General features: G+C 37.4%; 3 protein-coding genes, 1 long non-coding RNA gene and 1 other non-coding gene across 5 annotated transcripts in view; 2 read left to right on the forward strand and 3 right to left on the reverse strand.

Annotated features, from left to right (window-relative positions):
• Window positions 1–8,076: 8,076 nt before the first annotated feature.
• LOC139976719 (uncharacterized) lies at window positions 8,077–32,368 on the reverse strand. Its single transcript, XR_011796237.1, has 3 exons — window positions 27,222–32,368; window positions 20,603–20,656; window positions 8,077–9,054 (listed from the first exon to the last, which is right to left on the reverse strand). It is a non-coding gene; the product is annotated as an uncharacterized lncRNA (long non-coding RNA).
• An 812-nt stretch (window positions 32,369–33,180) lies between these two features.
• Window positions 33,181–51,534, reverse strand: LOC139976718 (transmembrane protein 192-like). The gene is made up of 6 exons (XM_071985382.1): window positions 51,377–51,534; window positions 50,661–50,813; window positions 44,137–44,392; window positions 41,691–41,849; window positions 38,789–38,897; window positions 33,181–34,729 (listed from the first exon to the last, which is right to left on the reverse strand). Exons 1-6 carry the CDS (start codon window positions 51,410–51,412, stop codon window positions 34,585–34,587), a joined length of 858 nt encoding a protein of 285 aa, XP_071841483.1. The 5' UTR covers window positions 51,413–51,534; the 3' UTR covers window positions 33,181–34,584.
• Window positions 51,535–51,717: 183 nt separating this feature from the next.
• Window positions 51,718–51,789, forward strand: Trnam-cau (transfer RNA methionine (anticodon CAU)). The gene has a single exon. It is a non-coding gene; the product is annotated as a tRNA-Met (tRNA).
• Window positions 51,790–56,826: 5,037 nt separating this feature from the next.
• LOC139977571 (small ribosomal subunit protein eS19-like) lies at window positions 56,827–62,694 on the forward strand. The gene is made up of 5 exons (XM_071986971.1): window positions 56,827–56,901; window positions 57,886–58,057; window positions 59,751–59,819; window positions 61,126–61,295; window positions 62,547–62,694. Exons 2-5 carry the CDS (start codon window positions 57,886–57,888, stop codon window positions 62,586–62,588), a joined length of 453 nt encoding a protein of 150 aa, XP_071843072.1. The 5' UTR covers window positions 56,827–56,901; the 3' UTR covers window positions 62,589–62,694.
• A 622-nt stretch (window positions 62,695–63,316) lies between these two features.
• LOC139976811 (intraflagellar transport protein 57 homolog) overlaps window positions 63,317–72,089 on the reverse strand; it is a 9,378-nt gene continuing 605 nt past the window's right edge. The window contains exons 2-9 of the mRNA XM_071985608.1: window positions 72,023–72,089; window positions 71,092–71,264; window positions 70,292–70,382; window positions 68,989–69,060; window positions 67,516–67,710; window positions 66,610–66,741; window positions 65,818–65,947; window positions 63,317–65,454 (exon numbers count right to left, since the gene is read on the reverse strand). The exon at window positions 72,023–72,089 is cut by the window's right edge and continues 42 nt beyond it. Of these exons, the coding sequence (XP_071841709.1) occupies window positions 65,270–65,454; window positions 65,818–65,947; window positions 66,610–66,741; window positions 67,516–67,710; window positions 68,989–69,060; window positions 70,292–70,382; window positions 71,092–71,264; window positions 72,023–72,089 (1,045 nt within the window). The 3' untranslated portion in view covers window positions 63,317–65,269. The remainder of the gene's footprint in view (window positions 65,455–65,817; window positions 65,948–66,609; window positions 66,742–67,515; window positions 67,711–68,988; window positions 69,061–70,291; window positions 70,383–71,091; window positions 71,265–72,022) is intronic.

Consider the following 72,089-nt stretch of genomic DNA (forward strand, 5'->3'; position numbering starts at 1 on the left):
TTCACTAGTTCCTGCTTGCAGGAGGGTCTAAATACATACATACACACACACATACATTTGAGTTTGGGTGACCATTTTGACGTGTCTAGCATATTTGATGGTTACTCCCTAGAAGGTTACTCACAAGAGGCCCAGTTAGTTTCACGTAGCATGGATCTACAATAATTTGTATAGGTTTGGTAATAATCAATTTATGATTTGTATGAAACAACATGTTGCAAAGTGGCAGTGGGGCATGTTATTTTGCGTTTCAAAAAAGGGATACTTTTTTTCATCGTTTTTACAGTTATTCACTAAAATCGAAACTTTCTAACCACAAAATGAAAAATGGCGACTTTCTGCTACCAAAATGGACTCCTGTGATTGACGCTACAGGGGACGTTAACATGGGATATCCCTTTTGCGCAAAACTGGGGCAATGTGCCCGCCTAGCTTCTCCGCCCCTGTTTGCACTTAATTAGTTGAACAAAAATCTACATGATTTCAAGTATCTAGTTCCTCTTAATTATTGTGTTAAAAGAATCCTCTTAGTTCCATGGATAAATTTTGTGTCCCACCAATGTTCATGTATTGTTTTTATTTTTCATTTGAAAGCTGTTGAAGTTTTCGCATCATTTTCATCATTCCCGTTGCTACTTGCTGACTTGAAGTTATAAAATAAATTACCCCAAAAATGACATCGCTTAATATACCCCATGGCATATTTACTTGACGGTCGTGTATCGGCGTGTGAATACGCACCCCCCCCCCCCCCCCATTGCACCCTTCCCATTCCTCCACAATTTCCAATGGTTCACATTTACCTGGGTAATGTAGAGAATGGTATTTCGTTTTGCAAGTGGGGGGGGGGGGGGTTCTAAAAGGCAAAAGTCACAAAGCAAGTTGACGTGGTTGCAAAATATCGCACCATTTTGCATCTAAGCACCCTTACTTATACAACACCGACCCCTCCCCCATGTAGCGTATGTGCAATCAAAAAGTTCCACTTCTTAAGTACAAGTACCACTCAATAAGAAGTAATAAAACGTCGTTCCAGGAATCGGGTGGGTTTTCTGTAATTTTTAACAATTCTTTATATTTATAAAAAAAATTCTCTATTCACCGTTATTCATTCAGGACTATCTGTGGTGAATATTACTTTGGCCTCTGACCAGTAAAGGAACAGCAGCGGAAATTGATTGCGATTTCTAGAAAGAGACTGATCTCACTCAATAGCCCATTGTGAGCGAACAATTACGAAGGGATTTTCCCCTGACGTAATTTAATCAATTATATTTAATAAGCATTTGTAACTCGTGAAAACGATATGATATACATGACTACACTGTAGAGTATAGTATAGTTATAGCTACATTGTTGTCTAACAATGTCACTTATAAAGCTATATACATACATATATATATATATATATATATATATATATATATATATATATATATATATATATATATATATATATATATGTATGTATATATATATATATATATATATATATATATACAGGTGACAAACTCCTACAGTGGAATTACGATCTTCCTTACCGGTTTCGAACCTCTGGACATACAATCAGCGTCCATAGCCTAGTGGTTAGGGTGTCCGCGTACAGAGCGGAAGGCCCGTGGTTCGAATCCCGGTGGAGGCTGAAAGTTTTTTCACTGTTCTTGATTTTCCAACTCATTACGATTTTCATTTATATATATATATATATATATATATATATATATATATATATATATATATATATATATATATATAGCCTATGTATGCGTGCGTGGGGGGTGTGTGCGTGTATATTATACATTTCCCATTCAATTGTCCCCTAATTTCCGAGTACGAGTTCGAATCCACGAGATGATACTATGCTGCGATATGAGTACACGTATACGGACTCTATGATAGAACGTATGAACTGAACCGTACTAAAAGAATCAATTGTGTATTTTAACCCCATTGCTTTGAATTTACATGCACGTACAGGCCCGTAGCCAGGAATTTAGCGATGAAGGGGTACCAACAATTTAATAAGGGGCACAAGTGTGCCTGTTTATGGTGTATGTACTTTAAGGCACTGGGAGTATATTTAGCTCAGTGCTGCCAAGCTGTAATAGATACTGAAACTTGAAATAGTGTTTGCATTTGTTTAGCGATTTTGAGTACAAATTGTAACAAATAGTATAGTGTCTGTTAACTACCGGTAGTGAAATTTGTGTACACGTGATTGACGCACTGATTGTGTGTGGGGGGGGGGGGGGAGGGGGGACACAGTAGTACGCATGGGAGGAAGGGGGGGTCCCCTATGCCCAGGCCTGGCCACGGGCATGTTTACATTATAAATAACACATTACGTAACCAGAAGTGTATGGGCGAAAAGATGTATCTAGAATATAACCGAATTGTCAATCACTTGGTAACTAGAATAATATTTGTGTCCCACAAATTAAATCGATGGGTTTTTTTTCTTTCGAAACCCTTTCCTTGTATACGAGCATGGTGCAATGAAATGACTCCTTACTTGTATATACGTGATGGATGTCTGATGTATACAGGAGATTGTGGCAATTGATGGAACGTGAAACTGAAGTTTCAGTGAATCAGTCTTTGTGAAGACGGTGGGGATGAGGAGCCTACTGCCCCCAGGACACGGGGTTTACTAGGGTGTCCGTGCAGTACCGGTAATAACTAGATACGTACGGGTATATACAAGGTAGTAGCCTACATACTATACGGTACAGGGTGGGCTGCATGGTGAACGATAGGGGTGATAGCTTATATCTCCGGTAAATTATACCGAATCGAGGAAGGTTCAATAGCCGCTATGCATGTGTATAGCCGGACACTTTCTATCCTTGGATAAGCCTAATCCGCTATTTCTGTGGTTTCAAATGGATTTCCTTCCTTTCCAAAAAGAAAACCGTTTTGGGGGATAAAACTAAGGATGGATGACGCATGGGTTGTATATGGGGGCTTTCCCACGTGGGATTACGACCATCAAAGACCAGACTGTATACTGGGACAAACTTAAAGTGAGCGGGTATAGCGATTTTTTTTTCCTAGGACGAATAAGGGCATCGGCCAATCAAATCCCTGGATTCCAAACATGTGACGCTCCTTCAAAAAAACATGTTTTGAATCTCTTTTCCTAGTTTTGACCCCAGATTATGAACGACAATCCTTCATTTTCATATGTCTAACCCACTTTCTAAACCCTAACTCTGATTTCAAACGAATTTGCAAATTCCTGAGAAAAAAAACTGAAGCCCTTATCCGTCCTAGGAATAAAAATGAGGCCAGCGGGTATACCTATACAGACAATGTTACCCCAATCGCGAACAACTGACGTTTTTCCTCTCAATTTGAGCATTTAACAGAATGCCGGGCGAACTGTGTTAACGTATATAATACAGCCCACTTCGGAGGCGTAGGAAACTAGAAACGATGCATTACCGAACTCCAACCTGCACGCTTCGACTGTAACTGAGGCATGCGCATAACTGACGGCCACTGCTCATGCGTATGCGCATGGGTAGAACAAGTATAAATGGATGACAAATGGGCCCAAAATTAGCTTAGACACCGTTAGGAACCACTTAAATTAATATATCAATCCAGCTTGTATTTCTAAATAACATTTTAATTTTCTTGAGAAATGAACGTATTACGTTCAGAGGTATACATCAATCAAAGTGGCTGGACTACTTATTCTAGCACTCAGACCATTACGTCAGATACTCAGAAGCAACACAATGAGTTCTACAGCAAAGTATATATGACGATTATGGCCTCAAATAATGTTCACGTGCATTATAATTATCAATCAAGCACTAATGCTAAAAGATGCCATACACGTATACATATGCAAGTACATAATTTGACATTATCAAGTTTGTCCTAAAGGAGCATACCAGACATTGGTGTATATTTTGAAACCGGAATAGAAACTTTTCTAGCTATAGCTTTCAATTTTCCCTTTTTGTTCTTTTGAATAACATATAGGCGTAGCATCAGGGCTAGATGTGTCCGCCACTACCCACCCTCCCCTCCCCCCCCCCCCCCTCCAACACTTGAATTCCGATGAGATGAAACACACTGCATTCGTGGCGTTTGTGAGAACTAAAAACTATGTAGCCTACATAAGATAGTTCAAATGATCATCTGGGTCACCGTAGCTTCTACAAAATTAAAATTTTCATGGTGAAGATCCTAGTCCCGGGCGGATTTTTTACCCACCCCCCTTTCACATTACCCTCACAATTTTTGATAACTTCCTACGCCTCTGCCATATGATAAAGAAACACTAAATATTCCGAGAAGAACACATCGTTAGCGTTTTCATTCAATTGCATAAAACTACAGATACAATGATATTTGACCTGCAACTTTGATCCACATATTATGTCGCTTTGTTAAAACAATTGGTGGTCTATGCTGATTTGGAACTACTACGTGTGCTGACGTCACTACTGACGTAAAGCATCGGAAACGAACTTACTATAGTTTAACAATCGTTATACAAAACTGATTGTAAAGGCATAGTTCCACTATTTTTTTTTTCTTTTAATTCTTCTATGAGTTAGCAGTTCATAAATGCTGAGGTCATCCAAGCATGCAATGTGTGGTTAAATTCCGATTGTGCAATATATTGTGCGATATATATATATATATATATATATATATATATATATATATATATATATATATATATATTTACACAAAAGCAGAGAAATAAGATATGACTCATAATTGACACATAAGGAGTAGTGTTTTAGCAAATTTATTTTTAATGTTTCGTCAGCCATACTTGGCAGTTGAACAAGTAGTTCTACAAACATATGTAATCCGTTCTTCCTATTCTTTGCTCCTTAATCCGCTTCCTGTATAGTCATGGTTTATTTGGTACTATTTCCATCAATGTCGCTTATACTTTTCTAGCGGTCATACTTTCATGGTGTTAAATTGTGTCCTCATAATTCTATATATAAACAAAGCACTGAATTTATACATGTAACCGACATAGGTCACCTTAGAAGGGAAAGATTGCAGATGTTACGCCTTTCATTTAAGTTCCCGGCATTCACTTCGTAACATCCATTGCTAATCCTCTTCTTGTATTTTTTTATATATATTTTTTTAGAAAGTTCCCCCAAGATAAAACCTTGACACGTAAAAAGAACCCAAAACACAACTTGGTCCACTTTCAACCCCAGTTGGTCCCCTTACATCGAGACTTTAACCGTCTGATCGCGATGGTCTACAGACGGCCGCACACGACCCGATTCAACTCAGTCGTTTTTCATTTCGTTGGAAATGAATCGTTGATAGTCGACTAATCAAGATTTTGCTTGTTTTAAAAGTGCCTCGGCTGCAGTCGGGAAAACTGAATGTGCAGTGTTTTCCCGACTGGCGGTCGGCAGCCTGAGTGCGCGGTGGTGGTTCACCAATTACTGCACGCTTTTAACAAACGTGAGCAATCGTAGAATGATCAACTTTCATGGGACCTAAATGAGGTCCGGTCGTCGACAGCAAACAGTCGCTGTGTGCGCTGATCCATCGGTCAGTTTGCGGGAGGGAGTGGAGAGGTCAGGGGAGGGGGTGGGGGAAGGTAAGTTGTAAATCCATGGATCTTCACGACAATCGAAAACTACGTCACGACGGTCGGGTCGTGAACAGTCGGGTAGTGTGTGGAAGGGGTGGTGAGGTGGGGGGTGGGGGGGGAGTAAAATTGTAAATTCATGGATCTTCACGAAAATTGAAAACTACGTCACGACGGTCGGGTAGTAATCAGTCGGGCAGTTTGCGACGGGATTTAGGTCAAGTGTGTATGAGATGGATACTACACACGATCAGGGTTGAAGGTCGCTGTGAGTGTTCTTCTCCACTTCCTGTTGCACCCCTCTGCACATCTCACGCAGCCCTTTTCTTCACTTTCCTCATTTCAGCTCATTGCCCATTGTTCTAATTACACTCTACTAATTGCTCCAAGTAATTTGTCTGTCCCCATCAGTTTATTTCACCTATATTTCTGTCTCTTCGTTTTATTTTTCCTCTGAATTGGGATCCTGCTAGGATTAAACCCTAACTGGCCCTCCTTATATCAATTATTTTTAATTATCAACGCTTATGTAGAAGATAAGCAGGTTATTGTCATCTCTGTCTACAAATCAGTGGCGTGCACATGACTTTAAAGGTGATGGTGGTGAGGGAGGGGGGTACTCTAAAATCTCCTGTCGGACTGATGTAGGGCCTGAACTTATGTGGAAGGGCTTGAGGTGAATGAAGGATTTAATAGAGGGGGTATGACCCTGCGGTCGTCGAATTATATCCCATGTAGGGGTTCGCCGGGGGGTGGGGTGGGGATCCTCAGTGAGTCTGACAGCGAAATATCGTCGGACGTTTGAATATTAGTGGCCATTATTCAACTTCCAAGCATATAGGCCTATCTATTGACGCAATGCTGACATCATGGAGCGATAATTTCAAAAACCGTTTCTCTCTATACTAGACTGACAAGGCCGTTTACACAGTGGTGGTGGCTAAGCAGCATAGCCGAATATTGATAAGGTTAAAGAGGTCACCGGTATTGCTGCTAATTGTGCTAGAATAGTAACAAAAAATGGTCAGCACTTTGGCACTTCTACAAGGATCAATCTGTCGCACTTCTAACCTATTTTGATCAAAGACATTTGTGTTAAGTGATACGAACACGAATAACTTGGACGATTATGAACTTCCACTGATCCCCACAGCCAGTTAAAATATTCCAATATGATATTCCAAGATATGACAAAACTCAACAACATTTTGTTATTGTTTCCCTTTCATTGTTACTTTATTGCAAAATGCAAGTACAGTCTTTAAATTCATGGCAAAACAAAATGGCCATATTTTTTTTCGTGAAACCAGTACCACCTTACGCACAGGCTTTGAAGTTTTGTTGGCAGTGACATCATATACACTAGAGACTTGTATTACGCGTACAACCGCATGGATTTCAATTGGTTATGCGTACCTGTACGGGGATACAAGGTTATTAGCACGAGCGCGTGTATAAAGGTTTCCTGTATGGATCTAGTCCCACCCGTCGGGGGTATGTTTTATTTTGGATTATACCATTCTATACAAGGGTTGGCGTTAGTTTAAACAATGGTAAAATGTCAGCATAAGTCAGGGATTAAAAATAATATAAAATAATATTAATTTACTAAATTAAAAAAAGGTTAGTGATGTGAAGCGTCGTTCTCAAAATATTTTGAAAACGACAAAACAACGGCTGTTTTAGATTCTACAACTACGAGTGATCCCTCTTTCTAACAGTGGACTATACCGACCGGTAACGCGCCGGTACAGGTAACTCTTCTGTGATAGGTGTACTCACCACAACTCTGCTGTACATTTATATCAAATGTTTAAACATGTATGAACAAAGATTAGTAACATCCAACATACGTTCCATTTATACCATGACCGATTAACACCATCCACTCAATCAGAGTAACGAGGACACAATACCCAACCATTACTTACTCCATCAGAGTACCTCCCCCCCCCCCCCCACACACACACTAGTGCTTTTGTTTGGGAGATTAGCCTAGTTTAAAACGATGTGTCTTAGAGCTGTTATTTTGTAAATCTCTGACGTCATAATTTCACAAGGATCTAAAACCATTTTCACTTTCACTTTCTCTTTATTTTTCTACTTCATATTTTCAAGGAAAATGTTAACAGTGTTGACAATGTAACCATTAGGTAATGTTAAGACTTTCAAGACTTTCAATATCTTCAATAATGTAGATTCAACATTTGTAGATCTCCACGAGGCACAGAAAATGAATGTAACAGGGACTTAAAGGGTGTGAAGACTCGCGCACAAAGAAACGTCTCATGCCGGTAATCTGACCTAGTTTCAAATGAGGTGTAACAGAAGTGTTAGACACCACCATGGATCCCAGAAAATACACACACAGCTTGCCACCGTCGGTAATTAGACACTAATGTACAGTCAATACATACAGCTACGGTCAATACCTACAACACTGTATATAGCAGTGTGGACATCTCAGGTCTAGATAAAAGATAACAAGAGCCCAAGGGCACTGCGGTTCCTTGCGTAGGGGTATATGACAATACACATAATATTATCATAGCAAGATTGGGCTAAAATAGTCCAAGTAATTGTGGTCGTACTTGTACCCATAAAATAACCAACACTATAGCCAACACTTTTGTGATCACAAATTGTGATCGGATTTTTGATTGGAAGGCACTTTTGAGATCTGAATGTGACGTGAAAAATGTAAGAAATATAAAGTCACCTACAAGCGGGTCAACAGATATGATAACATTGGTGACCTCAGATCACCGTTTAGTTTGAAAATGTTCTACCACCCCATTCACAACTTGTCCCAAAATATCAACTGTGTGACACCTTGGCACTAAGAGTTATTGCATTAAATGTCTAAAAATTAACTTTGAACTTGAATACATAACTTCACACAAAAAGGTCACCCGGAGGTCAACCAATTGACATTTTTGATCAGTGAAATGTGAATACAGCATCAGAACTATTATAAAACTTAAATCATTTTTTCTTTGCCCATTTTCTCCCCCAAAATACTAGTTTTTTAACATTAATTGACCCTTGGTGACTTTGAGTCAAATGACTGTTAGGTTTAAAAAATATTTCCCTTTACCATTCGCAACTTGTCCCAAAATATCATTCATGTCACACCTTGGCACTGGGAGTTATTGCATTAAATGTCTGAAAATTAACTTTTGTCAAATTACTGAAAAAAAGACAAAAACTCAGATATCTTAAATACATTGATATTGTTTATTTTTTTCAAATAGTAGATATAAACTGTACTGTTGTTTTGTAAAATATATGAACTTAAACTTCTGAACTATGGTGGCTCCTTCAAGAAAGCTGTCCGTTTTATCAGTTGGGAGGGTCAGCTATTGTAACTCATCTTTATTGAGTATGGTGAACTGTATGTTCTTTTGGTCCATTTCTGCGCTCACGATTGCTGAAGTTATGAGCCTAATTTATGGCTCATGAATCTGCAATGAAAAGATTGTAAAAACAAATATGATGTTAATTCATTTGAATACCTGCAGTCTCTGAAAAAATCATGAACAGTTAATGACCTATTGTGTTTTTCACTAAATGCTCTTTTAGGTTTGCTGCAACTATGAAAAACTGGTTTCATGACAATATAACCACATCAATTATTATAATTCCCGATTATAATGTTATTCGAATGATAGGACTGGCAACGGGGTGGGCAGCTGGCCTCTGTAAACAAGTTTTCAAGTTTGCTTTGATTACTGGAGAAGTTAAATTTTGTAAATTTGATTGTCATAGATATGCATGGACTTGGATTTACAGGCACTGAAGACTCGTCCAAACTGCATGCGGACATCTGAAAAAGTTAACATTCTGTTGCTTGCAAGTGAAGTTTTGTTTGTGTTGCTACAAAATGCAGACAAAAATGAAATGTGATACCTTGTTATCTTTAGCTGGATGTTGTTCTAGTTTGTTAAATTTTGGTTCAAATTTGCAAGGTTATTCAAATTTGGTTTCAGTTTCATCAATTTTGTTCAATTTTTTACAGAAATGAAAAATTTTGTTCAAATTTGTTCATTTGTTGTTAACATTGTCAAGGTTATTCGAATTGGTTCAAATTTTGTTCACGATTTGTTCAACCTTGTTCAAATTTCGGTCACGGTTTGTTCCACTTTGTTCAAATATTGTTCAAATTTAATTCAAGTTTGTTCAAATTCTGTTCACATTTATTCAAATTTGGAAGAAATATTTGGAAGAAATCTCAAAATATGTTCAAGTTTTGTTAAGATTTGTTCAAATTGTGTTCAAGTTTTTTCATGAATGTTCAAATTTGGTTCTGGTTTTTTACATATTTGTTAAAATTTGCAAGGTTAATCAAATGTGGTTTCAGTTTCATCAATTTTGTTCCATTTTTTAAAGAAATATCATCAATTTTGTTTCACTTTTCAAAGAAATATAAAAGTTTCTTCAAGTTACTTCAAAATTTGGTTTAAATTTGGTTAAATTTTGTTCAAAGTTGAGCATATAAGACATATGGTACACATATTTTGGTTTAACTTGTTGTGTTTTCATGGAAGTTTTGCAGAGAAATCCAAGTTGCTTTGTGATCACTGTAATAGCTCTCAAGGACTCCACTACCAATTGTTTTACTTGTAGGAATATTTGTGTAGATATGATCTAAGCATGAGTTATAGTCTGTTGTAGGAGTGAGTATGATTTGTTTGTATTTGAATGTTCTTGTGAATAAAGAGAGAAGGCTGTTTTTTTCTGGTGTGTTTTGGAGTACATCAACATTGAAATCACCAATAATCAACGTTTGTTGTGAATGATCTATGTGACTTAGAAAGTTACTCAATACATCATGGAATTGTTGCATAGGAACCTTTTTAGACCTGTAAATTAGTGCAATTTGAATTGTTCCAGCACATGTGTCTTTGGTCGTCAGGGAGATTTCAATATTATTTGTATTCAGTGTATGTTCAGTGAGTGTTGTGATATTATTCTTAGTGTAGATTACAGTGCCATATGGGGAATTTGAGACAGGAGCATGAGATGGGATGTTTTTGAATAGTGTAAATCCTTCAATGTACAGCTCATCATTTGTTACTGCTTCTGATAAATGGCATTCAGTGAAAAGTAGAATATCAGCAGATGTGATTGTGCTGTCATGAATTATGTCAGAAATGTGTCTCTTCAGTGATCTTACATTTTGATGAATGATGGTGGTGTTGTCCATACTTTCAAATGCATGGCTACATATTTTCAATGATCGTGTGGAACGAAGGTTTTCTATTTCCTTGACAACATTTCGATCGACATTAATTTTTTCAGGATTAAGCTCAAGAATGTATAATCCATTTATGGAAGTCACTCTACTTAATGCAACATAGTGGATGTGACATTGTGATGTAGCACCTGACATATCAACAACTATCTCTTTCATTGTATCTCCTTGACATCTATGGACTGTCTTTGCAGTTGCTGGTCTGAGGGGAAATTGTTTCCGCATAACTTCTGCATTTTTGTTGCGACCAATCCTGAACTGTCGACTACTTCTTGATATTGGTGTCCATGTTGAAGCAAGCTTTGAATGATACAGTTCTCTTTTAGAGTGTCGACATGCTTTACCTACACTAATGTCATCGAACTGTACCCATATAGTGTGAATGTTCTGATCATGTACATTCTCTATATACTTGATAATACCAGTAGCACCATTAATCATTCCATCTTCAACTGAAACATTGAGACAGAGGTCAATTCGTTGGTCAATGCCCAATGATAGTTCAGTGAATAATCCCATTGTCTTTTGAGGGTTGTTCGGTATGCAAGTCAGTATTTTCTGTTTGACTGTGTTTGGGACATCACCTACGACAATGTCTTGAGATCTAATTGTGAGCTTCAGAGTGTCTAGTTTGGAAAAAACTTCATCATTGTGTGCATTCACTCTTAGGTTTGTCTGATAAACATGTGTAACATTTGATGGAACATTGTAGGCTGTAAACTGTCTAGTTTTTAGCAGCTTCAAATCATCATCTGTTTGTCTATTTTCTCTTAGTCGGTTCAAAAGTTGAGCAAAACTCTGGTCATCTTTTTGTCGCATGATTTCAGTTAGTTCAAAGGCCATAAAATGATCTCTCCATAAATTAGATGCAAGTGGACCATAATCATGAGTTAGATCATTAAATATCCATCCATCAAACACTGGCTTCAGTTGAAAGAGATCACCAACAGCAATAATGCTAACACCTCCAAATATTTTCTTGCTACCCATAATTTGTTGCAGTCTTTTATCTATGTACGTAAACATTCCATTACCAACCATAGATATTTCATCAATGAAAATGATTTTCAAATTTCGGAACTTCATTCGAAGTGAGTTTAACTTGTCTGATGTTAATGCCTTGTAATGAAATCCTTGACTAGCTGGAATGAGTAGAGCACTGTGAATGGTACTGCCTTTAATACTGTAAGCTGCTTTGCCTGTTGGTGCCATTAGAAGAATGTGAGTATCATCTGGATCACTTCCAGGCTGGCTAGAATAGTATTTCAAAAGTGCATTGTACAGAGCTTTCAATACTTGAGATTTTCCTACACCAGCTCCGCCAGTGAGAAATGTGTACATTGGTTCTTGTTTTGTTTTACACCAATGCAGTACATAGTAGAAAAAGTCTTTCTGCTTTTTATTGAGGCTGCGTACTAGAGTTCTGTATTCTGAATCAGGCAAGCGAGGTTTCTGCAATTCTTCTATGTTTGCACTATTGACTGCAATCCCAATGTCTTGTCCAATATCATACAATTCAGGTGATTCATTGGAAGGGATTTTCACTTGTTGTTTATCCTTTTCATCTTGATGAGCCTTTTCCATATGTTCTGTATTTGGTGCAATCTCATCATACATCTCAGGGTCTTCATTTTCAATATCATCTATTGCCTGGTCAATGATATCTCCACTGTGGTTATATTCTGCTTCCTTATCTTTAATCTTGGATTCAAGCTGAAGGTATCGTTCTTGGTACGTATCACATGACGCTATGATATTATTCTCAGCTCTCCAAGGAAAAAACAACATCAGTTGCTCTCTGTAGTACTTTTCTGCATCATTTTCCTTGTTAAATCGAACATATCTGATGATCTTGGCTTTGTTTCTTTTTCTAAAGTTTAATGCACCAACTGTGTAGCATTTGACCTCACCTGTATCCTGCATATCATTGTCATCAGCATTATCATGTGATTCATAGTCTTGGGCAATGCTGTCTTTGTTCAATTTGATAGAAGGGTCATCATCATTTTCATCTAATTCATAATCATTGTTAGTGCTCTCATTGCTCTTGTTGTCACTAGTGATATCGAACCAAGCTGCAAAGTCTGCAAGGCAATAATGTTGTAGTGCTTTAGGTCGGGCAGCATACTTCCTGATAAGTCCCATACATTCAATATCTGTAGAGTTATCTGGCAACTGTTGAATATATTCCAATGGTTTGATCAGGATTGTTCGATCTTCTAATGGTGAGGTATTTATAAACACAAAGTGCCTGGAGGCTTTTCTGAGTGACATTTGTAATACCAAGTACACTGCTTCTTGAGCACTCATTTCAACATGATTAAGGAATTTGTTTCCAATGTGTCGTACTTGCTGTTTGATGTCCATGTTCCCTTCTCTTGCTTCTGTTGTTGCACGCTGCATAAGGTTACTCATACCTCTTTGTCCTTTGCTAATGTAAGATACAATGTACATGGCACATGCATATGGGTCCAGCACATATTGAATATCCATATTAGCTCTCCAAGTTTCTAGTAAGACTTTATTGTAACCATTAATTCTGACTTCAGATGGTGATCTTTTAAGAAAGATTTTGTCTGATGTTAAGGATGAACGTATAGCAAGAATGTAATCTCTTTCTGTGCTTCCCAACTTTGTCAACATATCTTCAAATGTGTCAGTAATGTCTTCAGCAAGTTTCAAATCATCCAAGTAAGCCTTTATGCACTTGTACAATTCTGTAGTTTTGTCATTGCCTTTAACTTCCAATGGTGTTAGAATCATGGTTCTAGGCATTGGTGGGATAGGAAACCCAAAGCGGCAAACACCTTGTCTCTTTTTCCTGCATGTCTTTGCATGGCTGTGAGATTGCAAGTTAACAGTTTGGTTGACTGTGTCAGGTATGTTACATGTGACATATTGATCAATAAAATATGCTACTTCTGTAGGAGCTGCATTTCCATATAAAGGTGCATCTTTGACCCATACTAGCATATGAATGTGTGGGGAACCTCTCTGTTGGAACTCAACTCTGTAGAAATGATCAATGATCTCACCAATTGGATGATATGAACTATACAGGAAATTATTCAAGAACCTACGAAACATGTAATCAAAGTGACGTGCACATGTGACAGGGTCACTCTGGATAAGGTCAGATTTCTCATTCCAATTCATGTTTAAGAGTTCTTCATCTGTGAAATGTTTGTTTTTGATTGTTCTTCCAAGGATTTTAAGTAGGTGAAGCCACCTTGTTTCAGCAGCAGAGAATGACAGAAACCATGTTGGGATTCCAAGTTGTCGAATCATTGCAAATAGTTCTTTCTTGGACCTTTCCCAATAGGGAGGGGATCCTCGTAATGTTCGGAATACTCTAAATCCTTCATCTAGGGTCAAGATTTGCTTGATACTGTCATTTGTTTTGAAATGTTGAGCAGTTAATTTCTTCCCTTGTGTTTTTTTCTTTCGCATACTAAGTGTTACTTTCTGCTGTATTTGGCTGATTTGTAATTTTTTGATTTTGTAGAATATGTTTTGGACAGATTTGGCAAATCTTCTATCTTTGTGACGCAGTTCCCACTTACATATTGTGCTGTAATGTACCTTAACTTTGTTGTCACTTCTTGGCTGTCCACAAAATAATGTTGGAAATGCAAGTATTTCAGAAAGACTGTCTTGAAATAAGCCCATAGGTCTATTTCCTTCACCTGGTGCTACGCAATAAGCAAGTTGGCTTTGTTCCTGAAATTCTGGTGTAAGCATAGTATCTAATGTACCTGTAAGTTGCATGTCATCATTTTGAGCTTCTGTCCAATCATCATCTGAATCTGGATTGTCTGCATTGTTGTTTTGAATTGAAGGAGTTGCACCTACTGTTAAGTTAGCATTCTCATTTTTGTCAGATTGTTCTTCAAGAGGTTCTATGAATTCGTGCCAATCATCATCCATCTGCTGTATCGTTTCATTCCAATTCCGATCAATTGAGACTCTTTCATCTTTGTATAATTGACTGTTTGCAACTAGCCATTTTGCAGCATCAATTACTTTATTGGGCCTGACATTTTCACTTTGAACCGAGTGCTTATAAGAAAGTTTTCTCTTAAACTTGACAGGAATAGTCATGCTTTCATTTAGCCTGCGTGGTAATAGTCTACATGTACTTGACACATCAGCTGCAACATTTACCACATTTCCTTTCAGATTCAATTGTCGCCCTCTAGGAAGTTCTCTAATTTGCATAAATGGTATACGAAGAGCTACTAATTTCTCTTCAAGAGAATGCAATTGTAATTCGTTTGGAATTGGCACAAACTTCATGTTATTGTTTAGGCTTAACGGTGGTATCTTATCAGAATTAATATATTCCTTGCAGGTACTACAAATCCACAATTTGTTGTCGATAGAAGGATTGTGTAAAGCAATGCTGAAAGTAGATTTTGCTGTTTTCTGTACAAAGCTAGTGACACTTTCTTTATACCATAACTGTTCACAACAACAGCACACATATTCTGGACCTACTGAAATAGAGTTGAGAAAGCCTTCTTGCAATTGTTGAATTGATGAAGTGTTACAGCTGGTTCTCTTGTTGTATTTGGACTTGATTTCATTAGCTGCAAACTGTGGATCTGTTCTAGCTTGTGCCATTCGTTCTTGATTCTTTTGCTTTTCTGGGAAAGTGTAGGTGTCATATTTGCGAATAGTGTTCATTCGTTTGATGTTTTTTTTCCTCTCATTTTGAGAGTACTCCTCATTTTGTCTTATGTCTTTCATCCGTTTGATGTTTTGTTTCTTTTCCTTTTGAGAGTACTCCTCATTTTGTCTTGTGTCTTTCATTTGTTTCCTGTTCTGTACTTTTTCATTTTGAGAGTACTCCTCATTTTGTCTTTTGTCTTTCACTCTTTTGATGTTTTGTATCTTTTCATTTTGAGAGTACTCCTCATTTTGTCTTGTGTGTTTCATCCGTTTCATGTTTTGTTTCTTTTCCTTTTGAGAGTACTCCTCATTTTGTCTTCTGTCTTTCACTCTTTTGATGTTTTGTATCTTTTCCTTTTGAGAGTACTCCTCATTTTGTCTTGTGTCTTTCATCCGTTTGATGTTTTGTTTCTTTTCCTTTTGAGAGTACTCCTCATTTTGTCTTGTGTCTTTCATCCGTTTGATGTTTTGTTTCTTTTCCTTTTGAGAGTACTCCTCATTTTGTCTTGTGTCTTTCATCCGTTTGATGTTTTGTTTCTTTTCCTTTTGAGAGTGCTCCTCATTTTGTCTTGTGTTTTTCATTCGTTTCCTGTTCTGTACTTTTTCATTCTGAGAGTACTTCGGTTGTTGTCTGATATCTTTCATTCGCTTGGTATTTCTTGTTCTTTCATTCTGAGTGTACACACAATCTGTCCTCATGGTTTTCATTCTTTTTATATTCTTTTGCATTTGTTCTTGACAGTACATTTTGTTTTGTCTTGTAGTTCTTTGGTAAATAATGTCTTTTTTCCTTTCTTGTTCTCTGTATGCACTGTTAGTTGCTCTAAGTTTTTGCATTCGTTTAGTACTGTTGGAACAGCTACTACTGGGAGGTAATTTAGTGATGTTCACTGTCTGTTTCTGTTCATCTTTAATTTGTTGCCACAAATTTTGTCTGTTCAGTTCTTCTTGTACACGATCTCTTGTTGTTTTTGGTTGTGTCGATTCAAGGTTCTGTGCTACAAGACAGAGATCAGTATTATTAAGTTCATATACAACATCAAAGTGATTTCTATTTGTGTTTTGTATGTAAATTGCACGTTTAGTTGTATCTATTCTTTCTGAGAGACTACCACATGCTGGAAATCGTAGCCATTTCCATTCACTACCAGATACAGCATATGTATAAATGTCAGTTTGTAATAGTTTTGCAGCAGTCATTATTTCCACTTCAGTAGCCCACACTGAATCATCTGACATATGGGATGTTTGAATATAATCCTGAACAGATTTACTAGTAGATGGTAGGTCACATTCCAGAAGAGATTGCACTATCAAGCGTCTCAGGATATGATGATTATTTTCAGACTTTGTTATTATGAATGACAAAGATCGAAAGAAGCAATTCCCATCACCTATTATTCTCCAAATATTACATGGTCTTGCAGTATTAGTATACAGTATTGGACTGCAAATATTTGGGAAAATTGGATAAGAACTGGTATGAATTTCCTCATTATTGTCTGTCATTAACTGCTTTAATATAGCAATCTTTCCATCACGCCATAATTCATCTGGAGGGAAGAAAGTAAATGTGTCATGAGTGTGTATACTTTGCAAGTGAATATCAGTAATGTTCGATTGACCAACTGAATGTTGCTCTACTGCTTTTTCAGAGAGAGTTTTATTAGCATATTGTTGTGGCTGGCATGTTTGGTTTGATTTTGTATTTTGCTTTGATTCTCTTCTTGTCTTGTTTCGCTGTCTGTAACTTAATTTTTTTGTTCGTGGCATGACAGAATATTGTAAACAACAGTTTCTTCTGTGTCAAGAGTTTCAACAGTTCCTTTTGGACAACAGTTTTTGTGAGATAGTAGTGCATATAGAGAGTGATTGACTGTAAATGCTGTTCTGGATTTTTGATATCTATCACAAGCACTTCATCAGAATTGTTTGTTTATTTTCTTGGAATGTTTTTTATTGCAATGCTTGGAATTCAAGTACTTTTTGTATCCCTGTGAAATTCTAGTTAATATTGTTAAGTGCTTTTGAGTGCTTTAAATTGTTTTCTGTAAAAGTACTTGTTGAGTTGTCAGTAATTTTCAGCAATTTCTGGGGATTTTGGTAAGTATTTTATTTGGAGTATTTTCAGTGCTTGATGTAATGCTTTGTTAGTTATTTATAGAGATTCTTTTGCTTTTTTAGTACTTTTGAGATTTTTAGCTCTTTTCAGTGCTTTCAGCAATTTTCAGCTCTTTTCAGTGCTTTTCAGAATTCTCAGCTCTTTTCAGTGCTTTTCAGCTCTTTTCAGTGCTTTCAGCAATTTTCAGCTCTTTTCAGTGCTTTCAGCAATTTTCAGCTCTTTTCAGTGCTTTTCAGTTTTTTTTTCAGCTCTTTTCAGTGCTTTTCAGGAATTTTCAGCTCTTTTCAGTGCTTTTCAGCAATTTTCAGCTCTTTTCAGTGCTTTTCAGCAATTTTCAGCTCTTTTCAGTGCTTTTCAGTTTTTTTTCAGCTCTTTTCAGTGCTTTTCAGCAATTTTCAGCTCTTTTCAGTGCTTTTCAGTTTTTTTCAGCTCTTTGCAGTGCTTTTCAGCAATTTTCAGCTCTTTTCAGTGCTTTTCAGCTCTTCTCAGTGCTTTTCAGCTCTTTTCAGCAATTTTCAGCTCTTTTCAGTGCTTTTTAGCAATTTTCAGCTCTTTGCAATGCTTTTCAGCAATTTGCAGCTCTTTTCAGTGCTTTTCAGCAATTTCAGCTCTTTTCAGTGCTTTTCAGCAATTTGCAGCTCTTTTCAGTGCTTTTCAGCAATTTTCAGCTCTTTTCAGTGCTTTTCAGCTTTTTTCAGCAATTTTCAGCAATTTTCAGCTCTTTTCAGTGCTTTTTAGCAATTTTCAGCTCTTTGCAGTGCTTTTCAGCAATTTCAGCTCTTTTCAGTGTTTTTCAGCAATTTTTAGCTCTTTTCAGTGTTTTTCAGCAATTTTTAGCTCTCTTCAGTGCTTTTCAGCTCTTTTCAACAATTTTCAGTGCTTTTCAGCTCTTTTCAGGGCTTTTCAGCAATTTTCAACTCTTTTCAGTGCTTTTCAGCAATTTTCAGCTCTTTTCAGTGCTTTTTAGCAATTTTCAGCTCTTTGCAGTGCTTTTCAGCAATTTCAGCTCTTTTCAGTGTTTTTCAGCAATTTTTAGCTCTTTTCAGTGTTTTTCAGCAATTTTTAGCTCTCTTCAGTGCTTTTCAGCTCTTTTCAACAATTTTCAGTGCTTTTCAGCTCTTTTCAGGGCTTTTCAGCAATTTTCAACTCTTTTCAGTGCTTTTCAGCAATTTTCAGCTCTTTTCAGTGCTTTTCAGCAATTTTCAGCTCTTTGCAGTGCTTTTCAGCAATTTTCAGCTCTTTTCAGTGCTTTTCAGCTCTTTTCAACAATTTTCAGAGCTTTTCAGCTCTTTTCAGTGCTTTTCAGCAATTTTGATAGGCTGATTGATATGCAAGTTCATTAATTGCTTGATTTATAAGTTGATTGGCTAATTGATGTGTCGGTGTATCGATATGCAAGCTAACAAGTTGATTAATATCTGACTTGAAAAGCTAATTGATATGCAGATTGCTTAAATTGTGTTCAAGTTTGTTCATGGATGTTCAAATTTTGTTCTTGTTTGTTAAATTTTGGTTACAATTCACAAGGTTATTGTCCAAGTTTGTTCAATGGTTGTTAAAATTGTCAAGGTCATAAAGAAATTTCAACCTTGTTGATATTTGGGTCACGGTTTGTTCAACTTTCTTCAAATATTGTTCAAATTTGGTTAAAGTTTATTTAAATTTCGTTCACGGTTATTCAAATTTGGTTCAAGTTTGTTCAAATTTGGTTCACAGTTATTCAAATTTGGAAAAATATTTTGAAGAAATCTCGAAATATGTTCAAGTTTGTTCAAATTTGGTTCAAGTTTATTTAAATTTCGTTCACGGTTATTCAAATTTGGTTCAAGTTTGTTCAAATTTGGTTCACAGTTATTCAAATTTGGAAAAATATTTTGAAGAAATCTCGAAATATGCTCAAGTTTGTTCAAATTTGGTTCAAGTTTGTTCAAATTTGGTTCACAGTTATTCAAATTTGGAAAAATATTTTGAAGAAATCTCGAAATATGTTCAAGTTTGTTCAAATTTTGTTAAGATTTCTTCAAATTGTCTTCAAGTTTGTTCTTGATTGTTCAAATTTTGTTCTGGCTTGTTAAATATTTGTTATAATTTGCAAGGTTAATCAAATTTGGTTTCAGTTTCATCAATTTTGTTCCACTTTTTGAAGAAATATTGCAATTTTGTTCCACTTGTTAAAGAAGTATGAAAGTTTCTTCACGTTAGTTCCAATGTTTGTTCAAATTTGGTTAAAGTTGAATTGGTATGCCACTTCAATGGCTAATTAGTTGATATGCAAGTTGATTGGTTGATTGATTGATATGCAAGTTGAAAAGCTGGTGGATATACAAGTTGATAGGCTGATTGATATGCAAGTTGATAGGTTGCTTGATATGTAAGTTGATTGGTTAATTGATATGCAGATTAAGTGATATGCAAGTTGATTGGTTGATTAATATGCAAATTGATAAGCTGAGTGATATGCTAGCCAATTGATATGCAAGTTGATTGGTTGATTGATATGTAAATTGAAGAGCTGGTTGATATACAAGTTGATAGGCTGATTGATATGCAAGTTGATTGGTTGCTTGATGTGTAAGTTGAGTGGCTAATTGATATATGTGATATAGTTGATTAATATGCAGATTAATTGATATGCAAGATCAAAAGTTGATTGATATGTTAGATTGAAAGATGATTGATATGCAAGTAGATAGGTTAATTGATATGCAGGTTGTCCGAATAATTGATATTCAGGCAAATTGATGTAAAAGTTGATTGGTTGATTAATGTACAAGCTAAGTTGATGCAAATTTGGAGAATGGTTGACAATAAGACTAAGTTTTTAGTATGACTAAACTTCTTATGTCAAACAGAAAGAGTAACAAATAACACAAAGTGAAAAGGGGCAATAATAGTGATTGATTGAAACTAAACTAAACTTAGAACAGAACAAAATGCTGGTTGAAAATATTGTAAGACTGATTACCTTATAGGAAGTGGGCCAAGAGTGCAAATACAACCAGGAAGTCCAACAGGAAACCTGAAAAGAAATGAAGGAAGCAATTTCGAATATTTGTCATGAAATATACTGTATATGAGCTTTTGGCAATTCTTTAGCCCTTTTGTTATATTTACCATAGATTACAAATAAGTGATCAACTAAAGTATTACCGGACTTGTTGTTAAACAGCGATGTAATCATGTAATGTGTCACTGTTATTTTATTTTTTATGGCAATAAATTGTTAAATGGTGTTAAATCAATTCTGAAACTGTTGAAATGCAACTGAAATTGTGGATAACAGATTATCGTATACAGTTTTGAAAGAAATCGTAAATTACTTGGCAAAGTATTCCCTAATTGTCTTCAATTGTTAGACAACATATAGGGCTTGATTGATGTGATCAGAAGAACTGTCAATATCTCTTTTCACTTCCACATATTTGGGAAGTACTTTCACAATAAACGCCCATGCTGTATTTTATTTCTACTGTAAATGCTTGATTTGAAAGTAGTTGAGCAACAGTTTGAATTATTGTGGACTGCCAAAGTTCATTTGTTTGTAAGTATATTAGTCATTTCGAAATTCAATCAATTGTATCAGTTTACCCAAAATAAAGCACATTGATGGTTATTAGAAGTTCCAAGTATTGTGGATGTCACGTTTTGTGATTTGGTTGTTTTTAGAAAATGAAGCAAACCCTCTATACCCCTTCAAAGAAACATGCAGTAATTGTGTCAGTTAACATTTGCAAAAACCAAGTAGCAAATAAATTCCAAAAAGTTAGTGTGTTCCATAATGACAGTAGTAAACCATACTTGTGTAGACCCGCCAAAAGTGTTATATATATACAGCCTACATGATATATGACAATGTGCGCCAAGAAAATAGGGTTTTCCGAAGGTCCAGAATAACTAAAAATAAGGAATGAATTAGTACAGAAGGGGACAGAATATAACAGAAGGGGATGGCAACCTTCAGCCATCCTCATATTGTCCCCTTAACTTTCGCTACGCTGGAGTTAAGACCTAAAATAAGCAGTAGTTAGAAGCGATGTTGTAGCAGTGTTGTGTATAAGGCTATACTGTGTTACATTGATTTCAATAGGGTGAGAGTGGCACTGGAGTACCTTACCATTCTTAGACCTGTGAGGGTTAATCACAACTAACAGGTGTATTTGTATGTAATAATCGTTGCATCAATAACCATATAAAAACATGCCAGGGAATTCTGTTGATAGCCGTAGACTATGCTGAGGGGAAGCCACATGGAGAATTCAGCTGTAAATCAATTGTTAGAGACCTATTGGGGGTGGGGGAGGGGTGGGATGAGCCCATAGGGTGGGATGAGCAGGGGACTGGGAGACTGCACCCCAAGTATGTATGCTAAGAGAGGCTCTGACATCTGATGCTGGCGCTGCCAATGGTGGGAAGGAGTAATAAGCATGACACCAAATATTTAAAGCAGTGAGATGAGACACATGTAAAAATTATCATTTTGTAATTTCTTGATTGATTTACAGCTCATTTTGTCAGTGCAGGTTTAGCTTGCTGGCTTATTTTCCCTGTTCCAATTTTTTCTTGCTGAATGTCAAGTGGACTGGCAATATGTTTTATTTAAAGTCTTTGGTATGACTGGGCAGAATTGAAGCCTGACCTCCCAGCTGGTTGACAGCCTCAAAAAAAGTGGAGTTTCCAAGAGATTTCTTCTCTCTTTTTTCTTTTCCCTAATCAAAATCTCTAAGGTCAAATCTGTGTCACTTTTGATATTTATTTGGGTCATTAGCAGCAATGTTGTTTGAAGCAAATACACAGTCCAGAGGGTCTACTAAATAAAGTTGATTGTTTACACAAGCCACTATAGGTGTAGTGACACATCGAATGTCTGGTATCTATCCACTGTCAGTTAATCCAGTTCTTGGGAAAAATTATCATACATATCATTTATCTTTAAATATCATTTTTAGTTTATACTTTAGTCTCCAGACAATAGAAGCTGCCAGGGCATAATACCGTTGGAGATGGTAGTAGGTCAATCATTCAAGCCTGCAGGCAATGTTAAAAGCATAATAACATTCCCTATTATATGACTGACTAAAAATGAGTTAGTTACAGTATATTAAGAATTAGAGTAAGTATTCTGATTTCTCCAGGGATGCAGTTTCAAAAAAATCAAATGGTTCTTTGGTGGACTGAATAACTATTTTGTATTCAGTTTCAATGGTGAAACCATGAATTTTGCCAGTACTATGTTTTTGAAGTCTATTTTAGTTTTTTTTTTTTGAGGGGGGTGGGGGTAATCACACCATAGCCCCATGGTTTAGCTACACAGGTATCGTCTATAATGATCTTCTTCCTTCCCCTTTTTCCTATTGCATATCAGTTTTACCAAATGTGCACCAAATTAATGTATTTCAAATACTGCATGATGATGAATCGTAAACAACAATTATATGTGTCATTATTCATCACAGTACAAAGGTAATATTGAAGGCCTGTGTATGATTGGCATAATAAGCTATATATTTCTCAAAACAATGGTATTCAGATGCAAACAGTCTTTGACTCTTCAAAATTTGTAAACAGGGATATTTAGTTGGTGTTCTTGGTTTGAGTCTTTATTGGCACTTAAATAAAATTGAAAGGTGTTGCATATTCTGAAAATCCAGACCACATGGGTGGTACTGTATCATCAGATGTACACAAAAATGTTGATTGAACCAATTAACATTATGAGAGGGGAATATTCCATATGCCACCCTTAAGATGTTCACTGACATATTCATTGGTTTACGATACAGTTTTGAATAAAACTTTGACCAAAACAGAAGACTAATGTTTTCTTTCATTACTCCAATCAAGACTATATGATTGCTTTGGTATTCTAGTGTATGTACCAACATCATTATACCATAGCTCTATAAAGGACTCATGAAATTAATGAAGTGAAAATGAACACCAAGTTTCCTTCATCAGTTCATTGAATTTCAGCAAGAAACATTGAATTTGATTTTTATTCTTAATCAAGTGTATGATTTGGGTCACCTATTCAATTTAGTTGAATACTGTGTTAGAGAGGTACATGTGTTAACATTTCTTTACAGTGACCTGTGTGTAATTTAGTGGAATCAGTTAATTCCAATGATTAAGTTGTTGGAATTTTAAACCTGATTCTAGAATTTTTATGAGTACCAGATCTGAGTGGGGGGTTGAAAGGGCAAGGGAAAAAATCTGAAGGGAGAAATGACCTCCTCCCCCTGTAGCGCCACCACTGTATCTCACTCTTTCCATGGATAAAGAAGTTAAGTCACGGCATCAGTACCCTCTGTGTGTGAAACGTCTAGGTGCTATGTCGGAGGAGCTATATAATATTGCCTATATTATATTATTAAGTGGAAAATGGAAAGGATATAAGTTTTATTGAGTTTAGTATTTAGTCATGTTTACCTTGTCTGTGGTTAAGTATCAACTTCATAAATGTATGTTCATATATTTACTATATTACTGTCAAAAATTGATACAAACATTCATTAACCAAAGAAAGTAATACCAGTCAAAAGTCACCCAGATGCAGGTCAACTATTGGATTGCAATAGCTAACTCCCAACCTTAATGTCCATCCATGCATGCATTCTATCACTTATCACCGCTGAAAATCATCTGAAGTGGAGACTGCTGCTTGACCTCTCAAGTACAAAAGTTGGCAAATTGTCCAAAAGCCAAGTTCAATGTTTGGATAAAGCATGAGGTATCTCACCAGTGGCAACACCAGCCTAAGTAAACCAGGAGTTTAAACCAGGAGTTTAGGGGGGGTGGGGGCAACCGGGAGACAAAATAGATTCTTGGGAGTTGTAAACATGTATCAAATTGGGACAACTGTTACATATCTAACTTTTGAAACTATATATAGCAATTTGAAACCTGATTAGAGAAATTTCAATGAGTACCAGATCTGAGTGGGATTGGGGGGGGGTGGGGTGAAAGGGCAAGGGGAAAAATCTGAGGGGACAAACGACCCCTCTTCCTGAAGGCTGATGTGATTTCCTGTGCCTGTATTGATTGTTTACGAATTAATTTGTTAGAACAGAAGGTAACTTTTAACTGCAATGTGCCTTATACACTTATTTTGTTAATACTCTTACTGAACAAACTTGGATTTCACAGTATTCAAGTTACTCACTTTCAGTGTAATATAAAATCATACTGGGACAATGAACTTTAAAATAACATGTCCTAAATAACGTATACCTACTATACACATCTGAGGCATCAGGGCCAAATGGGGGGGGGGGCTGAAATTAAGAATTTATTCGAATTTGACTTAATACCAAATGAGCAGATAATTGATTATGATCATTTTTTGGCCTTGTTAACAGCTAAGGTCATAATTTAGAGCCACCCAAGGCTTTTTAATACCACTTAGAGACACTGGATATATATGAATTTTGATAACTGATCGGATTGTTTGTTCAATTTATTGTTGAAAAAATTGAAGGGGGTGAGTTGGGGGATATGGCTAATCAATAAACGTGGTCAGTATATATGTCATGGTGTAGTAGATGATGCGTATTATGTTTAGTTCTTATATCATCTATATTATGGCTCTTACAATCAAACATCAAAATGTTAAAAATTGCAAATTTGCTATGTTAAGTATTAAAGTTGCCTACAAGTCCATAATTTAAATGGCAGAATTTGATGTTGTTGAATAAAAGGGTTTATGTTGATGAGAGAACCAGATCCTAGTCTGCGGCACAATGTGAAACATAGCCAGCTTGGTGACCATACAGTAGTTTATCTTAACATGATTATTTGCAGAGACCACTGGTCTGAAGTAAAATTAACATGAATGTTCTGCTTCAACTTTGGAATTTTAAATGATGGAACATTTACATCATTGCCAATAACTGATATATTTGAGAATACATAATTGCTACTGACACATTAGTGTGGTTGTATTGAAGATGGAACAAAATGTCATGTAGTTGTAGGCACCTTTAATACTTAATATAGCAAATTTGCAATTTTTAACATTTCCATGTTTGATTCTCATGGCCATAATATAGATATAAATGGCAGCATTTGATGTTGTTGAATAAAAGGGTTTTTGTTGATGAGAGAACCAGATCCTAGTCTGCGGCACAATGTGAAACATAGCCAGCTTGGTGACCATACAGTAGTTTATCTTAACATGATTTTTTACAGAGACCACTGGTCTGAAGTAAAATTAACATGAATGTTCTGCTTAAAGTTTGGAATTTTAAATGATAGAACATTTATATCATTGCCAATAACTGATATATTTGAGAATACATAATTGCTACTGACACATTTGTGGGGTTGTTTTGAAGATGAAGCTACAATATTGCCATCCCCATATTATTTATACTTGTACTATAAACTTGCTAAGCTTCTTGAAATCCCTGATTAAATACTAATTGTCTTCATACAATATTTAGAAAAGATACAGAACTCAGAATAGTGCAGTGTGACATAAAACCAGGTATAGTAGTAACTTGTTTGATAATTGTACAGACCTGCAGCTACACTACAACCTGATTACAAGCCTGTATCTTGTGTGAACATGTCTCCTGTGTGATTAGCCATAAACATTTTGAGATAATTGGTATTAACTCTCATGTTTGTTTTTTATTAACTACTTGACTTTGAGTATGATACAGGCTACATCTTTATGTTCCGACGTCTCTATTTGTTCCAACAATACAAAATAATTTTTGGACTATACTTTTTTTACCAACATTTTTCGGACCCAGTTTTGTCGGACCAAAATTTTGTTTCACCAACATGTTTCAGGACATTTTTTCGGACCAAAAATGTTTTGGACCAAATTATTTTCTTTATACTACAATTTTTTTTGACGAACAATTTTCGAACCAATTTTTTTTCGTACCCACATCTTTTTGGACCAACATGTTTTCGGACCAAATTTTTTTGAACCAAATTTTTTTTGGACAACATGATCTCGGACCAACTTTTTTTGGACCAACATGATTTCGGACCAATTTTTTTTTTGACCAACATGATTTCGGAACAAATTTTATTGGACCAACATGATTTTGGATCATATATTTGAAAGAAGTTGGTCTGAAAAATGGGGGTCCAAATAAAAATTGACTCCCAAAAAAAAATTTCGTTCCAAAAAATTATTCCCAAAAAATTGGTCCCCAGAAATTTGGGTCACAAAACTACTTCTCTTGGTACAACCAAAGTTGTGGAAAACAAAAATTGCTCTTTTTTTTTTGTTGTTGTCAGAACATAGAGACGTCGGAACAGAGAGAATTTGGAACATAGAGACATCGAAACAGGGACATCAGAATATAGGGACGTCGGCACATAGAGACATCAGAACATAGGGATGTCACCTTGATAGTAACCTACATACTATTTATAGATTAAAAGCTAGGAGTACTTTAGACTGAATAGGCTGTTAACAAGTGATATCAATACTATAGCAATAACACTTGACCAGCTGGATATAATTCAAAGTTTGTTTTTTCAAAAAGTAAACTGATCATGATTCCATTACATACTTAGAAGTGTCCAGTAATACATTTATCATATTTAATGCAAAACAAAGGTATTACCTTACTGCAGCAATGCTAAACAAGTTGAAGCATGAAGTTGAAGTGAAGCTAAGTGGACTGTTGAATGTCTCGTGGACTGTACTGAAGGCTGTATTTTCAGTCTGTGTCACTTTCTGAAGTCACCGGCATAAATTCCTGAAAATGAAATTCAATTACGATTTTCTTTCAACACTGATCCAAAAAGGCAAAATCAATAGCTATAAGACACAGACTTACTAAGAGTAAGAAAGTAAAATTGAACAAAATGTTCATGTTGGAAGAACTACCTGAATGCAATGTAATGTCTATGTGTTGTGGGGTATGGGGGGTGGATATGCCCTCTCCAGAAACATTGTGCCTCCTCCCCCCAGATGAGATGTGGAGTGTTAAAAAAAGTATTCAAACTAAATTTCTAAAACACAATCAATCATTTAAAGTTGCAAAATATAGCACAAGATTGCATCTAAGGACCCTTAATTTCTCAAAAATTTCTCCAAGCGAAAGGGTTAATTGCTAGTTTTTGTATAATGTTTTATCTGTCTCAATGAAGAACGTAATTCCAGACAGATTATGTCCCAAAAAATAAGACAATTCTTGAACGCAAAGTTACTTTAAGTTGCAAAATATAGCACCAGATTGAATTGGAACCCTTAATTTATAAAAAAAAAAAAAAACTCAAAGTGAAAGGATTAATTTCCATATTTCTTCTTTTATCTGTCTCAATTAAAACGAAACTTCAGACAGAATAACCCGTAAATAACACAATTCTTGAACATAACTCATAATTGAGAGTTCTTGAAGCCTATCTATATTCATTATGAAGAAATTGTAAAAGAATTGTTTACATGCTCCATGGAACAGTATGGTAGTTGCATACTTCTAGACTAACCTAGTACTAAAATTACTAGTAAACTAGACTAGACAGTTCTAAAAACTTGTAAATTGGTTGAATATACTGGCCCTGGTTCCTGCCAACACTGTATTACTAAATTACAAATTAATACTTGAACTGGAAGCCTAACTATTATTATGAAAGGATTTTAGAACTAATAGTAATAGGCTAGCATAATTGACTAGCTGGCTAGCATACTTGACTAGCTGGATTTACTTCAAAGTTTGTTTAGTCACAAATCCTGATTCCATTCCAAACTTATCCAGTATCCAGTAATAAATTTACATTAATTTACATTTATATTAAATGCAAAACAAAGGTACATACCTTACTGCAGTGAAACAGAACAAGTTGAAGTTGAATTGAAGTATTAACGAAGTACTTGAAGAAGACTGTCCTGTAGGCTGAATGCTGTGTTTTAAATGTAGTATTGTTGAGTCTGGCTCTTTCTGAAGTTAGCAGCAGAGTGATCACCTGTTGTTCGATACTACTTTGTAAGTACTACTTACTAACTCCCAATCAGGTCACCCAGAGATTTGGTAGTTAGAACTCCCTGTTACTAGGGACACCAGCATCTTCTCACTCAACACAGACTCAAATTTAAAACCCAAGCACTCTATCATTAGGCTCCTAATAATTGATGATAATAGCTTCTGCATTATACCCTATCAAAGGGTCAAATTGGTCCAGTACACAATCAAGATAGGTGTTTGTATAAAACGCCTGTGAAAGTATGATTAATGATTATGGAAAGTTGAGTAAGACATGTATGGTACCTTTAAAGGGGGGGGGGGATAATATATTGGCCTGTAGTATGGAACTTCATTGGAGGTGTAACAAGAGGAAATATTTTTACTGACCATGTTTATATGCATAGGTATTGCAACTGTTATCAATGTTAGTAGCCTCATGCTGTTTAAAAAAATGTGCCCCTATTTGTTTCACAACTTGTCCCAATACATCAGCCATGTTGGACTTTGTCAACTAAAAAATTAACATCAGTGTGCATTTTTCTGTCAATTAATAAATTCACATATAAGTGGGCATTGTTTGCCCATTAGTGAGTGACTCTAAATGACCTGACAGTTTTTATCAAAAATGTTCCCCTCGATGATGTGCACTCTATCCTAAAATTGTTAAGTGCTCTAATGTACACACACAATGTTATTGCCAGAAAGGTATTAGAACTAACTTTTGGACCCTCATAACTTGAGAACCTGGTGTCCGATTGAAGCAGTTGTTGTTTTCCTCTACATAGCACATATCAAGATATTGACAAACTTCTTTTCTTTGCCCCTTTTTTCCAAAATAAGCTTATTTTTCAAGATTTTTCCTTTTGACCTCATAGAAGGATGTAATTTGACACACTGATTAAAAAAAGGCAACATGACAAGTCTGTACGACCATCCTAACCACATAAGCTTTTTAAAACCAAACAAAACTTTTAACCTCTGATGGACAATATTGATGAAAAGGTACTTTTCAGACCCGAACATGGCTACGAAAATTCAAATAACCAAAGAAACTGATATAGGTCATTGGATGTCAAACTGAGGTCAAAGGTCACCCACATGCTAGTCAACTAATGGATTACAATAGCGTAACTCCCAATCTTGAAGAACATTTTTTTCTCAAGTTATTGCAAAATTACTAATTTTGTACCCCTAATTGACCTTTGTTGACCTTGGATCATATGACCGTTATGTTTGGGAACGATCCCTTACCTCAGTCACAACTTGTCCCAAAATAACAACCATGTCGGACCCTGTCAGTGGGAGTTTCTCTTTTTTTACTTTGCCATTTTCTCCCCCAAAATACTAGTTTTTTAACATAAATTGACCTTTGGTGATTTCGGATCACATGACCGTTAACTTAAATATTCCTCTATACCATTTGCAACTTGTCCAATAATATCAACCCTGTCACACCTTCAAACTGGGAGTTATTGCATTAAATGTCTGAAAATTACCTTTCAGCTCATATAACTTCGCACACAAAGGGGTCAACCTATTGACATTTATGATTAGAAGGTACCTTTAACATCTGAAAATAACATTGAAAATGTAAAAATCCCCAAAACACGGAAAGGTCACCAGAGGTCAAATTGAGGTCAAGGGTCACCCAAATGCAATTAGATTACATTGAAGCAACTCCTAACCCTAACAAAAATTTGTTCTCAAGTTATCGCAAAAGTACTAGTTTTTCATCATTGACCTTTGGTGACCTTGGATCACATAATAATAATAATAATAATAATAATAAATGAGACTTATATAGCGCCAAATCAGTAAACAAAAGTTACTGCTCAAAGCGCTTTACAGAGAAAGTAAATTAATTTACAAAAGAACAAGTGAAAAGATGGGTCTTAAGTAGACTTTTGAAAGTAGAAAGTTTATAGCATGTTCGAATGTGATCTGGTAACATGACCGTTAAGTTTGAAAATATTCCCCTATACCATTAGCAACTTGTCCCAAAATATCAACGGTGTCACACCTTGGTACTGGGAGTTATTGCACTAAATGTCTGAGATGAACTTTGACCTCATATAACTTTACACACAAAGGTCACCTGGGGTCAACTTATTGACATTTTTGATCAGTGAGATGGAATATAGCATCAAACTATAAAAATTCAACCATTTTTTTCTTTGCCCATTTTCTCCCCCAAAATTCTACTTTTTTAACAGTAATTGACCTTTGATGACCTCGCATCACATGACCGTTAAGTTTGAAAATATTCCCCTATACCATTGGCAACTTGTCCAAAAATATCAACCGTGTCACACCTTGGAACTAAGAGTTATTGCATTAAATGTCTGAAAATTAACTTTGACCTTGTATAACTTGGCACACGAAGGTCACACGGGTGTCAACCCATTGACATTTTTGATCGGAAGGTACCTTTGATATCCAAATCTAGCATCAAAACCAAACATTTCCTTTTTTGCTCGTTTCCTCCCAAAATAAGCACATTTTTTCTAATGTGACCTTTGACCTTTTGGGGTGACTTATTGACATTTTTGATCGGTGAGACGTGAATATAGCATCACACTATAAAAATTCAAACATTTTTTCTTTGCCCATTTTCTCCCCCACCCAAGGTCACCAGAGGTCAAATTGAGGTCAAGGGTCACCAAGATGCGGGTCGACAATTGGATGACATTGAGGCAACTCCCAACCCAAACGGACAATTCGTTCTCAAGTTATCGCAAAAATACTAGTTTTTTATCATTAATTGACCTTTGGTGACCTCGGATCACCTGACCATTAAGTTTGAAAATATTCCCCTATACCATTGGCAACTTGTCCAAAAATATCAACCGTGTCACACCTTGGAACTGGGAGTTACTGCATTAAATGTCTGAAAATTAACTTTGACCTCGTATAACTTCGCACCCGAAGGTCACACAGGTGTCGACCAATTGACATTTTTGATCGGAAGGTACCTTTGATATCCAAATCTAGCATCAAAACCAAACATTTTCTTTTTTGCTCGTTTCCTCCCAAAATAAGCACATTTTTTCTAATGTGACCTTTGACCTTTAGACCTTGGTTTCAGATGTAGTTGAATCTCCTGATTCCAAAAAACAAAACGAAAAGTCTGTACAACCATCCTAACTACGACCGAAAAACTTTGACCCCATATAACTTCGCACATAAAGGTCACACGGGGTCAACCTATTGACATTTATGATCAGAAGGTACCTTTGACATCTGAAAATAGCATCGAAACTGTAAAAATCCCAAAAACACGAAAAGGTCACCAGAGGTCAAATTGAGGTCAAGGGTCACCAAAATGCGGGTCGACAATTGGATGACATTGAGGCAACTCCCAACCCAAACGGACAATTCGTTCTCAAGTTATCGCAAAAATACTAGTTTTTTATCATTAATTGACCTTTGGTGACCTCTGATCACATGACCATTAAGTTTGAAAATGTTCCCCTAACCAGTTCACAACTTGTCCCAAAATATCAACCTTGTCACACATTGGCACTGGGAGTTATTGCAGTTTTAATATTTTCTGTTTTTGTACCATAACTGACCTTTGGTGACCTTTGTGAGCACCAAAAACAATAGGGCACACCTTCTCCATATGGCGGATCTATAGTCCAAGTTTGGCCTCAATCCAACAATCCCTTAGTGAGATAGAGCGTACCCAAGCAAGTGTCACAGACGCACACACACACACACACACACACATACACACATACACACACACACACACACGCCAACCTGACTGCATAGGTTCCTTTTGCTAAAGCAAGGAACCAAAAAGGTATCACGTTTCATTGCTGTCTGCATTTTGTAGTGACACAAAAAAAAACGTCACTTGCAAGCAACTGAAAGGTAACTTTTTCAGATGGCCGCACAAGGTTTGGGGCGAGTCTTCAATGCCTTTAACGTAAACAAACTGAAGTAAATGTGGAGTGATGATCAATGCTATAGTTAGGACTTGAACAAGTCTTTTGCCTTGCGTGTGTGTGTGTGTGTGTGTGTGAAGGAATATTAAATTTACAGTATAACATCTCCCAAATGGAATAAGACTTCTTTTTGTTTATAGATATTTGGGGATGTTGTTCATGGCAGTTATATCTCTCTCATACAGACCAACAATGTTTGGGATTGTGTCTCTTCAAATACAATGATTATTATTATTTTTTTTTTATGTTAGGTTTACAGTCTTGTTCAAGGCCAAGGCTCTCTCACACAACTTTACAACTTAACCCTGGTCATTGGTAACTTGTCACACCTACACACCAATACAATTCAAACAATCTCTCCTGGGGCACCACAACCAAGTGTCCCCATTGGGACTTCCCATTGGGACTTCCCATAGGGTTCAGACACAGACCGGCACATGCAACTATACTTACAAGTTACCTCGCAAGTCCCCATTTATACACCTGAAGAGAGGCAATGGAGATAAAGTGCCTTGCCCAAGGACACATGCAATGATCGAGCCAGGACTCGAACCTGTAATCCTTCGATCACAAGTCCACTGCCTTAACCACTTGACCACAACGCCCTCTTCATACTATTAACCTGATTCTGATGTCTGCTTCAGCAGTCGATCAAAGTTAACACCTTTATTTTAACACATTATTACCCAACTCACCAAGCCAAATATTTTTGTTATTATTAAATCGATCTAACAATTCACATAAGATCATTTAAGAATTTCTTTTTTTTTCCAGAAAATTACCCAAATTAGTACTTTCTACAATAAGTAAATAATTAATAAACCTTGCAGCCAAATTCTTCATTCTTGGATGAAGTTTTCGGCGTTTATCGAAAAGCTAGCGATCAATACAAATATATTTATACAGAATCAAACAGAAAGACTTTTAAATTTAAGAACTTTGCATATGCTATAATCATTCTCCAAAATTACAATCAACATCTTCTTTTTTCCCTATTTTTTTCCTTCAAAATTGTATTTGATGCACAACACAGATATGCACTGGGCACATGAATCAAAGGAGCTGAACATATGCAGACAAGAAGATTACACTTTTTGATATTTCTGGAAGAACCTTGATCCACTTAAATTTGCAGATAATCTTCAACATAGTGATTACAAAATGTTAAACTACCATTTTTACATTTTTTTCCCTTTCTATTCCCTTCCTTTAATTCGACTGCATTTCTTAAGTAGTGCTTAGTTTATTTGAGCTTGGAAAACTTTCATCACTGCATGAAACAGTATGCACAAGGGTTTCTCAACGTGATGAGATGTCTTCAACTGGAGCAGGTGAATCGTCAACATGATGACATATTGAAATGCGTCTTCAAGCAGAGGAAGCGATGCCTCAACATGATGAAATGCCTACGGCTGATTTTTCCAACGTGATGAGATATCGTCAACACTGGACCGGATGTATCTCCAACACGATGACACTCTTAGCTCTGTCTCGGACCAGACGAGGCAAATCTCCTGGTGAGACGTCTTCAGACTACCTTAAGCAACTTCGCAACATGATGAGATGTCTTCAACAGGTGAATTGTAAACACGATGACACTCTGAGCTCTGTCTCCGACCAGTCGAGGCAAATCTCCTGGTGAGATGTCTTCAAACTACATTAAGAAAATCTCAACATGATGAGATGTCTTCAACAGGTGAATTGTCAACATTATGACACTCTGAGCTCTGTCTTCGACCAGTCGAGGCAAATCTCCAGGTGAGATGTCTACAAACTAGAGTAAGCAAATTCTCAACATGATGAGATGTCTTCACCAGGTGAACTGTCAACATGATGACATGTGCCTTCAACCAGAGCACGCAAATCCTCGCCATGACTGGTGTACAAAACGTCAACAGATCAGGCAAATCTTGCAACATGATCAGACACTCCTTCGACTGGAACAGGCAAAATCTTCATGTATACTCACTGCTATAGGAATGCAGAACCTTCATCGAGCAAAACTGTGTCTTCAACAAGAAGCAGCCTTTGCATTTATTTTATCCTGATCTTTTTTTTTTTCTCCCCCGTCAGCTGATACTGCTCAACGCCTGTGACTGGGCCGTTCCATTTTTCAGCTTCACGATTAAGTTGTTCAGGTAAACGGTGTGTTGTTTCAGGTAGTGGATCAAGTCTGCCTGCTTCTCCAGGAGGTTGTCGACATAATTTGTATCCCTGCATGGAGAAATGGAACAACCCGGTAAGAGTATCATCATGTAACAATCGGAAACTTTGAGGAAAGTTTAATGGACTGTCCAGCGGGTAAATATTTATTTGTGAATATATTGAAAGATGGACAAAATCTTAGCATCCTTATGATATTTGCACAAACACACACACACGTTTGTATTACATTCAGACCAAGGACCCCATTGTATTTTCCATTGTTCAAATACACGTACCCTACGCTTAACAATACCCCATACAATAGAATTCTTCCGAGGACGTGGTGATTCTTAGAAATCACAACCGAGGACCTGAAATTCTTTTGTTCAAGTCCTCGGTCAGATAGCAAAACAAACGCACACGCCTTCAAACAAACAAACATTCCTTCCCACCAATAACAACATTTGAAAGTTGACCCATTTTGTATCAAACTTTTAAAACTTGAAGCAAGCAGGTTTCCATATCTAGAATCGCAATGACGCAGCTTTTTGCAAAGTATCAAATTTTTCTTATCGAAAATTGTGATGCATGACAATATCAATATTTCACATATGTTAGTGTATCATGCAACATTATTTCCCCTTCTAAAGGAGAAGTTTGGAACCCTGCCCAAAACAAATGGAGCAACATTAAAGAAAAAAGAGAGAAGTTCACACTACATAAAACCTGTGACAATTTCAATTAACTGTATAACACAAAATTTTACAGGTAGGAAATGAGAAAATTGAATGCCAACCAGGAAGAGCTACTAAAGAAAAAAAATGGTCCACTTTTCATATCGGTCACAAAATAAAATTTATGCCCCCCCGGGATTCTCCTCTCTTAGCTATCCGATAAAAAAATCATGTTTCCTCATGCACGAGACATCTTCAGTGATTGACTTGCAGGAAAAATAAATATATAACAGACTTGATGACTTGAAACGTCCTTTCATCTTGCCGATGGATTTAAAACTGGTCTGAAAAATCCGATTCAGAGGTTTCCGCTTCCCGAGAGATAAATGTCTCGAGTATCGAAACTCATTTATGTCATAGCATCGATCGAGTACTTCAAAAGGGTGCTAAACATATGATTGTTTGTATGTATGTATGTATGGGTGTATGTATGTATGTATGTATGTATGTATGTATGTATGTATGTATGTATGTATGTATGTATGTATGTATGTATGTATGTATGTATGTATGTATGGGTGTATGTATGTATGTATGTATGTATGTATGTATGTATGTATGTATGTATGTATATGACCCCAAAATCCAGCTAGATATGCTATAACAGCAATGATTAATTGCAAACTTACAACTTTTGATCAGTTCTCTGGCAGTTTTGAAATAACTATTTTCAGAACAAAATTTGATAACAATGAGGGAGGCAATGTTTTTCCTTTTTGTTTTGGCTTCAAATGTTTTCAATGAATTTCTGGTTTAATGTTGGATGCTTCCTACTTTCGTCTCCTAATGTTCATAAACGAAAAAATGGATTTGTTTGCAATTAACACAGAATGTTCACATACTTAGAATGTACACGTACATAGAATGTACACAGAATGTACATTGCCGGTGCGTACATCTATAAATGCAAACAAGTAGAATACGATAAATAAATAAAATGTCAAATGTGAATGTCTTCCTCGAGGGAAAGGTTCAATGACATTCATAACTACAGAGGAGTAAATATTTATGTCAAGGAGCGAAAAGAGGAAATGCTTACAGAAAGAGGGGGGGAGGGAGCAAGCGATGTATGAATGCAAGAAAGGAATGGAGTGTAGTCGCCCACCCAGAGAATGACGTATCAGTGCGTGGGATCAATTTACTAGCAAGAAAGGAATTGAGTGTATTCCCCCATCCAGAGAATGACGTATCAGTGCGTGGGATCAATTTACTAGCAAGAAAGGAATTGAGTGTATTACCCCATCCAGAAAATGACGTATCAGTGCGTGGGATCAATTTACTAGCAAGAAAGGAATTGAGTGTATTACCCCATCCAGAGAATGACGTTTCAGTGCGTGGGATCAATTTACTAGCAAGAAAGGAATTGAGTGTATTACCCCATCCAGAGAATGACGTATCAGTGCGTGGGATCAATTTACTAGCAAGAAAGGAATTGAGTGTATTCCCCCACCCAGAGGATGACGTATCAGTGCGTGGGATCAATTTACTAGCAAGAAAGGAATTGAGTGTATTACCCCACCCAGAGGATGATGTATCAGTGCGTGGGATCAATGCACTAGCAAGAAAGGAATTGAGTGTATTCCCCCACCCAGAGAATGACGTATCAGTGCGTGGGATCAATGTACTAGCGCCGGAACGGGTCAGTTTGTGACAACAGAAGGCTGCAATGGTGTACTGGGTGGTATTAAGGTACCCACACAGAATAGGCGTAGCTATTGTAATGTACCCACACAAAAATGCGTCAGTGTGTGGCATTAATGTACCCACGTAGGAATGCATCAGTGTGTGGTATTCATATACTGAAAGAGAAACAGACCAGTGTATGGTAATGCACCCACACAGAAATAGCTAATATGTAGTACATATATGTGTATATATATATATATATATATACCCACACAGAAATGGCTAAGTGTGTAGTATATACATATACCCACACATAAATGGCTTAGTTTGTAGTATACATATATATATACCCACACAGAAATGGCTAAGTGTGTAGTATATACATATACCCACACATAAATGGCTTAGTTTGTAGTATACATATATATATACCCACACAGAAATGGCTAAGTGTGTAGTATATACATATACCCACACATAAATGGCTTAGTTTGTAGTATACATATATATATACCCACACAGCAAGGCTAAGTGTGTAGCATATATATGTACCCAAACAGGGGTAATGGCTTAGTGTGAAGTATGTTTGTAAATACCTTTAGTGTGGTTTCTATTTTACATACACAGAAAATGGCTTAGTGTGTAGCCTATATATATGTAACCACACATAAATGGCTCAGTGTGTAGCCTATATATGTACCCCCACAGCAAGGCTAAGTGTGTAGCATATATATGTACCCAAACAGCGGTAATGGCTTAGTGTGAAGTATGTTTGTAAATACACTTTAGTGTGGTTTCTATTTTACATACACAGAAATGGCTTAGTGTGCAGCCTATATATATGTAACCACACAGAAATGTCTTAGTGTGTAGCCTATATATGTACCCCCACAGCAAGGCTAAGTGTGTAGCATATATATGTACCCAAACAGCGGTAATGGCTTAGTGTGTAGTATGTTTGTAAATACACTTTAGTGTGTGGTTCTATTTACATACACAGAAATGGCTTAGTGTGTAGCCTATATATATGTACCCACACATAAACAACAAAAAGGAGTTTAACCCCTGATCGACCTCACAGGAGGTCTAACGCACACATAAATGGCTCAGTGTGTAGTATGTAGGTACATGCACTGAGATGGCTTCAGTGTGTGGTTTCTATTTTCATACACAGAAATGGCTTAGTGCATATTATGTTTGCAATAAGACAAGAAATGGCTTGTGTGTGGTTTCTATATACCCCAAAAGGAAATGGATCCTTGCTCGGTATTAATGTAACCATGTTGCAATGGATAAGAGTGTAGTATAACCTAAATGTACCCAGATGGAAATAGCTCTTAGTGTTGGGTATTACATTACAATGGCCTGTCAGGATTGGTGAGTGGTACTGATGTAACCATATAGAAACAGTGTGGTAAAAAAGGAATGTATTGACATGTGTGTGGTATTAACATTACTGCAACCCCACTCAGGTTATGGTCCATTTACATTGTCATACTTGTGATGTGGTAGGCTGTTCAAGCCTATGCTTATAATCACACAATTGCCTTCCGTACCTGAAAGCCAATGTCTGGTATATTGGTTTTGGTACATGAACTTTTGTCATACTTGTGATGTGGTAGGGAGTTCAAGCCTAAGCTTATAGTCACACAATTGCCTTCAGTACCTTAAACCAACGTCTGGTATATTGGTTATGGTACATGAACTTTTTTCATACTTGTGATGTGGTAGGGAGTTCAAGCCTAAGTCACACAATTGCCTTCCCTACCTGAAACCAACGTCTGGTATATGAATGCTAGGCTGCATGGCGGCTGCAACAGCTTCTTCCTGCTCGACATCAGGCTGCTCACGCCTCTTGTTGAATTTAAACACTTTGACTAAATGCGTAGGATGGAAAATAAAGAAAAGAATAGAACATTGGTTTGAAATTGATTAATAAGTTAATTAATAAGCTAATTAGAAAAACAGACTCCAATGCAGCTACGTAGGCTTGATCACTTAAGTCATTTGAAAGAGACGTGAACTTTAACAGAAGAGTGAATTACTTTAGAAGCCATAGTCTTAATTGATTTTACGACTCAAGGCAGAAATTACAATAGAAAGGTCAAAGTTCAACAGGAAGGACAAATTAGTTGTACAGCTTCCTGGTAAATAAAATCTACATGAATTGTTTACATTCCCAATACTTTTAACAAAACTGTTTTTGGTTATAAAATTGGTATCACCCACCCTACCCCTCCCCTACTACTACTTCTTCCCTCTGCGACACCCATGTATACCCCATTGCACCCCCTTTCTCTAGCGCATAAACCCAAACCTCACAACGTCTTTCCCAAACAATTCTTGGCACTGGACAATTATTTTGCTTTGACCTATTTTTTTATTTTTTTTTGGCTGTAATGTTGCTGGCTTCCACTGTTAACTGTAACACATTACAATGATACTATAACAACAAGCAGCAACATGAAATAGTTCATGAAGAGTTTGCCATGCCAGTCCCGATTCATTCCCCTTTCGCAAGAGTTGTTTGTAACAAAAGCAGTGGCCTTTCAAATTAGTCGTTAATGAATAACAACTCGCGCCTAACCCAATTAGGAAGAGCGACGAAGACCTTTCTTCCGGAATCAGAAATTAACGACTTTGCACGGTGCTGGTAAAAGTGATACCATTTCCCATGCGGGGTGTAACACAGCTGATGTATACAAAGGAAATCGTGAACGTTGTTAGAAAAAAAAAAAAATTACCGTCTTCTTTAAACAAAATAGAGGGCTTTTGGATGGGAGAGTGGAATGAGAGGGATGAAACATGGAGTCGCACGGTGGCACCGTTGCTGTTAATAACGCAAACTGACAAGACGGACTTTCCCCCAAGGTCGATTGCAACGTCGAAGTCCAATTGGATGTACTTATGGGAAAGACGACGGTTGCACTTTTTGTGGAGGTCAGAGAGATGGCTCCAGTCAAAATTGGATCAGGCGGTCTGCTTCTTATCTCGGGTCAAAATAAATCGACTGGCCTCTGATATGAACTAAGTGACCTTTTCACTAAAAGTGTGGTTTAAAACCAATCGGCAGTGGTGCTAGGATTGAAAAAAAAACTGAGCCTCTTTTTATAGAGGGACTTAGCAGTTAAATGTGTAACTTCCATCAACAAGGCAGGCTTGGAGACTTGGTAAAGATGGGAATTGTGACAAACAACATTGGTGACTTTTCGTTTTAGTCTGGGTTTGTGGGAGTCATGAGTAAAATAACCTTCCTCTTTCACCCAAACCTACCTCAATACTGACTCATTTCCCATTTTCTATGTTTTTTTATTGTCCTACAGAAAACATTAACAGTGCAGTATCATAATGCAATGTCTCGACTGAGATACTTGCAAATGTTTCGACCAAACCTTGTCTACGAACGACATTGATGGCTTGGTTTCGCAAGATTTGATTCTACATCAGAGGTTTGGTTTTGTGAGACAACTTTCGGTAATAAACATCCTACCCCTCCACTCCCCTTCCTTCCTCTCCCATCTCCCTCTTTCACACTTCCTCCAGCCCACTCAAGTTTCTTAAATTTTTGATTGCCCAACCAAAAAAAAAATTAACAGTACATAAACATCTCTATAATGTTGATTTCCTTAAAGGGATATGCAGCACTTCAATGGAACCGAAAAATAGTTCATACTGTTACTTGAAAAAGACCCATCTCAATATCATAACTGGAGGTACGGTTGATTAAATGGAAACTACTTTGACAAGCTAAACCTTTGTTTCTTCCCTGGAATGGATCACAGTAGGAAGTCTGTGATGTCATAACTGCAAAATTGTAAACAAAATTATTCTACAAAAGTAGAGTACTTTGCTATTATAATCTTCTTGTTGACTTTATCCTTGAAACCTGGTACATTTATAAGGTTTGCTTTAGCTTTAAGGTTCTCTGTACAAAGAACTTCATCAAATTGCAACTTTTTCTTCTGTAGAATTATTACTTATACTCTGTGTGAGTAAATGATGTAAACATGACAAAGGAAGCCCCCCCAAAAAAAGCATTTGCATTTGAATTTTCTGAATTGCTGTGATGAAATCATTTACTTCACTGTTGCCAGATTCAATCACAAAATACTAGCAAAATTTGAAAAATTCATATCTTTGCAAAACAAAATGCTATAAGGATGTGGTTTTGATCTAAATATAGGAAATTACTAGCATTTTTATCAAGCTATCATCTTCAGCCAATCCATTTCAGTTCTTTTTACTAGAGAAGATAATGTTACTGCTATGACCGTACTATGTAACTATCATACCATTTCTGTAATGCTACAACTAAGGTAACTCTATGCAGCTAATGTAAAGTTGTTTGTGTAGAAGATAATGTTACTACTAAAATCTTGCTATGTAATATCATATCATATCAATAATGCTACAACGTCACTCTATGCAGCTATTTTTTGTTTGTTTAAAGGTATATACGCTACTATGAATGTTGTACAATCTTCTTACCATTCGACTATCAAGTTAACAGACCTATTTTTAGAAGGCACAACACCAACCATTCTTCACCCTTTTTGACTAAATTTGACTTTGTCCAACCAATCTTTGAATCACTTGGTATTGGGACATAAAGCTGTTAAGTAGAGTGCAGAAATGGTGATGAGAAAGTGAGGGAGTGATCATAACCTCACCTGCATATTTCATGCTTCCAACTGACGCTACGATACATTCCAGTAGCCCTACAGCTTGACAGAAGTAAACTGGTAACCCCCTGGGGCCTGACCAAGACTGGCCTGAACCCCAATTGAGGTCAAGGGTCACCATGAGACTGAGGAGAAAGATAGCATTACCTGCGAAAGAAAAGAGAATTACACCAGAGGAGTTTGAATCAAAAAAGAAAAACGAACCAGAAAGCAATTCGGCTTAGTGGTTTCTTGCCAAGTCTTTCATGAGAAATATTTAATGTAACACTGCGCACTACATTAACAAGGTTTGACCTCAAAATGACCTTTAACCTCCATAGATAACTAATAGAGTTCTGTTACTAAACTAACGCAAATCTGAAAATTAAGTTTGAATTTCATCCAAGCTTTCCTTTTGTAGACGACCAGCGATGGTCCCGACTGTCCTCAAAAATCAGTAAGATAACTTGCACGGAATAACAGGAGGACCTCTACATGCAAGCCGAAACAGTTAGGGTCCAGTCGGGGCTGTGGTGGGGTCCAGGAGTGAAGGCCCGGATAAAGGTAAACTTAACATATTTTCAGGCATTGATCTCTAGTGATCTCTCCATAAAACAATATGTATTTTTGTATTAATGAAGATATCCATTCAGTAGGACTTCATCCAAGCTTTTGCGCATGAAGTTGTTGCGTTCATTAGGTATTATGACAATGACCTAATTAATCTGACCTTTAACCTCCATGCAAAAATCAATAGGGCTCTTGCACGTATTGCTTACTAAGTTCGATCCACATGCTATGTATGAAGTCTATCAGCTTTACTTTTGAAGTAATTGGCTTTACCAGGAGTTTAGACATTGACATCAAATGACCTTTGACCTCCACGACAAACAATTAGCATCATATAATGACTAAGGTGAATCCACATGCCACATAAGAAGTCTATCCAACTTTCAGTTTTGAAGTTATCAAGTTTCACGAGAAATTTAATACTACTTCACTTTTGAAAGAACTCATTCCCAACATTGGCAAGCACTAAGAAATTCTGATATTTTATTATTTAGGAGGTATTTTAGGATGACTTTAGGTACAAAATTAATATTTTTATATTATAAAATCATAAGAAACACTGTTTATCAGTTCAGGATGTATTTCCATGCTACTGCTGAGTTTTGAGAAATGACACTTCTGAGGTTCATCAATTAAAAGTGACTGAAGTATAAAGTCTAGTAAACAGGTCATTAGGGCAGTTCCCCAGATACAACACATAACTCAATAGGAAAACAAATAACTATCATAGCCTCGAATAGCATGCCTACACTGCAGTACAATTCTTTTCTAAGTACAAATCAGGGATGCGCTCAAAAATATTTGAGTGCCGGGCGGATTTGTGCGTTAATGTGATCCACGTCCTGGGGGAGGGGTCTAAGGGGTGGGGTGTCCCCCTCTCCTTTGGCAATTTTTTTCTTTTTCCTGTTCTGGAGCTAACTTCTGCGAAAAGTATTCTCCCATATTACGGTAACGGTAAATATTGTTAAATTAATCATCAAAAATAGTGCCGGGTGGAAATGTTTTAAATTACTGTTTGTGCTGGGCGGCATTCAGAACTGCCGGGCTCAGCTGCCCGGCGTGAGCACATCCCTGACGAATATTTTTGAATGTCACCCAAGGATGATGATCTGTAGTTCACATGAAGTTAAAAGAACATTTCTTTGGTTGAGTTATTTAGACTTTATAAAACCAAGGATTAACACTAAACCTACAGTCCTGCACTGAGCAGATAAGGTCGTCATCGATTCAGCCTTAAAGGAGTTTTCCAGAGATTAAGCATATTTTAATGGTGTATATCTTGAAAAAATAAAATTAAAAAAACTAACAGCTACAGAATCAAGACTAGCACTGAAATTCTTTTTTTTCTTTCTTTTTCTTGAGACTATGATTATATTAAAACTATATTCATTTTGCCTAAGGTCATCTTTGACATTTCAGCTTGTACGATCACTTTTTAAGTTTCCCTCCCAGAAAATACGGTGAAAACTGTCCCTCTCTCATCGTTCTCCTGACAGGAGCAACGAATTCTTAGTTTGTCCGGGTAAATTCTAGTTGACGCATCTCTCTCACTAAATTATTACATTTTAAAAAACAACTAAAACTGTCTTTATTAAATAAGCACTTGTAAAGTTTCTAGTTTCTTTTCCTTTGTTTAGGTGTTTTTTGGTGGGGGGTGGGGGGGGGGGTTGTGTGTGTTTTTTGTTGGTGACCTGGCCTCGATAAGCTCTACTTCTGCAAGGTCTCCCCCACTTCACATCATTTGTTTACATATCAATTGTTTGATTCCTATGGAATGTATTTGTATTTTATATTCAATTGTTAGATGTTCACTTTGTTTATTGTTATTTTGTAAAGTGGGAATAAATAGTTTTCAATTTCAATTTCTCTCCGTTTTCTTACTCACCGGCAGCGAATGTGTACGCAGGTATTCTCTTCATGCGTTGGGTGTCGCGATAAAACTCCAGGTAACCCTGACGGAGGGACTCTCTGTGGCGCATGTGAAGGTACCTCTCCATCAACGCCAGACACACAAAGACCGTTATCTGAGAGTAGACGATGACGGCCAGACCGTATCGCAGCTGCTTCTCCGGCTTATCGTCGGGGTGGAGAAACTTCTCAAAGACGTAAGGGAACAGAATGATGATCAGTAGAAATAAAAACTGGAAAAGAAACAGAAACAAAAAGATAGAGAGACTAAATAAGTCATCAATGCAGGGCTGGGTGTGGTTTTAAATTTAAGGTCATTAATACACTAGCTTTTTACATTCTATATCAGTATATAGTTGTCCACAGTTAGTTGGGACAATTTTCCAATGCGACAGCCACTCTATACTGTCCTCTCATGTCATGCTTCAAAGCACTCGTACTGACAGTAGAAGCAGTTCCGATTCTGTTATGTGATTCTAATGATAATACCACTCCATACTGTCCTATCATATCATGCTTCAAAGCACTCATACTGACAGTAGAAGCAGTTCCTAACCCTTTATGTGATTCTAATGCTAATACCACTGTATACTGTCCTCTCATGTCTTGCTTCAGTGCACACGTACTGACAGTATAGTTCCTATCCTTTATGTGACAAAATAAATTCATACTACTCATACTGTCAATACAACTGCTTCTAAGCATGAAATTATAAATTACAGTATGTAAATTGTCCCAAAATTGACATGGTAAGAGTTAGCATCACCTGTAGTGTGAGAGAACATTCTCGAGAAAATGTGGACCTTTGAGATTGAATGGGGGGGGGGGTGGGGTGGGGGGCTGAGTAGATATCCTAATTTTAATTTCTAATTAGTACATTTACAGCAAGATTTGTACTCTTGCACTAAAGGAGACACAGACCCAACCATTAACATCAGTCTAGGTGTTAGAGATGATATAAATAACTTTATACTCCAAATAATTTTATACTCCAATATTTTAATATTTTATGTACAAATACATACTTTGTAGACTTTATAATGTATATGAGGGCATTTATATATTTTTGTACGCTTTTTATTTTATTTTGTAGGTACATTTTATATTTTTGTTTATCTTTATATTATGAGTACATTTTCATTTTTTTGTACATTTTATAGGAACGTTTTCATATCTATGTATATTATTTTACGTCTTATATGTTGTTTACAATTTTTAATGTTTTGAGCTCTTGTTATCAACCAATTTCCATTGTATTTTTATATGATTGGCTGAATAAATATATCTATAAGTCTATAAAGCAGCTAAGAAAAATCTTCTTCCATTTGAAAGGTATCACAGAATTAACAATTTGAGTGGTACCATGCATATTTAATCTGGGTCAATGCTACGCTAATGGGCATTTGGGCCATATTTGGGGGCGTCTGGCGAGCCCTTTGCAGCAGAAAATTTGTCTGGCATGGGCCATTCAGTACTATGTGGCATTCATGCATTAAGTTGACATTGGTTTCAAGTGGTACCTCGTTCATTTGATCAGATGCATTTTTGGGCCCCCTTTAACCGGCCCCAGGGGCCACATGCAGCAGAGCGACCACGGCAGACATCCACTTTTGGATATACTGGGTTTTTCCACAAATGTTCCAATACTCAGATATTGGTACCTCGTTCGTTTGATCAAAGTGCACTGGGCTGCCGGTCTATGTGGGTCTCAGCTCTGGAGGGGGACAGAATTCCACGCCGTTTCGTTTATCTGTACATTTGTCACCATGTCGAATTTACAGTATCCTACGAGCAGTGTCAAAAATGAAGTTTAATAACATAAACAGTTCATTTTTACGTATATATTATATTTCAGGTGATAATTATTTGTCATAATTGGATCTACATGTAAAGAAAATGACTGCAGTTTACAGAGTCTTTTTGCTAAGACTACAAGTTGTAGAAAATGATGACGTCAAACCAAAAAGTTTGGCACGGAGCCATGGCCACAGAAAACGTTTCTGTGCGTATGCATCACGTATTATTCATTGCCGAGTTGACTTTGTTGTGTACGTAATCATACGAACCATCCACAGAAAGCAATACTACTGTATATCAACGAGTACGACACTATCATTACTATACCTTTCGATATTCGGTAAAACTACTTGATGTAAACTCTTACTAATATTTCTTACAAATTCTTGAAGTATTTCGCTTGAATGTTAGGCGTAGGTTAAGAAAAGAAGTGGCTCTGCGGACGGAAGTAGTTTTGCTTAAATCACGATATCTTGGCCTTTCGGGGTCTGGAATTTAGGCACAAGTTGTTCGCAATACCGTGTGAGATTCACGAAAGTAGCCTAGCCGTAGCGTTACGTAGTAAGACATAACGTTAACCTTACATTGCAATGTGACCTAGGCTAAGCTAGATCATAGATGGCAACCAGTTCGTCACCGAAAACGTTTTGGGCGGCACTGAGACAATTGCTCTGACCAGAATCTTGTCAGAGAAATTTCGTGGTATTTCTTTGTTTGTCATCCCATTTTAGAACATTGGGTTATGAATGAACATAAATGGACCACTGTCACAAAAAAAAAAAAAAAAAAAACGTAGAATGTGGAAGTTGTTTAGGAGGACTAAATCTGAATCTCTTTTGGCCAAGTTTAAAATTCATCAGCTGAAGGTAGAATGCTTAGTCTCTGATGCAAAATTGAATTTGGAAAAAAGCATTGCCCTAAAAATTAAGGATAACCCAAAGGCCTTCTTTTCTTATGTCAGGTCAAAGCAGAAAGTTAAAGATGCAATTGTTTCTCTTAGAGCACCACAGGCTGATAATATAGTTACTGATAGTCAGGATCTTGCAGATCTTTTGAACAACTATTTTGTGTCGGTTTTCACAAGGGAAGATACGAGTAGTATTCCAGATTTTCAGGGGGGCAGTGATAGGCCTAAACTGGATACGGTCTTATTTTCGGTTGAGGTTGTCTTAAAGGAGCTGCTTCGTCTAAATGTTTCTAAAGCTTCTGGACCGGATGCAATCCATCCGTATTTGTTGAAGACTTTTGCACACCATTTCTGCGTTCCACTCTCGTTGGTTTTTAGTAAATTTATGGATGAAAGTTATGTTCCTAGGGACTGGAGATGTGCTAATATTACCCCAATTTTCAAGAAGGGTGATAAGTCTAAGCCCTGTAATTATAGGCCCGTTAGTCTCACTAGTGTAGTTTGTAAGGTCATGGAGTCTATTGTTAAAAGGTCTATGGTCTGTCACTTCAGCAGTCAGTCTTTGATCAGAGAGTCTCAACATGGCTTTTGTCAAAAAAGGTCTTGTCTCACTAATATCCTTGAGTTTATGGAAGATGTAACAAGTTCACTTAATAGGCAGAGGTCTGTAGATGTTGTGTTCCTGGATTTCCAGAGGGCCTTTGTTAAAGTTCCCCACCAGCGTCTTTTACTTAGGCTGAAGAGCATGGGTATAATAGGGAATTTCCTGTCTTGGATCGGGAATTGGCTTGGTAATAGGGAACAGAGGGTGGTAATTTAAGGCTGTGCTTCTTCTTGGCAGAACGTTACTAGTGGGGTTCCACAAGGGTCTGTATTGGGTCCCTTGTTTTTTGTTGCCTATATAAATGACATCGACGGAGATATTTTGTGTAAATCTAAGAAGTTTGCTGATGACACCAAATTGTATTCTGAGGTCTCTTCCAAAAGCGATTCTGAGAAATTTCAAGCGGATTTGGATAAGATTTTTTCCTGGTCTCAGGGGTGGCAAATGCTTTTTAATATTGATAAATGTAAGGTAATGCACATTGGTAGTAGTAACCAAAAGTTTACATACAATCTTAATGGTGTGGAGTTACAGGAGGTCTCTGTTGAAAGAGACCTAGGTATCTACATTGACTCATCTCTGCAACCTTCTAAACATTGTCTTGAAGCTGCTAAAAGTGGTAATAGGGTTTTAGGTATGGTCAAGAGGAACTTCAGTTTTCTGAAAGAGGACATCGTAGTTAGGCTTTATAAGCAGTTGGTTAGGCCTCATCTGGAGTATGTTGTGCAAGCTTGGAACCCTTACTTTGCTAAGGATAAGGAGGTACTTGAAAAAGTCCGGAGGAGGGCTACTAGGATGATTAGTTCCTTAAAGGGGGTTCCTTATTAAAGGCGGTTACAACTGTTGAATCTCACCACACTGGAGCTTAGGCGGTTACGTGGGGACTTGATCCAGGTTTTCAAGATTGTGTATGGTTTCGACAATTTATCCTTTACCGACTTTTTCTTGTTTGCTAACAGTAGTTGTACTAGAGGTCATTGTCTTAAACTCCAAAAGTCGCATAGTAGGATTAATATTCGGCATAACTTTTTTTCTAATAGGGTTGTGAATGAGTGGAATGGTTTGCCTGAGAAAGTTGTACTTGCAAGTAGTGTGAATGGGTTTAAGAATGCTTTGGACAAGCACTTTAAGCACTGTAATCGGGTCTGAGTGTCTGTGTCTTCAGTTTTTTTTTCTCTCTCTATAGGGTCCTTGATGGGGACTTAATTGTCCCTCCTGATCCTTTTTTTCTACTAAACTAAACTAAACTAAATTATGCTAGGCACCCTGGTAACTAATTCTAATCTTAGTCACTCATACTTCATAAGCCTACTCAGCATGTTACTTGTACCTGTTACTGCCTAGGCAATGTACAGTAAGTTCCAACTCTAAAATTAAAAGTAATATAATAAGCTCGGCCTCAGTTAGGCCTAACCTAGCTAAGACTGGTTTGTGGTGCATCGTGTACACCTAGCAAAATAGCCTAACGTTAAGTAGCGTATAAATTGTATAAATTGTATAAACTTTATTTTTTTAGTTGCATGATTTAAATCTTTATTACGGCAGTGGTAAACGTAATGTAGACTAGGCCTAAAAGTAAAAATATGTTAGGCCTAACAAAATTGAGGTGGCACTGAAGAAATCATGGGACATTTAAAGTCAGGAAGGGACTTTCTCTAATACTTTCCCAGATTATTTTCATCATCTTGGATTTGGTTTCCAAAAATTGAAGAAGAACATACAATGTACATGTTTACAAGTGAAAAATAAAAGTTATTTCCGCACCAGATGTTCGTTAGCGGAAAGTGATCAGTGGAAAGTATGGGATGCCGAGAGTAACAGAAACTGCCTAAGCGTAGATTCTAATCATAGTAAAAATACTACTAAAGACTTCAATTGAAGGGTAATAGCATATGAAATCAGTCTCACAAGTAAACTTCTGGCAGGAGCTTTACTTCCCAAACATAATGACGCATTACAGGATTAGCCCCATGAGTAATGGATGTTGCATTTTTTGAAAGTTACACCAATGAATTATTCATGAGCAGCAAAACAATTTCCCTCTCTGGGATAAGAAATTTGTGAAAATAAAGGTAGCCACCTACAACATTTTCCAAATTCTGTCCTGTTTACATTGGTTAATTGAGATTTTGCCATCACCCCAGGTTAGAGGCTCACCAGAATATAGCCCAGACTAGGCCTTAAACAGCCACTGGTCCAATTTTGTATGTAGTATGTGATGCTGGTTCAATTTTACCTACTGTGTGTACTGTATCACACAGTACTCTGCACCTGTACAATGCAGAATATAACCCACACTAGGCCTTAAACAGCCACTGGTCCAATTTTTATTTGGTATGTAATATTGGTTCGTTATTACCTACTTTGTATACTGTTTCAAACAGTACTCTGCACCTAAACACTGTGTAGACACAATGCAATTTGCACATTGTATACATTTGGATGGGTTTTATGGGAGGGCATCTTTCGTACGCAGTTGCCATAATTGACGTAAAGCATCATAGCAGCACCGTAGTGGAACTCATATGATCATACGAACGAGTGGGAGGACATAGTCTTCTGGTTATAGATTTCCTTCGTCTATTACAATAGTTTGCTTCTTTTTCTGTAGTTGCGTAGGGTTTTGCAACTGCCGAATCTAACACATTGAATCTTCTAATAAGATCTTAGAATGATGATGGCATGGCATTGGTTTCAATTTCAATATTGTTATTAAACTTTCTTTATTGAAAATATGAAAGAAAAGCAAAAGAGTAAAATCGAAAGGTTTCTGATCCTGATTGCTCTATAACATCACAGATTTACAATATGACAGTTCCCAAAACTTTCAAACCAGCATATCTCCCAAATGGGAGGAGACTAATTATTTTCTCTCTTTTTCTCCTGTATTCCCTGCTCTCCAAAGGACTTCTTTTCCACAAGTTTGCTGGTTCAAATTGATTAGGCTCTAATGTTAATATTGTTATGCTTGATTGACTAATTGAAATAAAATAAAGGCTCTGGTATTTTCTGCAAGTAGACACTAAGTACTAAAACAAATTATCTTGCCACATCAACTACTCATCTTTTCATTCGTGCACCAATATGCATCATTTGATTCATTTAGAATATTATTTTAATAATCATAACCCTGTATGAATTATTTCCTGCTGTAAATCATAAATGTGTTTATATTTTTATATTCATCACTTACAATTAGTATCATCTGTAAGACAGCCACAAATACGGTTCTAATTGGCTTAGAGTTTGATTCCCCACTGCTGACAAGATGGACATCAGATACAAGAAGCACTTCTTCGTCATCGTGTGTTTCACCAGGGTTCACTTCCTGGTCAAAAAAGTATGCCTGTGTAGAAGGAGGAAAGGTCTTGGTTCCAACACACTATTCAACAAATGAAATTACAGACTTCTACAAGTCCAAAACATATTTTATAGCTTAGTTTGAGGTTACATCTAGTAATTAGAAGGCTCAAACCCTGAAGCGCACTGTGTGAATGTGATACAGGGATAATAAAGCCCAGTTTATCTTGTGAATGCTTTCAAAACCATGCTTACATAAAACTCTTCATATAAGTGGGCACAAGTAGATATATTCCTAGCTGTTATTATAAGCATATGTTTTGAATGTAAGGCTAGACACAGTGCCTTCATTAAATTGTGATCTAGTTTCTAACGTCTAGAATAACTTGTCCAAGTTCGAACTTGACTAGAGTCTACAAAAAATAGTGTAGGCATGGATTGCGCGAAATAAATCGTGCATTCGGCATACTATATCTTTCACAGTAGGTTAGTGTTAGCTTGTATTGGAATATAATAATTAAGTTGTAACTTAGAAAATACAGATCATAAAAAGGCCTCGTTCACTTCATAAAGAGTGTTTGTAAAAGTGTATTGAGAATTCAAGCAAACCCCTTGTCTTTCACCGTCTGTACCGAGGCTAACCATCTCTGAAACACATTCGGTAGACTAACGTTAGTTGTTTTCCCAACTGCTGAGCTGAGACTGGGGCGCGTGACGTCTCAATTGCGTCATCGAAATGTTGAACTTGGTGCGAAATTAGTGTTACTAAAGAATCCCGAGCAAAATGGCTTCTAGAACTACACGTAATGTATTAAAAAACGTAAATTGATTGGTATATAAGGAGTAAATACGATCTTTGTTGGATCAAAGTAAACCAACACTGAGTCTTCCAATAACGGGTTAAAAAATGTGAGGTATATATACATATTATCCTTCCCCTTTTCCCATCAAGCAGAGTGGCGCAGTGGAAGCGTGCTGGGCCCATAACCCAGAGGTCCGAGGATCGAAACCTCGCTCTGCTAAGTGGAAATTTTTTTCCTTTTCCATTTTTACCCCTGATTTTCTTCTCCTGTTGAAATGATGGCGATCAATTCCTTTATCATTCATTTTGCTTTCAAAAGACTTCTTCAGGTATATTTATGGGTGTTAATTGACCAACAGATAACGAAAACAAAACAAATAGGATATTGGATTATTTTTTCCCTTTGGTATTTGGTTGACTATATCAAGATGTTCATCTGAGTGAAAGAAATACTTATATAATTTTAAGGTTAATGTAAGGGGTCATATATTTAATTCCTCTATACATAAATGTTATTGTCATTGAACTAATTTTATGATGTTCCAGTAAATTTATCAATATCATTATCATGAGTTATAAGTTGTCTTCTCAGCATGGGCGGTTGCAGAATTTAAAAAAAAAAAAAAACAGAATGCAAAATGCATTGAGGTTTCGATGACTTCAGTGCACTAGACTTCTGGTTGTTAGAATAACCAGAACTTGATGTTACAATAGAACCACCAGTTTGATACAATAACAATATGGCATGATAAACACGGGTCAGTCTACTGTACGTGGCTATATTCACCAAAAATAATAGGGGCCCTGTCCTCAATGTTATGAATCCACACACCAAGTATTAGAAGTATCCACGATTTCCATCGTTAGATATCATGTAATAGGTTTTTTAGAGTTTGACCTCTGTGACTTCAAAGGAGATTTGACCTCACAAGCAACAGGATTCTTGTACTCAATGTGGTAAATCCATAATGCCGTCCCCAACCACCCGGCCTCGCGTGGCCTCTGGATTATGCACCCAGACAGTGGCGGAGCGTCCATACAGTCAGAGGGGGTGGATGCCCCCTGACGCACTCAAATGGACTGCTGGCGCCCTTTTCAGCTTTTTACCACTTTTTACTTATTCGCGATTATTAACTTTTTATTGCGCTCTCAAATACCTATTGAAATTTGTCACATTTTGTTGGTGTAATTTTCTGACAAAATGGCGATGACAGCTATTTATTCTTCGTTTATCTGCAAATTAGCAAGGCCCGGAAAGGGTCATTTCCGGCGATCTAGTGGGTATCTTTACTCAAAAATTTCTGTACGCTCCGCGCCAACCTGTGGTGGCGCTCCGCTTAGATAGTGTCGAAAGCATACCATACTCGCCCCCCCCTGACCAATACCCCCTAGCTCCGCCACTGCACCCAGACGTGGAATGATGCGACATCAAGCGTTTGACCGTTTGACTATTAAAAGAGGCATAATTCAACGCGATACACCATGCATGCATTTGTTATAAGTATAGTGCTGAAATATCGTCATGTGCGTGCCAAAATAAGCGTTCTGCTGAGGAAGGATTATCTTGGGTATACAGTGTTTGAGATTACCACGTTACTATACACAATTCGTGTTGTTACGACCAGCAATAAATGGAAGCTAGAAAAGGCGCCGCATGATGTGTGTCATGTACCGAGTTTATAGTTTGGTTTTGCTCAAGTGGCTCATCACGCCATTTCTAGCCATACGGTACTGGGCCAGTAACGTAATATTTATTTTTATGAAAGTAAAAACCGACAACAGTCGCTGACCGAATGATTTGTAAAACAGCGGTCATGAACTTGTGTCAAATGTTAGACTAAAGAAAGTTGTCCATCTGTTAAAACAAAATAGGAGTGGAAATAATTTTTATCCAAATTATAGCTCAGATAGGTAAAGAAATATTCTGATTATTATTTGACCTTCCAATGCGTCTGGAGACGTGTTTTGGGGGTAGGGGGCCGGGTGGATATGTGCTAGAATAAATTTCAAAAGAAACGGTGGTCCATATTATGGAGATATTCTTTACAGTATAAGGTAATCAATATAGTTTCTTTTTAAGCGTATAGTCGCTGTTAAAGTACGACCCCTTTTCCAAATCAAACTAATTAAATGGTTCACAATTGCAAGATACAGAGAAGTATAGCGCACATGTTGTTTTAACATTCGTTACTATATATATCTAACTCGGACTTCTGGGGGGGGGGGGGGGGGGGTTGGGGGGTGGAGAATGCATGTGTCGAAAATAATCTTGGCCGACCTATTCATTACCAAACACTCAAAAGTAGTACGTATGTGCGTGCGTGTGTGTGTGTGTGCACCCAGGAAGCTTCCAAAAAGTGGGGGGGGGGGCACAAAATCAGATGGGCACTTTCTCATTCCACAAATCACCACTCGTATATGTTATACACCGATACACGAAGGCCATATCATTTAAATAAATATGATGTGTTAGTATGCTATCAATTGTATTTATTGAGATTGTTTATTGTAAACTGTGCTACAAAAAGATATGGAATGGCGTTTTAAAAATAGCATGTACAGACTAAAAATAAATATTAAAATTAACAAAGGCTTAAGATATCCAAAAGACATTCTTCATCAAAGGGGCACATTTTATTTGCCAGTAGGACACATTTGCTGTTTTGGAAAAAATGGGGGGGAGGGCACGTGCCCCAGTTCCCCCCGGCTCCTACCCCCCGTGTGTGTGTGTGTGTGTGTGTAACCTATTTTGACTGACTAAACCTTGAATTACTCCGGAAGGGGATCACAGCTTCGTCTGAGATGACGTCGTCGAGGTAATGGTTCTCAAAAAGCTAAGTTGACTTATATATTAATATTCCGTGATGATTTATTCTTGAAACCTGATATATTTGGAATGTGTGCCATAGATGAGAAGTTTCTTTGTAGTTAGGATTACTTCAAAGTGCAACTTGCTTTTGTTAGAAATATCATTTTCCACTTTGGATAAATATAATTGAAATTATTATAAGGGGTGGGGTGGTAGGGTGGGGTGGGTACTTTTTAGTTAAATTGCCCTGATGAAATCATCCATCAGCTGTTTACGAAGTATCACCAAATTTAAAAATACAAAATTAACGTATTCGCGATACAAAAATGTTACGAGGATGTGAGGGCATGTGGTTTCGACCTAAAGATTTTTTTGAGGGGGGAAACTTGGCTAAGTTATCAACTGCAGCCTTCAGAAAGAACATTTTAAATACCCCAGTTTATTACCAATGTAAGGCAGTTTCTTATGAAATCTTATTTTAGGTTGAATTCAGAAGCCATACCGAGTCACGCTAAGCCTAGACAGTGCAGATCAGTAGCGGATCTAGGAATTCGTTAAAGAGGAGGTCCTGGGGACAGACTTCGGAAGATACCAAGTCACAAGTTCCAAATGAGCGTAATGCGTAAGGAAACACCAGTCAGAAGAAAGGAATACGAGCGCCAAGCCAAGCGTGCTTAGTTATCCAACTATGTAGGCTAGTTTAATTTATTTTGAGAAAAAAATATTATATATGTTTGTAACTAATTTTAACACTCAAAATAAAACAGTAGGAACCGGACCTCCGGACCATGTGCCTCTACCCCTGTGGACCCCCTTCCGCCCTACAAACACAAACAATCAAAATGCCACCGCCGTTCAGCAGATATTTATGATTTTTTGCTTATACGCCATTATGGAAGGGATATGATTGATTAGTGTTCTTTTAAACAACTGACCTACTTTCCTGTTTAATATTTAACTTCACGTATATACTAAATTGGAAAAGGTTGTGATGAAAACAACCAGGGTATTTACTATAATCTAAAGTGAGATGGTGGCAAATGTCCCGAAACAGATTTATGTTAAAGACAATCGTAAAAAAATGTTTCATTTCCTGTTCATTTGTGTCGTTTTAACCCCTTGCTCATCTACCATACCGTATTACCGTACCATACCTTTTGGTTCAATTAACTGAAGTGACACTAATGATGAAAAATTTTCCCCTCCCCTGCCCACCCCCCCCCCCCCCATTGTAACGGTAGGAAAGAAGCCATCATAGTATCAAGCAGAAAGAAAGAAGAATTAGATCCGCTGTTAAGCCGTTCGCACACTGCTTGAAGTATAACAAAGAAAACTGGTAACTAAGAGGAAACTCGACTCTCGCTGCAATAGTTTTCGATAGTCGTCAAGACACTATAGCAGTTGTAAACTTTCTGCGGCACAATGCATGTACTCGTTTAGAACATATTAAAAAAAGCATGTTACCTGGTGATTATTGCTCTCAATAAACTGGACATGTGCAGTTGGCATGAGCCAGCCCTCGTTGCCGTGACCGTCTCCGACGCTACAGGTCGAGGTTACCCGACTTCAGCCGATGAACAAGAGTTAAAACTATAGCTATATATTAATCAGCCGTTGTCGTTTAAGCACGCGCACACTGTCCGGCATTATCATGCCCCCTTTTATAACTTTTCGTTTAGGGGGGGGGGGGCATGGGCGGTAGTTAAATCAAATGTACAGCGGTGCTGAAATTGCAGCAAACGGCGTCACTGTGGTAGCGCTAATATCAGTGCTTTGATCTTTTGTGTGTGTGTGTGTGTGTGAGGGGGGGGGGGGGGGGTGTCTCCCGGACCCCGGTTTCAGGGGCCAATCAGTATATATTGAGATATGCCAAAATAAGTGAATATTAATTTTGATAAAACAGTTTGTAACCGGGAAAATTAATGAACGCATGGCGTTTTTTTTTACTAATCGAGACACTGGAAAAAAAAACTGCTCAAAGTACATGGCGTGCATGGCATCATCGACATCGGGATTTGGAATATATGTTAATGAGCTAAATCGATGATATGTCGATTTAAATAGCTAGAAACTGTTCAAAGAAATTTACTTCTACTGATTATTTTTAATTTTACATATCATCGATTTAAATTGTTATATGTCGAATTAAAGCGATGATATGTCGAATTAAACTGATATAAGGCGATTTAAATTGACATCTATACCAGTTTAAATCGATGGTATGTCAATTTAAATCGGTAGTCAATTTGAGCTGCTAGAAACTGGTATAAGTCGAAGGAAATTGGTATATGTCGATTTAAATTGGTATATGTCGATTCCCCACGATTTGAGAGTGATTGCCCGCCATATACGTGAAGGGTACACTTCGGTGAAATGTAAAAGAAGGAATTGTAAGTTAACCCACAAACATATATATCAAATTCTCCACTGACTATAAGACATTTTGGCACCACATTTTGATTTACAGATGATGTATTTCGATATTACGCCCTCTATCGTTCTCTTTACACATCAATTCTTAAGGTTCGTGCACCATGAGATTTTCGTTTCAAATGATCATTATTTTACCCCAATATGAACACCTATTTTGCAACTGTGTAAAAGAAACTTGCAAATAACCACAATTTTCAAACATAAACTGTGACATCGCAGTTTAAAGTGATACAGAAAAGCAAGTTATTCCGAATAAGAGCCCCGTTAGTCTCACTCACGTTTTACTTTCCCAGCCTAACATACACAAAGCAGCTTAGGTCAATATTAGTTTACTATACAATGTAACGCTAGGTCTAGTCAACTTAGGCGGGGTTGCACAGACCCTACGGCAGCCTAACGTAAGTCCTAGGTAATTCAGACAGATGAAGGTTTAGAATGTCCAAATTAAGATTAGAACATAAGACCATAGGCCTATTGGATATGGTTCTTTGCTGTTTGGGCAATAGTTAGTCCTAGAGTAATTACAACCTGGGTCAGGTTTATTATTCCAGACTGGTGTTCTGAATCATTTTATGCCCATGCCTAGTATAGTAACATCGTTGCTGAATGCTAGTTGGCTATTTAAGACCAGGCTTGGTTAAGCTTAATACCTCACTTCCATTGGCTGTATTAGGCTACATTCCTTTAAGTTGTACTAGCTAGGCCTAACCCTATATTGAAAATAACAGTTGAGAAAGGAATATTTTATTCATTGCTGATTCTCTCTGTGTAATACATTGTTTTAATTATATGGCCAAATGAGTAGGACCAGAATACAGGGCCACTGAGGAGACCAAAGACTACTAGAATCAGGATGGGCCTATGTTATGTCCAGTCAGCTTTCTATAGTATTTTACAACCTATGTAATTACTACATTGTAAGATATATTATTCCATGGCAGACCTGGGAATTGATATAGAAGACACCCTTCACAACTTCTAAACAGTGGAATAAATTTGTGTAGCTTTTCTGTTTAGAGATTATACATCGACTTGGATCAATGACTCTTTCTGTTTTTTCCTGTTTCCTCGTAGATGTCAGGCTGCACAGTCAAAGACGTTGACTCTGCTGAGTTTGTGGCAGCTCTGTCTGCCTTTTTCAAGAAATCCGGTAAACTGAAGGTCCCAGAGTGGACCGATGTCGTCAAGACCGGCAAACACAAAGAGTTGGGCCCAGTGGACCCTGACTGGTACTACACTAGAGCAGGTATGGTCCAATCAATCCTTGGTGATGGGCAATTCCACGCAATGGTGGACATGACCGCCCTATTTTCAAGATTGTCATATGTAAAAAAATTTGGTATCAAATTAAAGCTTAAAATTGCAAACACATTTTCAAATACAAAATTTGTTTTGTATCAAAAGAAATTTTGATGTTTGCACTTTATGCAAAAAGTTAAACTCATTCAAATTGACCAGAAATGAATGTTTAACTATGAATTTTGCTTTGGGTTCCACTTCAATGACCACCTTATTAATAACCTAATCACAATGTTACCGTGGAATTGCACTGATTACGTATGCTTGTAGCATACTTGGGCAGTATTTGTAGCTGTACAAATTAGCTTGAATGGATAAGGAGTGATTGAATACCATTAGCAGGCAACGTTCCCAGTACTGATAAGTCGTTAAGAGCAAGTATAGTCCCAACAGTTACAAAATTTGTAATTAACATGAATATGAGTGCCTCAGTCCATGATGCCTGACATTTGAAGGAGACACAAACACAATAATGATTATTGGTACCGTCATGAACAACATCCCCAAACAGAGAAGGAAAAAATCTTTTTCTAATAAGGATACATCCAAGATTTACAAAATGACAGCTCCCAGACATAGACTTTCAAACTATGATATCTCCAAAACTGGAGCAAGATTGTTCTTAGCTGTTTGGGAGTGTAGTTGGTCACAAACGAGCTTTCATGTACCATCAATTTGTCCAAATTGTCAATTCCTCACAGTCACTAGAAAATCCATTGGAATCCTCGTCATCCAATCAGTCTCGACACTGGTTGTGGCTATTGTGTCTTGAATAATCCGAACCAGGACATAGCGTCCTGCGTTCCTATACAAGATAACCGCCGGTCAAAGATATGTTGGATGTACGCCCGAGCAAATGTCTGAACTTGCATTATAAGTTGTATCTATTGAAAGAAATTGTAGCCTTCACATATAACATATAATATATATGTTTTATATAACATATATGATGTATGTTATATTTGAATGGTCTCTGGACAGTCATGGATTTAACTGCCAGCATGGGAACTGATGACTTGAGGGTATTTTGTTACATGTATATGACCTTTGGACAGCTTTTTCTGCCGTGCAAAAATAGAGAGAGTGACCTGAAGTGTTGAAGTCTGTGACATAGTGCTTCACTGTTTGTGGTAGATACGCATCTAATGTACAGGTATCAACTGGATGGTCAATGCATCTGCCCGCTCATGCCTCCAATAAATGTTTAAATGTGGAATGTTTTGGATTGAAACTTTATTCATTCTCTCAGTCTCTCTTAATGGACCAAAGTCTTGGCAAAAGAGTACACAGTCATGATTTAGTGTGTGAATATGCACATAATGATGATGTGCAAAGAAGGATGGTGGAGTCATGAATCATTTAGGTCGTGTTTTTAAGGGAATGCAGAATTAGGGATTTTAACCCTGGCCAATGCATCGTAAATAATACCTCAAGCCAGTTCAAGGAAAAGACGCTAATATGCAGATCTTCATGAAGAATAGAAATGATATGAAGAAAGAAAAAAATAGGGGTTCAAGTTTAACTATATCAACTATTCTACACTGCACTACATCAACTTCAAAGCATCAATTGTCTAAGCATCGATTGTCTAAGTGGGTATATGTTAGCTAATGTAACCATTCATTGCTTCTCTTTTACAGCCGCTGTTGCAAGACATTTGTACGTCAGAGGTGGTGTCGGTGTCAATGCCATGACAAAAATCTTTGGTGGTGAGTGAAACTTTAAAGGTGTCATTTGACTTGAAGCCGTATTGACAGGAATCGTCCGGCCCAAACTCATGGTGTACCTTGTGCACTTGATTTTCTCATAGGTTTTGATGTCCCAGTGTCAATCATAAAGCTTATTTCTCTGTGCAAAAAGTAATAAAAGAAGTTTTTTTTGTCTGGAATACGTAAGCAATCGAAAGAGGCAGATTTTTACTTGCATATTCAGGGAATAATTTATCTGGTATTGCATTGCAAAATTCTATACAAAATGTTTAAGTTGCCATAGAAACTTGTGCAAAGATTTATAGATAGTAGTTTTCTACAATGGAACTGCAGTATTCAATGGGAGGGGAAAAAAATATCTTTCTTCGAAAATTTCGCGCAAAAATTTGAACACGAAAATAATTATTCCCGGATATTGATCATGTGAGATGTGACATATGCACTGTTTTGGAAGGTTACACATTTTTAGTGTAGAATGTGATATATTTTCGTCCCCACAATTTTGTGCCCTTCTTCAGGGAGTTTGAGGGAAAGTGGGTGTCACCTTTTGGGTGTCAATTTTTAACACAAAAGAACAGAGGAGGATTGAACTAGGAGCTTATCTGTCCGACCATCTCTTTAGCTGGTTCCATAATCCTAGATCTGTGAAATACTGAAATTTGTCGTTTTGTGTTTCCTTTAAATACTGACATACTTTTAGCAACATTTTGAATTCATTTTGGACAACCTATAGATACATTTTTTGTATACAGCTCATATGGTTCCTACGCGGTTTGGAGAATGGGGAAAAGTCTGGAAAATGTAGGGAAATTGAAAACAAAATCCCTCTTTTTCTTGGTCTTGGAAAGTTCTTGAATTTTGAACTTTATTCTGAAAATGTGAGGAAAAGTCCTTCTTTGAACACTATCATCACTACCGATATAAAATGTTTCCTTGTTTGGTAAAACAAAATTCCTGTCTGGAGTGATCAATTAATGATTTTTACTCTCCTGTGATATTTACTGTTTTAAATTTGCAATGGAATGGTTTGAATACAGTTTTCAATAGTTATAATTGTTAATTTGTTAGGCCTACTAAGGGTAGCCTTAGAACGTTACATCCTCATTGATATAGGTTTCATAGTAAACCTTAAAATCATCTTATTTACCTAATACCTTAGACATTTCTGGAATTTGATTTATTGATAATCATGTTTTCAGTACTAAAACTAGCATTAGGCTAGTCTGACTACCAAGTTTTGACTTCGAGCGATGATTGAAAACACTCGAAATGGAGATGAAACTCTGTTATGTTTAAATCCTTGCAGGAAGGAAACGCAGAGGTACCCGACCCAACCATGCTTGCAGGGGTTCCTCGTCGGTAGCTAGGAAGGTCCTCCAGTCATTGGAAGGAGTCAAGATACTTGAGAAGTACGGTAACAATGGACGCAGGATCACAAGCCAAGGACAGAGGGATCTGGACAGGATAGCTGCTCAGGTTAGTTTAATGGTGGGAGCGTGCATGGATGGGGGCGGGGGATGGTTGCATTTTAGAGGAGGGGACCAAAGTCTGCTCTGTAGAGTGTGGTGCCTAGTACAACAATTGGCCTATCGAGGAGGTGGGTGGGAAGGGGGATGGGTTCTATGCTTGGTTTTTGCCTTGTCTGCTGGAACTCATGCTTTTTTGGCGGACTAAGAGGACGGTGAAGGCATTGGGTCATAAAGTCTGTATGGTGTGGTAGAGATGCTAGTGCACAGGTCTGTTTGTGAGGTAGATTGAGTTTGAAAGGGGGGGGGGTGGAAGGGGGAGTAGTTGTTGGGCCTTTGTTGGTCCTAAGAGGATGGTGAAGGCATTGGGTGATAAAGTCTGTATTGTGTGGTAGAAAGATAGTGCACATGTCTGTTCTTTAGGTAAATTTAGAGTTTAAACGGGGGGGGGTTGGAAGGGGGGTATTTGTTGAGGCTTTGTTGGTCCTCAGAGGATGGTGAAGGCATTGGGTGATGTCTGTATGGTGTGGTAGAGATTTAGAACACAGGTCTGTTCTTTAGATAAATTGAGAGTTTGAAAAGGGATGGGGGATGGAAGGGGGGGTTAGTTGTTTGGGTTTGTACAGCGATGGGCTAGTAACTTTTGATTGGGGATGAATATGTACTGAATATGTATAAGTCTTTTAATATTCACGCACAAGTGGGTATCCATTAATCTGGTAGATCTACGATACGGTCTTAAGTCATTTGGCTGCTGCGTCAGAGTAGCGAATTATTCACCGATTAATCTAGTAGGGATTTTACATTTGCTTTGTTTTCACTGGCCAAATTTTGAGTTTCCATCAGTTTCATTTTCGCTGGTGTGATTCTTTGGAAACGATGGTCCTGAAACTATGGGGCATCACCAACTTTTTTTTCAAGCTAGCTATCATGCATTCTGAGCATAGAATGGGAAGGGTGGGGGGGAAGGGGGTCTAGTGGGTCGTGGCACAGTCTTAATGGAGGGAGGCTACTGGGTTGTGGGCCTAAAAGTTTGCGGATAACTGACATTTCCAAGTATATTCATACTTACCGCTATGAAAGGTACCACCCGATTGCCACAAAGTCTAAGTTGAAATGCACCTTTTGCTTCAGCCAATACAAGAAATGTAAAGGCCTTTTAACAGTTCAGCTTAAAACCCTTCCATGAAAGATGTCACAGAAAAATGAAAAATATTCTGAACAACTTTTTTTCCTTCTCCCAATTTCCTTCTTCCTTTAGGTGAAGGCTGCCTCAGAAGGCAAACCTGCTGCCAAGCACTGAAGGATGTGATAATTGCAGGGCCTTGATTGTTGCAAGATGGGTGGAAAAAAACACGCTGTCATTTGTAATTAAGATAAATGAAAAATAAATGCATCAGCAGATAGAATTTACCTGGCTTACCTGTCATTTTATGTTTGTTACATTTCTTTTTCACTTTTATTTTGAAAGGATGGTTTTAAGAACATGACTGGTGCATGCCTAAATGTTTATATTAATCTAATGCTTTTTATGATTCTAATAATTCCCCCCCAAAAAATATATATATGTTTCTTTTAGCTTCATATAACATCAGAACATCCAATTTTAATAACTCCAACAAAAATTCTAATAACTCAAAAAAAAAGAAAAAAAATGTTCTTTTAGCTTCATATAACAGCAGAGCATCCAATTCATAACGTATCAAAAACCATTTGTCCTTGGAAAATTATACACTAAAAAATTGCATTCAACACGTTTTTTCCCTACCGAGGTTTGTGTGGCATGATAGCTAAAACTGATGGCATCTTCTGAAAGTTTTTACGGCCCTCGGAAAAGGAAACAAGGTCTGGAGAACTTAACTCTTTTTCAGGTATATTTTTGATATATTATATATAGTAATCATGTACCCTTCTCCCTAGTAGTCCCTACCCCCTTCCTAGTAGCCCCTCCCTAGTAGTCCCTACCCCTCCCATGTTTGCCCTGGCACCAGTTCACCAATCGAAACAAAAGAAGAGCAGATAAATAATGTATTTGAGTCCTACTTGTGACAAATCTATTTACAAAATGCACAATAAATACACAGAATATTATCATCTCATACATTATCTCAAGGTGCAGTGGGGAGGGGGGGGGATAAATGTCAGTGGATAACAGAACTACCAAAATAGCAGAAGACAAGGTAAAACAAGGAATTTCCATGTCCGATATACACTTAATTTTTCAATGTACTTTGTGTTGAGCAAGATTGTTTGCCACTCTGATATTTTAGAGCCATGAAACGATTCTGAAGGGGCCCCTGCCCCCCCCTCTGAATCCCCTTGCAGTGTGGGACCCAAGTTCCCATCAGAATCAATGGTAAAAAACAAAGTTTTTTAACATTTACACCTATCCATCATTTCACATTATGCTTTCTATTACAATCACAATCCTATCCCAATCAAACTCAAAGTGTTCTCTTTTTGGAGACCTATGGATAGATAGCCAACAATCACATAGTCACAATGCCAGTGTAAGGGAGCTGGGCACTGTGTGTAAAGCAGTGTCAGTAAATCAGTACAGGGAACAGGTTCGCCTACTACTCCCAGGGGCTAGCCTGTGTGACTTTTTCTTGAACAGCCTACAATCACTTAAACTGACATGAACAAGATCTATTTGACCTTGCTAAGATTTTAAAGAAAACTTTGTGAGGTAGAGAGTCTGAACACAAACACCACAGATCATATATCAAGGAGCTGATATGCTCTCACCCACAGTCTGCTTACATCAATTGGAACTGGTCCTGTGGGATCACGTTGACAGCTTGTCTAGTACAGAAACCATAATCTTATTGAAAAGGACAGATTCTACCCATGATTTGTAATAGCCAAAAGATTTGCATAACTTTGCTTAACAAAGCTATGCAAATTTCCAGAAAGATTAAAATCAGTCCAGGCTTTGCTTACAAACAGTCCACCTATGTCTTTCAAACTACTATCTTTTGCTTCGCACAATACTGTTCATCTGGTGTCCTCAGATGGCGGCCTGCACGCCAAATTTGTCCCACTAAAGATTTAAATCAGGACCACGAAAAAGTTGGCCCACAAATTGACATTTTATCCCGATAGGCATGAGGCTTAGGCACCACCCTGCAGATATCAGACCTACCCTGCAAATTTGTTCGATCTTTATAAAAGTATGCTTTCATTTTAAGCGTGCCCTTGGCTCGCACCCGATGCCCTCGTAGAAAAGTAAATGGATATGCCCTGCAGTACATCCTTCTGTATAGTCTTAACAAGACTCCAAACCTAGTCAAAATCACTATTTAGTTTGTTAAGCATAACCAGCTAGCTTCAGAATATCAGAAAAAAAAATATATATAATTTTGAAAAGACATTTAATGCCAATAAAATGGTGAGTGGAGAGTCAATAATCAAAACTCCATAGTTTGAATTGGGGAAATGTTTAAGTAGACTTTAGAATGACACACAAAAGAAAAGCATAGCTCCATGGTATCAAACTTTGGTAAAAAAACTGCTTTCCTTTTGAGTAGTCTCCAATTTTTGTTTGTGTCCCTGTGTAGATCTGTTAAGAGACCACTACAAGACATGCCAGGAAGGTCAACATAATACAAACAAAAAAAGAGAACAAAAAGAAGAGTCGAGGGGCCCAGAAAAAACCATTGACTCTTGTAACATATTTGGAAATATAGTAGCATATTCTGAGACAGTGATAACACTTATACACCAAACCTACATTCTTCCTTCCAATAAAAACGAGCCATACGATAGAGTCATGGCTTTCTCGACACTGTACGTGTGCGTTTAAACCTTTCACTATCAACATTTGCAGTTGTTTAAAGATGACTTTGGACCCCTAGCTTTAGGGCAGCTGTATAGTAACCTAAACCACTTCCTTTCCTCCTTTTTTATGGGAGGGGGGGAGGGGTGATTTGATTTGTCAGGCTCAGGAACACTCATAATCCAGTGATCTACTATGTGATCTATCTAATACCCGTTGAAATTGTACCCCTCATCCTCTTCTACTGTCTTGTTCATGTCCTTTTGCAGGTTGCTTTTGTCCCGTAACTTTGCCTGCATCAGGGAATGTTCTAGGACGCCGATCCTCACGTCCATCTGGGTCACCTCGTTCTTGAGCTTCTGCAAGGCTTGCTTGATCTTCACCAAAGGAGCTGCAGAATAAAAATTCCCACAAAGAAAATATATTTGATGATTTAAAAAAAAAAGAAAAAAAAAATGAATTTACACACAATTCTTTCAGGAACTGGCTTCAAAGCTATAATAGCATACCTCTGTTTTGGGTGTGTGGGGCAGGGGGGTGGGGGTTGACTTATTGGCTATTAACTCAGGGGGTTGCCAAGGGGAGAGCCCAGGTGGGGGGGGGGTGCTAGAAGCAGGCTGCAGTACTTTCAGATACTTCTGGCAGTAATTTTCGAGCACACAATAACAGTAACGAGTCCTTGATTAACATTACACATTGATTTCATTTACATAGTAGGAGGGTAATTAAGATGTGAAGCTTTCTCTGTACTTACATCCATCTGTCATGCTAGAGCCCCTCTCTTCCATCTCTTGTTTCACCCTCTCGAGATCTTCCGAGATCTCGGCCAGATTTCTGGTCCTCTCTGTCACGCCTCCACTTGCTTGTCGGTACTGCTCTTTTATCTGTCAGAGATTAAAAAATATATATACATATATATATATATAAAAAAAATATATATATTAAAAAAAAAAAAATGAAATAAATAAAATATAAAATAAAATAAAATCAAACAAAATCAAATTAAATAATATAAAATAATAAATAAAAAACAAAACTCATTCCACATGTAATTTGCTGAAAGTGTTTCCTTATGGTCTTACTGAGAGGCAAGGTACAACTTCAGCTTTCCTTGTCGTCATGGTGGTTCATTATCCATGGCGCATACACAGACATCCCACAGAAGGTAAAACAAATACTACACATCAACATGTGCGCACCTTAACATCAAATTCACAGGTGGAGAGAAAGCAGCATGTGAACATTTTAAACCAAAAATTTCTTTGATAATGTAATTCAATATTTCTGTACAAAATAATCCGAAAAGAATAACAATTTCGTGAGGTATTTTTTTTTGGGTGTTATTAATAGCAAATATCAGAACACCCTTAAATTATTGCTCTTTGACTAGGTCATAAAGACATGCCCTATTTGGATTTTAGTGGATGTTGTATTGACATACGTATCGTCACATACTGTACGAGATCCACATTCCTTTACTCATGTATACTCAGTTCACGCTCCTCTCTCCCCCCTGCACCCCCTCCTTGGTAGCCCCCATACTAACCTCTGCTAGTGAGTCCTGCACTCCTCTAAACTCTTGCAAGTGATGTTCCAGCTGGTTGTTGATATATTTTTCCCGGCTCGATATCTTCTCTAAGGTCCGACTTATCTCCTTGTGGAGTTTGTCCAGGTGACCCTGACAGAAGGAATCAAAGTACAACTTGTAAATAATTTTTTCATCTGACCGAAATCTTTCTATCGATGGCTTTTAACACCGGTAACAAGCATATTAAAATTAGCAAGGGTAGAGTACACAGTGAGTCACAAACCCCTAGCCTATCCCCCACCTAACCCACGCCCCATCCTATCCTCCCCTCACAATATTCTCCCCTGCTTCACGTAATCTTCACTTTCCCAGCTCAATTCTACCCAACCCAATCCTGCCCTTCAAGATAAGACCTCATTCTCAACAATGATGTCATAGGAAATGAAAATGAACTGATATCTTTGCCATAGCAACCAACACCACTCTCCAGGTAAAGGAATTTGAGCCATTACGATCGAAATGAAAAACAAATCAAAAACTTTCCAATGTAAAAGTACACTGTATGATAGCCTACATAAAAAACTACCTTGTAGCAGTGTGTAACTTTAGCCCCGGTAGAAAGCTCTTTGAAGAGAAAAAGTGAAGGCTTGTTTTTGGTGATGTTAATAAAGAGGCATCGCTTATCCCTTTAAATACCTGACAATCATACAACCAACAATATAAGTGTAGGATAGAGGCAAAAGAGGGAGGGGGGGGTGGGTTAGGAGTAGATGGGAGGGGGGAGGAAGGAAATAACCTTGATATAATACATCAACTCTCTGCATTACGTTACGACTGCTAAGGCTACACCTGGTCAACTCTAGCGGGATCAAGACTGTACGATCGAAAACTTTGATCGATTATTATCTTTAACGTATAGTCTACCTTTGTTTCTGAGAGGGCGCTCTTGATTCCATCTCTGTGCTGGTGCATCTGGTCTACGTGCGTCCTCCAATCTTTGTTATCCGTCCTGATGTGTACTTTCAGAGACGGCGTCACTCTCTCCACCTCCAGCTTCCACTGGTTGGCGTCCGTCTTGGACAGCATGATCTCTTCTGGTCTGGAGTTATCGTTGGACTCCTTAAGAAATAGACAAGATTTGTTTCTTTGAGGGGGTTGTTACTACAACAAGCCATTTTTGTCTTTCGCTATTTTATTTATTTTCTTTGATATGTTGATTGGTTAATAACAAAATAAAAATAAAATAAAACTGTTATCAAACTGCTTATCCACTAAAGAGCCTTTGTAAGAGAATGTGTAAAAGTAAGTTAGTTAATAACAAGAATTATTTGTACTCACCCCAAAGAAATATTGGTGGTACAAAAAGAATTATTTGTACTCACCACAAAGAAATAGAGGGCAACTCCATATACGACACAAAAATACAATATACATTCCAACTGTTTCAATCATCAGTACCATGCCTTGTGATGAGGAGAATTGGACATTTATAGGAGAAATCCTTTTATGAATTGCTTGGGGTGGGGGGGGGGACAGGGCGAGGAATGGGGGATATAAGGGGAAGACGAATAAGGTTCCCATTCAGCATGGTCATGCTATACTGTACTTGATACAAAGTAGCTCCACAAATACACCACACCTAATTTTCTATTTTGGAACTATACTCCTGAAAGGGTGGTTTTGCAAGAGATGGGGCTGTCCCAACCCCCCCACTCCCCACATTCCCCGAGGGAAGTCAACTTCCCTTTTCTCTGATTTGTTCTAATTTACTTTTTATTGTTTCCATTCTGAATAAATTTCTGGTCTACTTTTACACCTCAGATTTTCCCCATACTATTATTCTGCTTCATATCCCTTCCCCCCAACCTGCAGGAGATTCGCACAGCTCCATCAGGCTTGTCCACCCCACCCCCCTCCCCCTTCCCACATCACAGATTTTCTGGAACCGGTGTATCTTCATTGTTAACATTTCTTTTAAATGATTCAAGCTCAATAAACTTTAGTGTCAATTACAGTGGCTGCAGTCAGCAATAATAATATTAATAATTAATAATTATCAGTTCTTATATATCGCAACTTACAATAAAGTCTCGCCGCGCTGTACTTAACCCTGGTCATTGGTAACTTGTCACACCTACACACCAAAGTGTGCACAATTCAAACAATCTCTCCTGGGGTACCACAGTGCACCACAGCCACGTGTCCCCTGGGGGACTTCCCATAGGGTGCAGCCACAAACCAGCGCACGCAACTATATTTACAAGTCACCTCGCAAGTCCCAATTTATACACCTGGGTGAAGAGGTCTCTCTCCTTGCAGTGAGTGCAGGTTACTGTGGTCCCAATGTAAAATTTTTGCCATAAAACACACAAACATATTAATTTTTTAGGGTATTACCTTCTTGTTTTGTAGATTTCCGAGCCCCTCCAGGTCCATGAAGCTCTCCTCCTCGTCAATGTCGTCTTCCTCCTGGGGGAGGATGGATAGAGACGGTTTGAGAAGACTGAATCACAAAACTAATGGACTGTCAAAATTTGTATTAAATTACCATCGCTTGTGGCAATTATGACTTTACAAAGAACAGTTTGATCGAAGCAAGATTGTACTGTGCGAGAAATTAATACAAGACATTTCTCTGTCTGGGTACAACAACTACGACATCACTCCTGTTTGCTTTAAGTTGATTCATGATACAAAACTGTTTATTACAATTTTCAATAATCAAAATTGGTGTCATGTTTATAGAAGCACACTAACATATTTGCTTTTATGTTTTTCTTTGAATTATAACTACAATTTTTGTCAAAAAAATGGGGATGCAACTCAGTATGAATCCACAACCACTTAGTTAAACCAGAATGAAAACATTAAATGGTACCTTGCTGCTGTCAATTAGTTCCATTCATAGGGAAATTTCTAAGAAAGCCCTATTATCGTGCATACAAACTTTTCATACCGAAATATTGCTAAGCCCGCCGCCTCATAAATATGCATGATATCAACTGCAACACACATAAGTGTGTGCAGACTATCTACCAATATCATCATACCAAGTTTGACGAAATTCCAACTAATAGTAGCCAAGTTATTACAATTTGGAGTTTTTCACGTTTGTCCCCGTGACCTCATTAATATTTATGATATGAGCACCAAAATCAATAGGGTTAATCAAGTCACTATGGGCCACTCACCCACTAAGTATGGTAATGATCGGTCATTCCCTTGTTGAGTTATCGTACATACAAGCTAAAGCATCACATACACACACACACACACACACACAGGAGGGTTAGAATGTGTTGTCTCATCTTTCATCAGTCAAAAATAAATTTTCCCCGGGACTATCCTTCTAATTACCGATCAACACACTCACCATAGATTGCTCGGCTTGATTCATCACATCAAGGTATCTATTGAATTCTCCTTACAATAACTGGTTTCTGGTTCACCTGAAGAACTTGTGCAATATTCGGCAAACACTCGACGTAACATTTTGCAATTGACATGAAGACTAACTTGAGATGGGGGGGGGGGCTGATATACTGCTAAAAATCTGTGTTGGTCCATCTATCTAGCTTTTGCCCTCTTTTACTTAATAGTTTTTATTTCCGTTTCGGTCTGTCTCTGAAGTAACATCCTGCTATGATGGAAAGGGCAGGCCATCTGAAGATGATACTAGTACTAGTTTGGAAAAACTCACCACAATCTCATCTTCTACTTTCTCCAGGGTTAATTCTACATCATCTTCAATGGCCGCCTCTTCCTCCATCTCCTCCTCGGGATAAACTGGTCTAAAGTTTAAAAAAAAAAAATATTATATATACCTGTAATGTAAATGTATAGTCTAAAGAAAAAATAAAATAAAAATATAAACACACACAAATATAAAAATATCCTACTAAATATATATATATATATATATCTGTAATATAAATGTATAGTCTAAAGAAAACAAAATACATTATAAACACGCACAGATATAAAAAATATCCTACTCTATATATATCTGTAATGTGAATCTATAGTCTAAAGAAAAAAAAATACAAATATAAACACACACATATATAAAAATATCCTACAATTTATATATATATCTGTAATGTAAATGTATAGTCTAAAGAAAAGCAAAATACAAATATAAACACACACATACATCCTACTATATACATATATCTGTAATGTAAATGTATAGTCTCAAGAATAAAAAAATAAAAATATAAACACACATATATAAAAAAAATATCCTACTATTTATATATCTGTAAATGTATAGTCTCAAGAAAAAAATACATCATAAACACACACAGATATAAAAATATCCTACTATATATATATCTGTAATGTAAATCTATACTATAAAGAGAAAATAATACATTCCCTCTTAAAGGCTTTACATCTCATGGCCCAGTGTTATCCCTAACTGGACACACTCGGTGTCACGGTCATCTTCACCTTAAGAGTCAAACCCCACCATCTGTGAGAAATTACAAGATTACTCACTTGTCCCACTTGAAACCGACTTTGACCAGGGCATCGTCGGCGAGCTTGTCGACCACGTAAATGCAGTGTTCCCCACAGCCGGGTTTCAGCTTAGCCGGAGGAAAGTCAACCGACGCTCCGATGGCCTTGACCTCCGTGATGATGTTAGAGATGGTCGCATTGGGGTCGTCGTACTAAATAGCGACACGGAACATATCGAGATGAGGAAGAAACAGATCAAAATAAAATAAATAAATTGCAAGGTAAAACAAGAGAAAGAATACCAGCAATTTGAGAGGGTTTATGTTTTTTTACTGCATATATGTAATAGTCATAAACCTCTGCTGTTAACATTACCAAGGGTAACAGAATCTCAAACATATCCAATAATCTTGTCTGCGTTTATTTCCAAATTGTTATAACCTATCACAGCATTATTTCTTTTCCTATATTTTTCTTCCAATTTCACGATAGTTTCGCTTTCGTATCACAGCACTTTATTTTTTAATCTTCCACATATGTTCAGACAAATATAAATAAACTAGACCCAAGTCATAGTACCCCAAAATGTCATGTAATGATCAGGGGCACCACAGGGAAGGCAGAGCACAATCATGTAAGGATTGGGGGCACCGCAGTGAAGGCAGAGTGATTTAATGTAATGATCAGGGGCATCGCAGCCAAGGCAAAGCGAAATAATGTAATGATCACGGGGATCGCAGCAAAAGCAAAGCAAAATAATGTAATGATCAAAGGGCACTGCAGCCAAGGCAAAGCTCTCAAAGGAGAGCTTTGAAGGCGAGTTACGAAGAATGCAATACTGGAATAATTTTGATAGAAAATAACTGAGCAAACATATAGTTCAAAGTATCTTAGTTGATCCTAATAAACCATTCCAGACAGTGTTAACATTTCAGATTTAAAGTTGCAGGTATTTAAATAGTGCTGTTACCTCCTCGGGCATGTCAAACTTCTTCCCCGACTGGTTGATCAACCAACCGCACAAAGAGGTGAACAGA

The sequence above is a fragment of the Apostichopus japonicus genome, chromosome 12 (genome assembly GCF_037975245.1).
Source record: "Apostichopus japonicus isolate 1M-3 chromosome 12, ASM3797524v1, whole genome shotgun sequence".
NCBI lineage: Eukaryota > Metazoa > Echinodermata > Holothuroidea > Aspidochirotida > Stichopodidae > Apostichopus > Apostichopus japonicus.

Coding starts and splice junctions, on each gene's coding strand:
- LOC139976718 (XM_071985382.1), bottom strand. CDS start 51,412: ATGGTTAGCCTCGGTACAGACGGTGAAAGACAAGGG. Junction 44,393..50,660: donor TCTTACAGATGATACTAATT/GTAAGTGATGAA, acceptor TTTCTTTTCCAG/TTTTTATTTCTACTGATCAT. Junction 41,850..44,136: donor TGCGTACACATTCGCTGCCG/GTGAGTAAGAAA, acceptor TTTCTTTCGCAG/GTAATGCTATCTTTCTCCTC.
- LOC139977571 (XM_071986971.1), top strand. CDS start 57,886: ATGTCAGGCTGCACAGTCAAAGACGTTGACTCTGCTGAGTTTGTGGCA. Junction 58,058..59,750: donor CTGGTACTACACTAGAGCAG/GTATGGTCCAAT, acceptor TCTCTTTTACAG/CCGCTGTTGCAAGACATTTG. Junction 61,296..62,546: donor TGGACAGGATAGCTGCTCAG/GTTAGTTTAATG, acceptor TTCTTCCTTTAG/GTGAAGGCTGCCTCAGAAGG.